Genomic DNA, 72,089 nt, shown 5'->3' with positions numbered 1-72,089 from the left:
TAATTAGACTCCATGCTTAATTACTAATTATGAGGCCCCATCGAGGCCCTTTGTGGTCGCTCCAATTGCGCCATGCAGTAAGTATATGGCCTCATATGCTGTCACTTGGCAACGCTCTGGTTGGCAGTGTTGGACGACCAGATCATAGACCCAACACCCCTCCTCAAAAAACTTGTCGTAACTCCTCTCGACAAATTGTTTAATGTACCTATTAAGAGTCCTTTTTTATTCTTTAATCTAAAGTTTAGTTAGCTAAAGTTGAGGATCAAAATTTTAATTGACCATAGGATCTAAACAGGGACTAAGCTAAGATGGGGGATCACAAAGTGCTCGTGACTATTTTTTAGGTGGCTATGTTTAAGGTACCTAATTTTAAACATGTTGTCCTTAGTATTGATACCGAATTGCTGAACACCCGAAGGAAAGAAAACGAATAGAACCGCTACGAAATTGTGAGTAGACGAGGCTAGTCTCGTAAACAGACTACAACAAAGTATAGCATGAATTTGCCATTTGTCAAAAGTTAACGACTAGTAAGGTGTTTCTTTAGGATACGAATTGAAAAATAAGGTCCCGTTTGAATCCAAAGTGATAATAGTTAGTTGCTAATAATTAGCTCCTTAAATCCAAAAAAGTATAGCTAATAGTTTAGCTAATTGTTAGCTAAATACCAAACGAACAACTATTTCATTAGTTGAAAAAACCAAGCTAATAGCAGCTAATATTAGTTATGGTCTATTAGCTAACTACTCACTCTGTCCCTGAAAGAATGAATTCCTAGCAACTTTAAGACAAATTAGCAAAGAAGATAAAAGATCATGTTGCCCCTCGTTAAACTGTTGAACCTTAATAGCTCTTCAGTTACCGAGAAACCTAATCAAATAGTGTCATTTGGAGTATCCAATAGCAACGTAGGAGAGAGATGTTGTGTTAAATACAACCTAGACTATGAAAGAGATTAATGTGAATTAGTGGACCATTCATCTTCAGAAATTGATTCTTTCATAGACAGAGAGAGTAAACTATTAGTAGCCAATGAATCCAAATAGGACCTAAGCTAGATGGACAAAAGCTTAACAACCTTCCCCAAACGGCTAGGCTCGAATCACCAACAACTGGAACTAGCGGTCTTTTGCCTCGATAACAAAATTGTTTGAAAAAAGTCTACATAACTCCCAAACTATTTAGGGTGGACTACTTCATCCCCAAACTATAAAACAAGATTTTTTACCCCGTGAACTTTCCAAAATCGGTCAAATAACCCGCAAGCGGTTTTGTGGTGGTTTTTCTACAGTGACTGTGGTTTTGTCTTTTTCTTTTTTATTTATTTTCACTGAATCTTTGAAAAATCATATTAAATCATAGAAAAATCATAAAATAGAAAATCCAATTTCGTTGGACTCCACATAAGTAGATCTACACAGTGAACATATAATATGATATGCTTTAGTACAAATTTTTTGTTGTAGCTTTAGACCTATGTTTTGTTGTAATTAATTAGAATAATTCATAGCTACAGCTTCTATGGTCCAATTGTGGTGAAATTTTTAAGGTGAGCTAATTATTGTATGCTTAAACTGTAGTAGACATTTCATACTCATTGGATCATATACAACTTAATTATAGATTTATTTAGGTTTATGCTGGTTAAATCTATGCTTTATCTATAACTAAGTTATTCATGATCCAATGAGTATGAAATTTTTACTATAATTCAAGTATACAATAATTAGCACACCATAAAAATTTCACCGTCCTCGCCTTTTTCATCTTCCGTAGGGGCCTTTAGTCTTTTGATTAGAGTAGAGGTTGTCACAGAGCAGAGCGTACCGCCCTGCCATAGTCGCGAGGATCTTAATAGTCGGTCGTGACTGTTGTCATAGTCAACAATGGTTGAAACTTCTAGGAAAAAACTTTGAATTGGGAGGGCGATCCTCCTGGTGAACTGGCCATACCCCAAACCGACACAGGTGAACAAGTAGAGTATACTAGGGCACGTTGAAGGAACTCGGCAAAAAGACCCCGTAACTTCAGGAGAAGGGGTGCTCTCCTATTTTTTTATTAGGAAAGCAACACATACCAGGTGGTAGCGACTGTTTATTAAAAACATAGGACTCTGCTAAGTGGTAACACGATGTATAGAGTCTGACACCTGCCCGGTGCTGGAAGGTCAGAACGAGAAGTGTGATAAGCTATGAATGGAAGCGCCGGTAAACCGCGGTAGTAACTCCAACTGTCCTAAGTGAAGCGACCTGATTTCCACAAAGGGAAATCCACAGAGTCAAAGTGTAATAAGACCGTTGTAGATCATATTACCCAAATTTCTAGTCGAGTACCACATCCATACAACGATATTATCAGAGTACAAATAGTGCAGAATTACATAATTTATTACATCGCCGCATTGGCGGAATCAAAAGTAGAATTCATTCAGAACAGCTTAAAGATAAGATCACCAAACTTGAGCGTAGGAACGAATCCCCTCAACCGTTAAACTCCTCAGAGCTATACTCCTCAGCAGAACCTATGTGCCAAAATTTATCAGTACGTTGGTACTGGCCACTCCCACCCTATGAGCATTGCTTTGTGAGAATTGGATGCAAGTTGGATATAATTGAAAGGAATCTATAAGGCTAGGGTTTCCTATGTATTAGCATATCAAGTGTATAATAATAGTTGGTCAAGTTTTAACACCATTCCCACACATTCCACCCCATTCCCGTCCAGAGCCAGGTTTTGATCCTAGGATCGATATACCACCATCATCACCACCTCACTACCATACCATCGCTCAGTCGATAGGCCAACTCCCTCTCGGCACTACCTTAAGGCCCGTAGCCCCTAGCTACGACCGACACTCTCTCACGAGAGAAGAAGAGAAGGACTCATCTCACTATCTAGTTTAAGCGAAACCCAGGAAAAGTCCATAGCCGACAAGTCGGCACATGTATCGATCGATCAACCATACACTCTGTAGAGGTTTTACATAACCATAAGATCTGCCTTCTTCGCTGATCGTCGTCAACTAGGCTGATTCTGGCTGCTTGCTAGCCTAGGATAATGCCACTCTACCATTCAGCCCTAGTACACCCCAAGTCTAGTCTGGGGTGGTTGAAACTGTGAGTCATGAGCCGGGTCCACAAGGTCTTCATGAAGTCTCGGAAGGGTGTAGGGGAAATCCTCTATGCCCCGTACCTCCTTACACTACCGCTATCAACCTAGCAGTAGTGGCAATATCCTACCAAGTAGTCTAGCCGTCCCGCACCATATAGGGCGAGTGGTACGTAAGGCTTCCTAGTGAATCTGAGTACTAGTAAGTCCTTAGGGATGACTAAGCCAGAATGTCTTCATCAGGGTTTCCATTTACCGTGCCACCACAGCACCTCCACCCCAGGCTCCTCCCATCACAGGTTCACACCCAGGACCACCTCATATACCATTTACCCACCACAGGTATCCATTCCAGGGGTGCCCAGGTAGCACCCCATGGCAAGACTTGCCCTAGGCTCGTCGTATACTCCAACTTGGTCAACACAACCCTCACCCTCTACACACCCAAGTCACACATGCAGCACTCTCCCCATAGTCCAGATAACACCAGTTTCCACCATGCATTAATGTAGTATAAGCGTAGTAGAAGTGTAAGCAATGAAATATAGAAGTAAGCATGTGTCTAGCCTAATAGCAGGGTATGCAGGGGTAAGGTTGCATCAAGGTAAAGACCATCAAGTAAGCATACAACCATGCAAGTCCTATCATAGTATGATTATAACAGTAAAGTAAAGCAATAGCAGTTCTATATTAGCCATGCGTAATAGGTGCTACAAAATTAGGTGGGATGTGGCACCTTCAGTGTAGTCATCTCCGTACTCCTCATGGTACTCACAATCCTCATCCGTCTGGTTCTCCTCCAAGTCTGCATACGATCGAATTATAGTCACGTTAGCGACGTTAATATAATAGCATAAAGAAGCAATGAAAATTCAAAAGAGCCAAATGCACTCAAACAAGGGTTCATTGCATAAAGTTCGATTTTAGATGAATTTTGGTCTTGGTTTCATATTTTTCTGAGGTCGTATGAATTAGTTATGAATTTCCGAAGTTTAAATCATCTCTAAAAATGGGAAAAAGGTTGATTAATTCAGGTCTGACATGTGTCACACTATGACTGGTCCACGTGGCATGCTGACACCAGCGTGATGTCAGCATGACATCATCATCTCGATTCTGAGCTGACAGGTGGGGTCCTGCTGACATCATCTTGACATCAGCATGATGTCATCAACGCCATCAGTTCCGACAAGTGGGGCCAGGGCCTCTTGGGTCACTGACTTGTGGGTCCGGTCAAAGTCAACATCAAGTCAATAGCCAACGGGTCATAGTCACTGATGTGTGGGGCCAGAGTTGTTGACGTCACCAGCTGATGTCACCGTGACGTCATCATGACATCACCTCGGCTGTGTTGTTACTAATAGGTGGGGCCCGTGTGACGTTGTCATGACGTCAGCATGACGTCACTTACTGACAAGTGGGTCCAGAGTCTTTGTGTCGCTAACATATGGGCCTAGTCAATCGGTCAACGTTGACCGGTCAACGGTCAACACAGGCCGGGTTCAACTGGGCTAGTTGGGCCTAGATATGGGCTGGGCTTTGGCCCACCATGTGGCATGCTGTGGCGCTACCACATCGTAGCCAAGGGCCTCCACTGGGCTTTGTCCACAGTTCGGCCCACACCGCATGGCTCATGGTGGACTCATGTTCACGGTCCATGGACCGTAGGCTGGGTCTTCGGTGGACCGAGTCTACCCTTCTTCCCTTTGGCTTAGTCTACATGCACTATGTGCAGGCGTGTGCGGCCGGCGAGGAAGGATTCCTCCGCTTCCTTCCCCGGCGTGTTCCCGCCGGTGGTGTGCTCACCGGCGAGCTCCCACAACGGCGCTGGAGTTCAATTGAGGTGGGGAAAAGCTTCGCTAGGCCTTGGTGAGTATGGTGGTAGGGTCAAGGTGGTAGCCATGGCTTCCTAGGGCGTTGGCCATGGTGGTCGGTGGCTCGGTCGTGGCAGTGCTCGTCGGTAGGGCATCTCGGGGCTGTTCTAGGGGTCCTGGTGCCCCGTTTCCTTTTAGACGGCTAGCAGGAGATAGGTATAGCGTCGATGATGACCATAGGGCATGGCGGAGTTCACGCGTGGTGGTGGTGCACAGCAGAGCTTCGGCCGGTGGTCTGGTGCTCGTGGCCAAGGCGCTGCGGCCGGCTATCGGGGTCTCGATCTACGCGACTATCCTCCGGGCGTCACGGTGGTGCTACGGCTATTTTCTAGTCCAGCGAGGTGGCCAGGTGCGCAAGTGGTGGCCGCATCCTGATGGCGGCGTCGTGAGCATGGCGTGCGCGTGCTCTGCTATGGCGTCCAAGGGCTAGGAGGAGGTCTCAGCAAAAGGACTCACCGAGTGGTGCTGGCGGCATTTGGTGGTGGTGCGGTGGTGAGGCACGTCGTCAGGGTAGGCGCTTAGGGCGGCGCTAGGGCTCCAGTGATCATTGTCTCTGAGCTCTCTGCTCGCCTCCCGTCTTCCGAATCTCCTTCTTGGCCCTCTTCTCTTGGTGCGGTGCTGGTAGTTGGGCCACCGAGCAGCGGCGTCATGGGCTGAAGAATCCTTGGGGTGCTCTATCGTTGCTTTGTAGCCCTGAGGTCCAAGCTCCACCCATGGTGGATGGGGCAGACGGCTGACGTTGCGCTGGTGGCATCGGACGGTATCGCGGGCGCGGGTGGTTGGCGCAAGGGTTGCATGGGCGCGGCGCTAAGGGGATAGGGCCAGGTGATTCACGTGACCCTAGGCCTGTGCCTGTCATTTTGGTCGGGACTCGGTCGGAGGAGGTGCCGGCGTGGGGAGGAAGAAGACACTGTGCTAGGGAGTGGCTGACGCGTGGGGTCTGGTGGCAGCGGCAGCTGGTGGGGTAGACGGGCGCGCAGGCATGAGTGCGCACTGGGCTGGCTTGCTGGGTCGATCGCTCGGTCGCGCGAGTTGGGCCAGCCTATGTGCGAAGTAGGGCTGGCTTGCGGGCCAAGCAGGTCGAGGCGGCTGCGAGGCCTTCTCCCTTTCTTTCCTTTTTTTGTTTTATTTTTCTTCTCCTTTGTTTAAATTCAAATTTGATTTGGAATTTGAATTCAAAATTGGTGTACCTTATTCATTGGAGTTTTAGATATGAGGCCCACAACACTCTTTTATATATATTAGGAACTTTATTGAGCTATTTTGTATAACAAAAATAGGTGTAGTTTTGTTATACAAAAATAGAAATAGTTTTCTCTTTAAGCATTTATTCTTTGGTTTGATTAATAATTACTTTATGGTTTATTTTTTAAAGGAGTTGTTAGGCATTACATAAAGTAAATGGAAATCCAAATCACCATTTGAATTAACAATGTATGCTATATTTTATTTGTCAGTATTTAAATAAACATAATTAACAAATGACATGCCATGCTCATGAAATTGTTTAGTTGGGTTACAACTAATGCAACACCTAGGGTTGGCTCCTATAGATGTCACTCAACATTGCATAGGGTAACGACAAAAATTTTGTAGTTGTGATTTTTGGTGTATGGATTTTTGGGTTGTTACAGTCCTACCCCCTTAACAGAATTTCATCCCCGAGATTAGAGCGTAACGTACTCTTCGAAGAGATAAGGATATTGTAGCCGGAGGTTAGACTCTTTCTCCCATGTTGCTTCTCTCTCAGTGTGGTTGCTCCATTGGATCTTGCACATAGGAATAGTTTTGCTTCGGGTCTCTTTAGTATCTCTGCCTAGAATTCTGATAGGATGTTCTTTATACTCAAGTGTATATTGAATGTCAAGTGTATCAGTTGGAACTACTTCATTGAGCACTCTCAAACACTTGCGTAGCTGGGAGACATGGAATACAGGATGTACACCCGCCAATTCCTTAGGTAGCTCAAGTTTGTAAGTGAGCTTTCCAATCCTTTTGCGGATCTTGTATGGCCCAACAAATCTAGGGGCTAGCTTTCCTTTCACATGGAATCTAACAGTTCCACGTAGCAGGGATACCTTGAGATAGATGAAGTCTCCCACATTGAACTCAAGTTCTCTTCTTCTTTTGTCAGCATAGCTCTTGTATCGACTTTGAGCAATCCTCAAATTCTCCTTCACTTGAGCAACTCCTTCTTCTGCATCTTGAATCTTAGCGGAGTCAAAGAACGATCTTTTTCCCGGTTGGGACCACATCAAAGGTGTCTTACAAGGTCTGCCATATAGAGCTTCAAACGGCGACATCTTGATACTGGCTTGGTAGCTGTTGTTGTAAGAGAACTCTACATAGGGTAGGCATTTCTCCCAATCAGAGCCATAATTTAGTACACTAGCGCGAAGCATGTCTTCTAAGATCTGATTTACTCATTCTGCCTATCCATCTGTCTGTGGGTGATAAGCGGTACTGAAATCAAGTTTGGTTCCAATGGACTTGTGCAGGGCTTCCCAGAATCGGGACACAAACTGAGGACCACGATCAGATATAATACTAGAGGGAGCTCCATGCAGTCTGAGAATATGCTCAACATATAGATCTACTAATTTTTCAGCATCGGTCTTGGTCTTAACAGGTACAAAGTGAGCAATCTTGGTCAAACGATCAACAATCTCCTAGATGGAATCATTGCCTTTCTGTGATCGAGGCAATCCAACTATGAAATCCATGGATATGCTCTCCCATTTCCACTCGGTAACGTCAAGAGGCTTCAGCAATCCTGCAGGCCTTTGATGTTTAGCCTTGACTCTATTATAGGTGTCACATCGTGCCACATGTCCCGCAATGTTTGTCTTCATGCCTTTCCACCAAAAGTGTTCCTTCAAGTCTTGATACATCTTTGAACCTCCAGGGTGGATACAGTACTCGGAATTGTGAGCTTCTGATAGAATTTCTTCTCATAGTACTGGGTCAGATGGAACATAGATTCTGTTCTTGAACCAGATGGTTCCTTGTTCATCTTCCAGGTGGTTGGTCTTGTAGCCTAGTTTCATCAAACCACGAAGATATTTGATCTCTTTGCAACTTTTTTGAGCTTGACGGATGCGATTTGTGAGATCATACTGTATGCGGAGCTCATTCAACAAGTCATGCGGTAGTATCTCAAGTTGGAAATCTTCAATCTCTTCCTTGAGCTCAGGTGGTATGAACTCAATGATCAAAGTGTGACAGTAACTCTTGCGACTGAGAGTATCTACGACTACATTAGCTTTTCTCGGATGATAGTGAATTTCTAGGTCATAGTCCTTGATCAACTCTAGCCATCGATGTTGCCTCATATTTAGATCTTCCTAAGTGAAAAAGTACTTCAAGCTCTTATGATCCATATAGATATCACACTAGTTGCCTATCAAGTAGTGTCTCTAGATCTTCAAAGCATGCACAACTGCTGCTAACTCAAGATCATGAGTTGGGTAATGGTTCTTGTGTTCTTTCAACTATCGGGGAGCATATGCAATCACTCTTCCACCTTGCATCAATACACAACCAAGTCCTTGACGGGATGCATCACAATAGACCACAAAATCTTTGTTGATATCAGGCAATGCTAGCATAGGAGTTGCGATAAGCTTCTGTTTCAATTCCTAGAAGCTTTGTTCGCACTCGGGCATCCATTCAAACTCCTTAGTCTTCTTCAGGAGGTTGGTCATTGGACGGGCTATCTTGGAGAAGTTCTCGATGAATCGGTGATAATATCCAGCCAATCCTAAGAAACTTCTGACTTCTGTCACATTACGGGGTTGATCCCACTCTTTCATAGCTTCAATCTTGGCTGGGTCAACTACGACACCTTTAGCTGATAGTACATGGCCTAAGAAGGCAACTTCCTGTAGCCAAAATTCGCATTTGCTGAACTTTGCGTAGAGCTAATGTTGTGCTAATTTCTCAAGCACAGTTCTTAGATGATGTTCATGTTCTTCGGCGGTGGGTGAATAAACAAGAATGTCATCAATGAATACTACCACGAACTTATCCAGATCATCCATGAAAACCTTATTCATCATGTTCATGAAGTATGCAGGAGCATTCGTGAGTCCAATGGACACCACGGTGAACTCAAACTGCCCATACCTAGTCACGAAAGCTGTCTTCGGGATATCACTCTCTCGAATCTTCATCTGATGATAGCCAGATCTGAGATCAATCTTGGAGAAATACTTGGCACCTCAAAGCTGATCAAGAAGATCATCGATCCTTGGCAGGGGGTACTTGTTCTTGATGGTGAGTGCGTTCAAGTTCTAGTAATCAATGCACATTCTCATTGAGCCATCCTTCTTCTTAACAAATAGAATAGGGGATCCCCAGGGTGAAGCACTGGGTCTGATATACCCCTTTGATATGAGCTCATCAAGCTATTTCTTGAGCTTAGCTAGTTCGTCCATTGACATGCGATAGGGTCTCTTGGCAATGGGTCCTGTTCCCGGCAAAAGATCAATGATGAACTCTATATCACGGTCTGGTGGCATACCCAGTAATTCTTCAAGGAATACATTGGGATAGTCTCTTACCATAGGCACATCATAAACTATCTTCTCCTCTTTCTGTGATTCTGAACTGGCTTCAAGGGCACATAGGATAGAGGTGGACTTTCCGGACTGAGGTTCACACCTAATAGCTTGGCCTGATGGGTGGGTCACCTGGATGTATCTAGGTGAACATGATATGATACCTCGGTGAATGGTTAGCCAATCCATACCTAAGATGACATCTAGGTTTGTGGAAGGTAATAGGGTTAGGTCAGCTTTAAAGATAAGACCCTCAATGGTAAGACTCACTCCCTTATAGATGTGGGTGCACTTTAGGTCTCCTAAAGGTGAACTGGTGATGATAGGCTTTCCACGTGGGGTTACAGGCAGGTCATGCTCTCATGCAAATTTGGATGATATGTAAGAACAAGTTGCTCCAGAGTCAAATAGAACTGATGCAGTATTGCCATTAACTAAAAACATACCATACACCACGTCAGGGGCAGCCTGTGCTTCCTTGGCATCCAGATGGTTGAGACGTCCATGAGTAGCAGATCCCTTGAACTGAGACTTCTGAGTGGCTAAGTTCTGAGGGCACTCAGCGGCTTTGTGACCCGGTTGGCCACAAGCGAAGTAGGTGAAAGGAGCACCTCCTATAGGGGTTGGCATGGGTGCCTTCCAGTTTCTAGTGCTTAGTGCAGAGCGGTTCTGTGCAGGGCATTCATTCATAGAGCGGGAATGGTTGAAATGGTCCCGAGTGTTGCGGTCCTGAGCATAACGGTCCCGGGTGTAACGATCCTGAGCAGGGCGGGAGTATTTGGTGGTGTAGCCTCCACTACCCCTACTTGATCTAGGGTTGTCATCCCTGTTGTGGCAAGAGCGTTCCCTGGGTGGTGCATCTCTGTGGAACCTCTTGTGATCACGTCCATGGAAGGACTCCTTAGGCTTACGCTTCCTATCCCTGTACTCCTCTCCAGCTTCAGCATGATCCTTCTCAATCTAAATGCAGCGATCCACCAGTGCACGCAGTGTGCTACTCTCAATACCGCCAAACTTTAGCTTGATGTGCGGGTTAAGTCCCTTGCGGTAATAGTACAGCTTCTCCTTCTTTGAGTTCACAACATAGGAAGGTGCATAGCGTAGAAGGTTGGTGAAACGAGTAGTGTACTCAGTCACCCTGTCCTTTCCCATCTTGATGTTGCGGAACTCCTTAGCTTTGGCCTCCATGATACCCTTGGGAATGTGATACTCAGTGAATGCTTCGGTGAACTCATCCCACAAGATGTTGGCAGGGTCCTCATGGGAATCACTGAAACTGTCCCACCAGGCATGTGCTGCACCTATGAGCTGGTGTGCGGCAGCTCCAACACACTCATTGTCAGTGAAAGTAGTGAGGTCAAGCTTCTTCTCCATCTCCTTGAGCCAGTCATCGGCTACAAGCAGGTCGGGGTCGGTGCCATCATAGGTAGGTGGCCTTAGCTTTAGAAATCCTTCCAGCTTCCTTTGGAAGTCATTCTGCTGGCCTCCCTGGCGACGGTTTGCTCCATTAACAAGAGCTGTAAGAAGTTGGGTCTATTGTGCCATCACTTCTGCTAGGTTCGATGGTGGTGGTGGCGGAATGTTCTCCTTAGGTGGTGGGGTATTCTCTAGGTTGAAGGGTATCCCTCCACATCCACGGCCATGGCCTCGGCCACGGTTGTTGCCACCATGCCCCCCATTTGGTTTGACTAGTTTGGGGGTGGGCGCACGTCCACGGTTCATTAGACGATTAGATCGGTGGTTCAGCATCTGCAACACGAATCATAGGAGTCTTAGTCTTTGTGCCATAAGTGCTTATAATTTAGTATGGTTACATGATTTTGATGATTTAAAGAAAAAACATTTATTCTATCCAACACTCATTACAAAGAAGCAATACGGTCCATAAAATGCAATAAGATCCAAAACATTCATTACATGGGTTTTATTACATAGCATCATCTCCGGTAGCTACACTTGAAGACTTGCGAGAATCATACTATGCATAGTGTCTCATATTACATCTCATAAGGGGTACATCATGGGGTACAACTTATGGAAGCCACTGACATGACTCATGACCACGCAGGGTCATCTAGTCTAACTCATATACCACAGCTAGAATACAACTGTTCTCGATCTCGATCTCCTCGTTAGACTTGTGAAGTCAGGACACGTACTTCAAGGCCTCGGTGAGCTCCTCAGTAGGCTTGGCTCCAGGTAGGGTAGGGCAGGCATCTAGGTTGAGGCGAGTCAGGGCTAACTCAAACTCCTCTATCCTAGGCTTCATCTTGCTGTGAATCTCCTTGGGTAGCTGATCCCACATACCCTTCATCTCCCTGAGGCGCTTCTTATAAGACTTCTACCAAGCCTGCCATGTCCTCTCACACTTGTCCTATAGGTACTCGTTCTACCTAAGTGCCTCGATCAGGTGACCCTGGTTGCAAATGGCCTTCTTCCTGAACTCCTCTAGATCCTGAGTCATGGTCTTATTCCGAGATTGGATTTTTAGCATATCAATCCCCTTGGACCTTTCTCTATCTCCTCTGCGATTGAACTTGGCCTTCTTGTCATCCAACTCTCTCTGCAACTCCAAGACCTTACTGTCGAGGTAGCAGTTCCTGTTGCCTAGGTCGGCGGCTTTGTCCTATAAGTCTACGACCTTGGTTCTGTGGACTTCTTCACGACGGTTGAGCTCGTCCTATAGCTTGGCAACTGTCTCAAGCAGACTAGCTCACTCCTATGCTCCCTGCGAGTCTCGCTCCTGGTACTCCCATAGAAGATGTCTCCTCTGCTCCAGCTAGGTCACGTACCTGTCCTGCTCTAGTAGGTGGATAGCCGAGATGCGAAGGCATCTATCCTCCTCAACAAAGATAACTCTACTGGCTATGAAACTCTACTCACTAGGGGTAAGGCTGAGGTCGAGGGCCTAGGGAAGTAGATAGAACTATGTCGTCTTTAGGTGCTCGTAGTGGTCCCTCATCACTCTGTGAAGTGCCTTGTGTGAGATAGCTTGCAGTCCCTCCTCGACTGTGTCCTCTATAGTCAACTCGGTGAAAGCTGAGATAGAAGGTAAGGTAGTGCTAGCTGGGAACTCGACTGAGGTGATAATCGGTCCTTCGATTCCTCCTTCTTGAGCTGGCTTCCCGGTGCAGGTGACCTTGACAAGCTCATCAGAGACTCCTAATGTGATGAGAACTCGGCAGAGGGTCTATGCAAAAGCCCCAAGCTCATGTAGGTCAAAGGTAAGCTTGGCGTGGTCCAGAGGTAGCGGTCCTACAGGTGGCCAGTCGACGTTCGTTGCAATCTGCATGTTTTAAGGAACAGGTGTTAGCAGGTCAATAATAGATAAGCCTTGCATAAAAGTAAATGTAGGGTCGGTATATAACCGAAAGAAGGGCTGTTCACGTCCTATTCTATCGTCCATTTCTAAGGGTTTCGTCCTATGGTCAAGTATGGCTCTGATACCAACTAAAGCAACCTGATTTCCACGAAGGGAAATAATGTAGACGGGGATCCTGATCTTCCGTCAGGTGATGGTAACTATCATTGTGGCGGAGAATGACACACCGATCCGGCTTCAGATCGAAAGATCGAACCCTGCAATCTTAGCACCACAGCTCCTCTGGTTATCAACCGAGTCACGGACCAAGTTGACCTCACCAAGAAGGCTAATCCCTGCCTGCGCTCGAAGAACACAAGCAAGAATAAGAAAGATCGCAACCAAATTGCAGATGTATGATTAATCTCACGAGTTGGGGTCTCACAAACCAATGAACGGTGAAACTGTTCTTGATAGAATAATCTAAGCAAAACCCAAAACCTAAAGTAGGTGATGGCTACTGATTATATAGCCTAAGGGATGTCCACGAATCCCTCTTCACGTCCTAAAGGTGTCCCAACACGTTACAAGGCCCAACAGCCCAAAAGAAGGTGTTGCAGCACCCTGGCAGATTCTGGACGCTGACTTGTTTCGACGATTCCTATTGATTCCGAAGAGCTTTTGACATGAAACTACTTGGATTGGCTTCCTTATCAAATTATCTTTCGATCCATATATGGATCATCAAAAATAGAGTCCGGATGCGTCTTGGGTGTCCATTTTATTGCAGACTGGTCCTGACGGCCGAGGCAGACTCGAACTCGGATTGGACTGGGCCTCTGGCTTGGCTTGGACGTCCTTGCTGGCCTCCTAAGGTGGTGGCCGAGGAGGAGGACGTCCAAGGGCTTTCTTGGTAGGTTCTCCAAGTCCTTGGGGTGTGCTCCCACTTGGGCCAGGGTCCCAAGGATGAATAACAAGCCCATAACGATAGTGTAGCTCCCAGCAAAAATAGCGATAGAATATATTGGTGATTTGGAGGTCTTGCCGACATGATTTTGAGATGGAACCAGATATATTTGAAAGCTTATCAAACAAGCTTTCTATCAAGTACTCATTGACCTCGATCGCACTCCGGATGGATGAGTTATGGCCTTCCCAATGAGGCACTGTCGGGCTGCCGACGAACCAAAAGTTCAACTTTGATGAACTTCCATTATGAAACACATTTGAACCTACAATCAAATAGTGACATGTACATGTGGAACCAAGTGAATTATAACCAAAGCCACTATGCAAATGTAGGAACGAGCGCACCTTATAATCATTGTTTGTATCTGAAGATGCCATGTCCTCATCATCCTCCCCTTCTTGACAACAAACCGTCCTCGGTTTGAGCTTAGCTGGTGGACAAGTTGTCGGTAGTAGGCAACATTGCTCCCCTTCTTGAAATTTAACCTATTGCCTCATTACAAAACTTGGGGATTTCGACATGACAACATTATCGCTATTGGTGCCCTCTAGTTGATCATATTTTTGCACAATGAAAGGAGATTTCAGAGTTGAACAAATATAGACACGATGCACCATATACTCTCCTTTACAATTATATTTGCCAATAAAGTGATATGTACAAGTAGACAACCATGGCAATTCAACACATTTAAGTTTCTCTTCTAAACTCCTAAGAGCATATAAAGTATCAAACTCAATATAACCCAAAGTATTTGAAGAATACAATAATTTCTTTTCTTTTTTTTCGGTAGCAATGGGAAGCAAACGTTTATGTTCAGCATAAGTAATTGGTTCCAAAACATGGAAAACTGAAGCATCATCAACTAATTCATCTTTATCACAAGGAACATCAAGTAAATTATCATGGGACAAAGATAAATCAAGAGAGGGTTCTACTAACAATTGCTCTATGATAGCATGGTTTGTGGAAAAATTTAGTACATTAAGATAATTTTCACCTTCCGTTAGTGTAGCACTATGGGCATTACCTGTGTTCTCAGCAGGAGTAATAGGTGCATTGTGAAGTGATGGTTTTGAATTTGCATATGAGGTTGTGAGCTCCTCATTTTCTTCCATGTCATCCTCTCGCTTATGGATATTATCCTGCAGAAGGTTAGTCATAGCAAGAGGAATAACAACAGATTCTTCCTCCAAATGGTGCACCTCATCATATGAAATCAAAATAGGAGGTGGATTAACAAAGGTTTCTCGCATAAGAAGTTTCATATCATTCCAAGTTTGAGGCTTATCAGAAGGATCTAAAGACTCCCACCAAGATAAAGCAGAATGTAGCAAAACACTAGCTGCATTTTTTACCTTTCTCCTTGGACACATAAAGCGAGTAGCAAATATGTTATCGATGGCAATTTCCTACTCCATGTACTCATCAGCACCTATACCATCATAAGTCGGTGGATACGAACAACCTGTCATTGTAAACATAAAAACAAGGAACAAACAGTGAAAGTTATCCCTACCAAATGACTACGTGGTTGTAGTGGTGTCACTTTTCACAACAAGTGGAAGCGTCTTACCAAGCTCTTACAAAGTTCTTACCAATGCAAGCAGTGGGCGGTACAACCAGTGGCTGGTTCGTGATACCTATGAGGTAGTGGTACCGAGATTGCAAGGACCTTTTTTCTATACTGATCTGTAGTATATATGTGGAGCTTGGGAGGCACGAAAAAAAACAAATATATATATGTGGCACACAAGTCAATAACAGACAACAATATTGAATAAATGTCCAGAGCACTTGTCCTAGTTGCTGGCCTATACGTGTTCCTATCACCAGTTGTGATAAACAAGAGAGGAAACAAGGATGAAAGGAAACAAGTATTAAAGGTAGCAATGGATATGAACAAGGCAAAAGGTACCACAAACAATAGAGCTATTGAGTGTTCCTTATGTGCTCCTTTTCGATATCTTCTATTCTCTTTTACTATTTTTTTTTCTTTTATTTTTTTTGTCCAATCTTTTTTTTCTTGCTTTTGCTCTTTTGATATTTTTTCTCAGCAAGGAGCACACAAGAATAAACCACAAAAAATTTGAGCTCAATTGAATAAAAGATGTGGCCTATAGAAAATTAGGACTGTGCTCTAAAAAGCATACCAAAACTTGTGGGCCTAGAAACTTAATTTTTCTAATCGAATTTCACAAATCTAATTTTTGCGAACCCAGCCATACTAGGATGAAATAGATCTAAAATTTTCTGGCGTTCTCCATAGATATAAAATTTCCCCCATTTCGAGTTCGGATGCAAAAGTTATGACTGTTTTAAGGAAGCTGCTCGAATAAGGGTTTTAGTGGACACAAGATGCAAACTGATGGTGATACGGAATAGCGGCGGGTGGAGAGATCAACACAAACTAGAAAAGAACACAATCAAAACCAGCAACAAGACTTTGACCTAGGACACAAACTCAATAAAGCGAACTCTAAAACTGAATCATGCAAAGGCTATGACGCGGATGGTTATAGGATAGGAAACAAATATGGCATTGGACTATAGGATAAAAGCAAAAAACACTCGAACTAAGGGTAAGATGCGAACTTGATGGTATACCTGAAGCTCTGATTACCACTTAATGGAGACGGGGGTCCCGATCTTCCGTTAAGTTCAAGATAAACAACGATTTGTTCGGAGAGCGACACACCGATCCGGCTTCAGATCACAAAGACCCAAACCCTGCAACCTTAGCACCACGTCTCCTCTAGTTATCAACCATGTCACAATCCGGTTGACCTCACTAAGAAGGCTAATCCCTACTGCGAATCGAAGAACACAAGCAAGAACAAGATAAAAAGCAACTCAATTTAAGTGACAATTGCAGATGAATGATTAAGCACTCGAAGTTGGGGTCTTGCAAACCGATAACGGCGACTGTTCAATGACAGATTGATCTAAAACAAAACCCAAACCCTAAAGTAGGTGGTGGCTACTGATTATATAGCCTAAGGGACGTCCAAGGATCCCTCTTCACGTCCTAAAGGTGTCCTAACACGTTACAAGGCCCAACGGCCCAAAAGATGGTGTCGCAGCACCCTGATAGATTCTGGACGCTAACTTGTTTCGACTATTTCCATTTATTCCGAAGAGCTTTTGATGTGAAATCACTTGGATTGGCTTCCTTATCAAATTATATTTCCATCCATATGTGGATCATCGAAAATGGAGTTCGGATGCATCCTGGGCATCCGTTTTATTGCAGACTAGTCCTGATGGCCGAGGCAGACTCGAACTCGGATTAGACTGGGCCTCTGGCTTGGCTTGGACGTCCTTGCTGGCTTCCTAAGGTGGTGGCCAAGGAGGAGGACGTCCAAGGCCATCTCTTAGGCATTCTCCATCTTCTTAGGGCATGCTCCAACTTGGGCCTGGGTCCCAAGGATGTCTAACAAGCCCATGACGACAGTGTAGCTCTCGCCAGAAATAGCGACAGAATATATTAGTGATTTGGAGGCCTTGACGACATGATATTGAGATGGAACTAGATCTATTTGAAAGCCTATCAAACAAGCTTTCCATCAAGTGCTCATTGACCTCGATCACACTCCGGATGGATGAGTTATGGCCTTCCCAATGAGGCACTGTCGGGCTGCCAACGAACCGAAAGTTCAACTTTGATAAACTTCCATTATGAAACACATTTGAACCTACAATCAAATAGTGACATGTACATGTGGAACCAAGTGAATTATAACCAAAGCCACTATGCAAATGTAGGAATGAGCACACCTTATAATCATTGTTCGTATCCGAAGGTGCCATGTCCTCATCAGGAAATCCACAGAGTCAAGGTGTAATAAGACCGTTGTAGATCATATTATCCAAATTTCCAGTCGAGTACCACATCCATACAACGATATTATCAGAGTACAAATAGTGCGGAATTACATAATTTATTACATCACCGCTGTAACAGAACCGACCAAATCATAAGAACGTAAGTACAAAAACAATCATCGAAGCGATCAAATTCCTGTACTTAAGCTCCCATAATCCCGGTAGTCCGGAAATCACAAAGGACTTCAACCAACTCTCGACATACAAACCAAGATCATAGTGATTCAACACAACACATCATCTGTTACAACATTTCATAATAAGCATTCGGATACATCCATCAGAGTTTAAATAGAATATTACAAACCAAGTTTGAGTGTGTGGAAGCAACATAGTTTGGTACAAAACATCATAGTTTTCAATTACATTGCCAAGTCTAAGTCATGTCCCACAAAAGCATTATTAGGTATGAGAACTAGTAGAGACTGTGCCCAACGGTCTAGTCTTCATCCCCAGCTAGGAGAAGGTAGTACTTGCAGCAACCAAAGTAGAACTGGTCATCTACAACAGGTGGGAGATAAACCCTGAGTACAAGAAGGTACTCAGCTAGACTTACCCATCAAAACTAGAAATAAAAGACACCAAGGATCATGCAAGGCTTTTCAAGTTGGCTAGCTTGACACAGTTGCATAAAAGAGCTTCTGATTATAGTAACCAATTTAAACTTAGCATCAAGCTTATCATTATTTACCTATCCACTAGATTAGCACCTATACTAGAGCACTCACTTATTAGGAGCAAACAATATTAACCATAGCAGGTATAATAAGGCTGTCATCATCATATCATCAATTCTGAACCATTATGTTATTTAGTGTATCTACATTGGAGATAAGCCCATCAAGTTCTCACTAACCGGGAGAGACAGTGACTCGAATCGAATTACAACTCAGCTGAGGGGGTATTCCTAACTCTCACCCTAGCATACTTAGCAAGGGTAGCCGTGGGTCACCTTTGGGACAACTCAAGAACCAAATTCGCGGGTTCGATCAGCGCCAGCGCTCTTAGGGATTACCCTTCTGCCAGGACAATCAGGACTTTTAAATCACCTGCCCTTGGACTCACGCCTATGGCTCCCTTCCGAGGCGTACTTTATACTTATCGACTCCTGGCCTGAGGTGAGCTACTCGGCTTCACGGTCGGTCTTCAGACATGGCCAACTAAGAGAGAGGCATGCGTTCAACATGAATAGGAAAAGGCTCCAAGAATCAGTCCTTAAGCGACACAGACGGAGTCACTACAAACCAGCAAGCCTCTGTCCGGTCTTCATTTCAAATTAAGACTGGTTCTTTTCCACGATAGCAAATATAGCCAACCGTGCCACATGTATCTTCCTATATCTCGTAGGTGACAGAAAATCACCTGACTTCTACCGTGTTTAAGCAGGGCTAAGCACTACACGAGCCAGAGCTACATAGGATTCAGGGTAACAATATCTGGACAAGGATTGGATAACCAATGCAGCAAGTGTTTGCATCCAACACCTAAACTTAATGCAACAATATATATGTAACAATAATACTATAACTGCATTTCAGAAATTAGGAGGCTTAATATGCTCCGGGGCTTGCCTTTCACAAAGTTGCAAGGACGGTGATCTGAGCACTCAATGGTGACCTCGTCTGGCACTTCTCCTAAAGGCTGCACCTCCTGAACCTCCGGTGTCGGCTGCTGCTGCTCGCTCGGTTCCTCGAATTCCAGCAGGGTCACTCCTTCCGGTACACCTATTGCATGCCGATGCACAAGATAAATATCATGGATGCATAAGGAATGACATGATGCTCAATGATGAATGAATCACAGTAAGTGTTTACCGAAAACACCACTGGACACTCGTTTACCGAGTAAGACTAGCCCTATTCAAATCACTTTAAAATAGGTATCTACTTTAACTTGAAGAACAAGATCAACTTACCTAACTTGCATAACCTAAGATAAAGATGCTCATCTTCAGTTAAAGGCCTAACACCTAGGGACATTACCACAAACTTAGAAATAGTAAAGGCATACATAATTCAACATTTAAAGTTTCATATGCACACAAGTAGTCCCTTAATTCAATCACAACAAGAGTTATACAAATCCAAATGACTTGCATGAGGACATTCTGGAAAGCTTATGAAATTCTCTACAATTCATTTGTAAACATCAAAGCATGATTCTTACGTTAATTAAATCAAATTCCAGTAAACCTAGAATCTATCCAGGAATGACAGGGTTACTAAATTAATTATTTAATGATGATGCAAAAGCATAATTGGACCAACCCAAGTTTACCAACATGTTTTTCATACCCAAGAAACATCAGAAAGTATAGTGCCAACTTCTAAATAAATTATTGAATATCCTTTTCCAATTTATTTAGTTAATTAGGTGATTAAAGCAATATATAGTAAAACTATTCATAAAAATCTACAAAATTTATAGTAGCTATATCATGCTTCACATAGACTACCATAAAAATTACAAAGCCATTGAGCAAGCAGAACTTGCTATATCCAAAATAACAGGTGGCATGTCCATTTTTAGCATAATTAGGAAACCCTAATGAAAAGTGTCAAGCAACAGATTTCTCATTTTTCCTAGCATCATTCTAGCATAAGAACCTTACTCACCAAATTTTACCTATACTGGATCTATAGAAAAATTATGAAAATTCACACAAGATCCATCCATTGATAAAAAGAAATTCTATAACTCAAAAACTATACATGCACTAGCTCTGAAATTTTAACCAGAGCTTCTACTAAGCAATACTAGATTACCCACAAAATTTCATAATTTTTGGACCACAAAAACTCAAGATAAAATTCAAACAAGTTTGCATGCATCTAAAAACACATTTCAAAGTCCTATTTCATTCATCCAAAATTTCTAAAACATGTGCTCATATAATATTTTTATTAAATACTAGACATTACTAGGAACTCAACAAAATTGGAACCATAGCATTTGGAGCTACCAATTAGGAGATACACATTTTTGAATATCTATACAAATCTATGAATTAATTAAAACAAAACAAAACAAGAAATTATTTCACTGCTGTTGGGCCGGCCCGAGGAAACGGCGGCCCACGAACACGCGCTGGCGTGACCCAAAACACGGCGCAGCCTAGGCTGGTCCCACCTTCGGCTCGGCAACTGACGAGTGGACCCTACGCGATAGAGAGACAGACAGGGGAATAGAGGAAGACGACGGCGCAACTCGCCGCCGGTGGCTTCTCCGGCGAAGGCAACGGTGCCAATGTGTTCGCCTCACCCAAGCGGACCTAGGGGAACCATCTATTGCAGCTAATGACGTAGCTAGAGGGGGTGGCGATGGCCACGGTGGCGCTTGGCCACGGCATGGTCGGCTCCGGTGAGGCTACGACGTCTGTGGCAGAACCTCCTAAGGAATCAGGCCCACATGCACCTATCGTTGTCTTTAACAGACCTCGGATAGCGTACACGAGTTCCCAACAACTCAACAGGTCTGTCGGGTGTCCTCGAGAAACCCGAATCATCCACGATTCTCTTTTCAAATAGGATCCCAATCACAGACATTGTAGATTACAATAGTTTTATTCAAACATATATACTAGAGTAAAAGATAGCATAAGTCTTAAGATAACATAGTTACAAACCAGTTGTTTTCAATCTTACAATACCATAAGTGTCATACAACTATAGTAGCGGGATAATATTACATTAACTTTATTTATCATACAAACTAGTGCCTTGTCCAAAGGCCATTCATTACTCCTCATCGTCATTGACTTCAAACACCGACATGCAGCAGGGACCAAAACAAGCCTATGCATGCAACTCACCTGCAATAAGGGTTAACAAACCCTGAGTACAAAAGTACTCAACAAAGACTAACCCGACGTAATAGGTGTAAGACTTTAGGGATGCAGGGGTTTGGGACAAGGTAAGGATATAGCAAAATTCAAAGTCCTTTGCCAAAAGCTTACTATATTTATCCTATTCTCAAATTTTACCCCTAAGTCCTTTTAGTTCATTATCTCAACTAAATATACATTTCCCATATTCCATTCCTTCTCATTCCATTCTTATTCTCATATTTTAGTAATTCACCAGTCCTGCATTGCTTCTGTAATGAAACGAGTCTCCATATCTGTGGAGCACCGGCAATTTGAATTGATTCAAGTCCTAGCTGGGGATTCCTTATCACACGACATATGTAGAACTTAATCTTGCATACATCAACCTCGCTACCGGATCCTCCTATACTAAGCCATCTCCACGCCACCCGAGAGCACAGCACACCTCAAATCCGGCCACATTCCAGCCACGAGGGTACACGCTACACCCACCATCTCTCCACTCCTAGTGCGTGGGCATTCGTCTTAGTATCGGATTAGCCGAAGTAGGCTTACCGGAGTATGTGACTAGTACTACAAAGTGTCTCGTTCAGAAGATCCACAATGAGTGGCCTTTAAGCGACATAGTCGGCAACATTGCCCAAAATTCAAGATAAGTCACCCGACTAGTCTCTAGTTCATTCAACCTTCTTTCTTTCTTTGGCCAGTATGCCATCTTTGATTGCATCAAAACTTTTACTTTGAAAGCCTACCATAAAGCATACTAAGCAATCTATGCTTTTGTAAATGAAAACATCTTCAAGGATGGTAAACAAGTAACAAGGTAGGTAATGCATCAAGTAGGTAATATTTGAATTAATGAACTTAATGCAGTAAGTAACATAGGTGATAAACTTTTCAAAGTAACAAGGTAATGGCTTAATGCATAAACCGGGGCTTGCCTTCATTGACGATCTCAGGTTTTGGATCAGTACCATAATTATCAAATCTCGTGACAACCGAGGATTCTTCCAGAACTTGCTCAACTAGAATCGTTTCGTTCTTGGGTTCTACACAAAATGATAACATATGCTTTAACATGATGATAATGTAAACATGATGCTTTCACGGTATATGAAATGTAAAAACACCCGCAAATGATTTTATTTCACGGTACAGTTGCAAGCCAACAAAACCAACTTGCAATCCTACCATCAAGAACCACACATGTGAATTGACCAAATGGATCTTGAAACCCTACTAGTCACAAAACATGACCAAAACAAGATCCTACACTATTCAAGCACTTAGGGTTTGCTTTTATTTATTTTTGAATTAATTTGGAAATAAGCCCAAAAATGAAATTGTTCCAAATGACCTCACAATTTTATGTAAGCTTCCTCATGACAAATTAGTGTACCAAAACAAATTTCATAATTTTTGGAGTTATACAGTGGCCTACAAAAATCATGGAAATTGCATTTATTAATTAATGGACTGAATATTTGAACATTAAAAATTTATTCAAATTTCAAGTTTCAAATTTTTAAACCATACTATAGCATGTACAGAGGCTGCATACAAAATTTCAGAATTTTTGGAGCTATGATTATTTTCCTACAAATTTCCAAAGATTTAGCACTATTCAAAATTAGAAAATAACAAAACTCACTATTCTCTCTCTTGCTCTCACTGACAGCCGGCCCCCACCTGTCATCCTCAACCTCGGGCATTGACTGTGGCTGCGACGGCGCTGACCGGCGCTAATTCGCCGTCGGTGAGTCTAACAGCGACGGCCAAAGCACTAACATGCTCACAAGAGCTAGGCGCATCGATCAGTGGCACTTTAGAGGTCGATTACGACATGGAACGAAGCTAACGCCGACCATGGTAGACGCAGTGGCACGATAGTGTTACGCCGGCGAAACAATGCCAGTAATGGTGAAACAGAGAGTACAGGAAGCATCAGTGGCTCATCCCGATCGTGTTGAAGCAACAGGCGAGACCGGAGAAGCTATGGTGACGCGTTTCGACAGTGACCGGGATCACGACGGAGCAGACCTCGTCGACGACAGCATTCCGGCGACTATAGTGGGCAAAACAAGCAGACAAGAGTGGAATGAGCACTATAGCATCGAGACAAATCCATAGAGCCAACCAGCAAGGGCAATGGCTCACCGGATGAAGCTGGCCACAGTGAATCGAAGCTTCTGTCGATGTCGCCGGCCGTGAGGAAGATGAACATGTACCGCGAGCTCTCGGCGAAATTAGGTGGTAGCAATAGCTCAGTTGAATGCGCAAGGAGTAGGCAGAACTAGAACATGGCTTAGACGGGGCTTGCTTGCGCTAAGGAGACAAGAGAAGCTCGCCGGAGTTGAGATGACGGCGTCGGGAAAACAGAGAGAAGGAAGAAAAACGAACGGTGACTTTTGGGCTTTATAGCACGGCAAGGAGCACACGAAATCGACACGCAGCGTGCTCCCCATGCCAGCGTGAAGCTAAGGGCAGTCGCAGGCATGCCTGGAAGGCCGGAGAAGGACGTCGGCGGTGAGGCGGTGACGGCCTGTAGTTATCTGGAGTTTTGAAGTATTTACAGATTTGCCACTGCGTCTATTTTTCAAATTACTCCCAAATTTTCTAAAGAAGTTGAAAATCTCCAAAAATGAAAGTTGCTCAAATTTTCAAACTCTACAACTTTGCTTCTAGGAACATTTTCAAATTCTGCCTCCATTTTGAAATTTGAATTTGGGATGCATTTGAGTATTTGAATCATTTCAAAATTACTCCAAATTTTATATGTAAACTTGAAAAACTTTGAATACCAAAGTTGATCCTTATAAAATAATCTTCAACTTTGCTTTTTACCTCAACCCCAAATTCCACATGGATTTTGAATTAGACAAAAGGGGCAAAAATGACTTTTATGATTTGAATTTGAATTCAAATTTGATTTGTTTACCTTTTGCTTTAACTTTGATTTTTGACCAGTAACATGACCCATTAGGGTTATTTGAGTCAAATGACACATGGTCTCACATGATCACATGAAATTTGACCCTTGTGGTCATGATCTTTATTTAGGGTTTTGAATCACATCACATGAAATAACAACATTATGAAATAAAACTTATTTAGTGAATGCATTCAAAATTTTTTACTTTAGGAATGCTTTGCAATGCATATGATGACATGTCAAATTTTAGTGTTAGGTCAAAACACCAGAGGTGTTATAGCATCATGGCCCTAGTGGCTCACTCAGTGAGCTTCAGCGTCACACACAGAAGCTAGCGCAAGGGAGAGAAGGGGCGACAAGGGGCTCGAGCAGCACGGCCACATGCGAGCTCAGCTGACGGCGGTCATGGTGACCCGGTGGAGCCGTGCTCATGGGGAGATCTACCTAAGGTGAAAATGGAGTGGCGGTGGTGTCGCAGGAGTAGAGAGGTTCACGGCAAGGCTATGGCTTGGATGAATCGGTTAATGGCGCTCGATGATGGTGGATTTGGCTCGGCGGCGTCATGGTGTCCCAGTCGCCGTGCGCACAGAGGAAGGGGACGGCAGTGAGGGAAATGGCGAGATGCAGTGAGAGTGGCGAGGAGTTGGCCTTCTTCTGGAGCTCGGGCGCGCGACGTGGAGCCTTCGGCAGAGCCTACGCGCCACGCGGCGAGCGTCGCCTGAGCCGGTCGGCCACCGTGCTCACTGACCATTTTCTAAAAACGACGATTCAGTCATCGATTGATCCGACTGTCAGCGAGTATTCCTCGTGTCAACATGGCTAAACCAATGACCCATGGCAAAAACTATGTACATGAAATTTGTAGGTGTACCACCCCTCTACAATTTCTTTTCAAGGACCACGACGTAATTCGCCATGTATCAGAAGTTACATCAAGCCAAAGATTGCTCAATCACACTAAAATTGCAGTCATGACTTAGAATATTTTTCATTGTTGAAATCAGCATGTAATTCTGACTTGTGGGCCATGTTTGAGCATGTTCCACACATTTTCATGAGTTGATCATAAAATAACTTTTGTTCCTTAATAAATTAGCTACAACTTTTGTAAAGAGTGTACAGCCATGCAAAGTTTCCAAGTTGGTCTTTCGAATCAGTCAAATAGGGACACTCCAAGGGTCAATTCAAGTCAAACCTCCACTTGAGGGCATTTTGGTCATTTTGATCTACATGAACAATGTCCCAACAAGTAACCTAAGTGTAGTTAAGGTGTAATAGACCATGATCAACCATTTTACACAATTGTTATACCACTTCTAATGATCACATGTGATAAAGCAATTAAAACAAGCAATTCATTCATATGTTTCAATTCCATGTTTCACATGTTTCATGACCTTGTGGTTATTTTATACTTGTCATATTATTACCATGTTGCCATGTTTCTAGGTATGAGAAACTCAGGTTGCATTCACATGTTACACCATTACTATTCACAACACTCAAGTATGAAACATACACAATTGGAAAATGTTGCATATGCATGTTTCAGTAACAAAGGCATGATGAGATAGATGGTGCACATGTTTATGAAATGGAATGCAATTAGTGGAAGCCAAACACCTAGGGTGTTACAGCCTTCCCCCTTAGAAAAATCTCGTCCCGAGATTTGGAAAGCGTACCATTTAATATAGAAAGCTAGATAGTTTTCCTTTAAATAATCTTCCCGCTCCTAGGTTGCATCCCGTTCACTATGATTACTCCAAACTATCTTGTATAATTTAACTACTCATGTATGAGTCACTCTTTCTTGAATATCTAGAACTTGCACGGGCTTCTCCTCATAAGAAAGATCAGATTTCAAGTTGACTTTCCTTGTCGCTATTCTTTCCTCAGGAATACGAAGACACTTCTTCAGCTGGGACACATGGAATACCAGGAATATAGCTCCCATCTCACATGGTAGATCGAGCTTATATGCTACTCTTCCACTTTTCTCGATAATGCAGTAAGGTCCAACATATCGAGGCTCAAGCTTCCTTTTGATTCCAAAACGTTTTACTCCTTTCATAGGGGGATACCTTCAGATAAACATGATTACCTACTTCAAACTCAATAGGTTTTCTTCTCTTGTCAGCATAGCTCTTTTGTCTAGCCTATGCGGCAGTCATATTCTTCTGTATAGTTCAGACTTGCTCTTCGGCTTCTTTTACAAAGTCAATACCATAGAATCTTCTTTCCCTGGGTTCCACCCAGTTCAAAGGAGTTCTACACTTGCGGCCATAAAGAGCTTCAAAAGGAGCCATTTTGATACTCTCTTGATAACTGTTGTTATAAGAGAATTCAGTGAGAGGTAACCAGTCCTCCCAAGAGCCTTTGCAAGAGATAAGACAAGCCCTAAGCATGTCTTCAAGAATTTGATTAACATGCTCAGTCTGTCCTGATGTTTGCGGATGATAGGCAGAACTGTGGATTAGATGAGTGCCAAGGTTCTGATGTAAACACTCCCAAAAGCGAGCCGTGAATTGCGGTCCTCTATCAGAAACAATGGATTTGGGTACACCATGGAGACGTACCACTTGTTGAAAGTAAATCTCAGCATAATTGTGAGGGTGATAGGTAGACTTGACTGGAATAAAGTGAGCGGATTTAGTTAGCCGATGTACGATAACCCAGATGGAATCACAACCCTTTTTGGTAGTGGGTAATCCAACAATAAAATCCATGCTAATTTCTTCCCACTTCCAGCCAGGAATAGAGAGTGGCTGTAATAATCCAGGCCTCATGTGAATAGCCTTGACTCTGCAATAGTTATCACACCTTGCCACGTAAGCTACAATTTCTTTCTTCATCTTGGTCCACCAATAATATAGCTTGAGATCTTGATACATTTTACTGCTACTTGGATGGATGGACAATTTAGAAGAATGGGCTTCAGCCATAATTTGATTTCTAAGTTCTTTGTCTTTGGGTACCAGAAGCCTATCATTAAACCAGAGAATTCCTTTGTCATCAACCCTAAATTGCTTGGTCTCTTTCTCTTTCATCTTTTGCTTGATGTGAAACACACCCACATCAGTCTTCTGGAGTTCGATAATTCAACTTCTAAGAGAGCAATCCACAGTGATATTGTGGAGTACTACAGGATGAAGGAGGTGTGCCAGATGAAAGTCTTCACTAACTAAGGAATTGCAATGGGCCTTTCTGCTTAAGGCATCCACAACCACATTTGCCTTACCAGGATGGTAGTGCACTTGAAGGTTGTAGTCTTTGATTAATTCTAACCATCGTCGTTGACGCATGTTCAACTCGGGTTGAGTAAAGATGTACTTGAGGCTTTTATGGTCAGTATAGATGTTGCACATATTACCCAGCAAGTAATGTCTCCAAATTTTTAGGGCATGAACAACCGTAGCTAGCTCTAAGTCATGGGTAGGATAATTGACTTCATGCTTTCGAAGCTGGCGCGAAGCATAAGCAATGACCCAGCCTTCCTACATAAGAACACACCCCAAACAGGTGCCACATGCGTCATAGTAGACATCAAAAGGCTTCTCGATGTCAGGTTGTGCCAATACAGGAGCAGAGGTTAGTAAGGTCCGCAAAGTGTGGAAAGCCTCTTCACACTTCGGAGTCTACACAAACTTCTCATCTTTTTGAAGTAGTCGAGTCATGGGCTTGGTGATTTTTGAGAAATCCAGGATAAAGCGACAATAATAGCCAGCCAAACCTAGGAAACTTTGGACTTCCATGACTGTAGTAGGTGCCTTCCACTCTAGGACTTCTTGCACCTTAGTAGGGTCAACCGAAATTCCATCACCAGATAACACATGACCTAGAAAAGGTATCTTGTTCAACCAGAATTCGCACTTGCTGAACTTAGCATAAAGCTGGTTGTCACGTAACCGAGTTAAAACAATTCTTAGATGTTCAGCATGCTCTTCTTCATTCTGAGAATATACCAGGATATCATCAATGAACACGATGACAAATTTGTCCAATTCTAGCATGAATATAGAATTCATCAGGTACATAAATTGTGCCGGAGCATTTGTCAACCCAAAGGACATGACGAGGTATTCGAACAAGCCATAACGAGTAGAGAAAGTTGTCTTTGGTATATCTTCAGGATGAATTTTGATCTGATGGTAGCCAGACCTCAAATCGATCTTGGAGAATACCTTAGCTTTGGAGAGCTGATCAAACAGAATATCGATGCGAGGAAGAGGGTATTTGTTCTTGATAGTAACAACATTTAGGGGGCGATAATCCACGCACATGCGCAAAGATTCGTCCTTCTTCTTCACAAAGATGGCCGGACAACCTCAAGGAGAAGAACTAGACTGAATCAAACCTTTCTTCAATAGCTCATTCAACTGACTCTTCAGCTCAGCCAACTCATTGGGCGGCATTCTATAGGGCCTTCGAGAAATAGGAGCCATACCCGGAATGAGTTCTATCTTGAATTCTACATCACGGTCCAGAGGTAATCCAGGCAAGTCATCAGGAAAGACATCTAGAAACTCACAGACAACCGGTAGATCCTCAATGGCTTTGGCTAGGGTAGCATTGGCTGTATTGTGGATAGAGATATCATGAGGTAACTGCACTAGAAAACCCTTCTTATCCATAGGATCCCTCAACATTACCACATGGGTTGATGTATCGATCAACACTCCATTCCCGCTCATCCACTTCATTCCTAGGATTACATCGATTCCTACCTCCGGTAGAACTACAAGATCCGTAAGGAACTCTCGATCCCTAATCTCAATCTTTACATCTTTAACTACTTGGTTAGTCAGGATATTATTTCCAGCAGCACTAATACAATAACCACCCTTGACAATTGTAATCACATTCATATTATGCTCAGATGCAAAAGTAGAACTCATAAAGGAGTGTGAAGCACCTGAATCAAAGAGCACAACTATAGGGTGATCATTAACAAGGAACTTATCAGCGGTGACCACTTCACCAGCAGGAATTTCCTCCACAGTCGTGTAGTGAACACGCCCCTGACAGACGTTTCCTTGAGCATTCTTGGGAGGATAGGGACACTTATTTGCCCAGTGACCCGGCTGGTTATAGTTCCAGCACAGCCTGTTAGCTGGTGGGGCATTGGAGCTGCCCTACCCAGAAGTATTCTTTGGCAAGGAAATTGTGTACCCCTTGTGGAAACCAGTTTTAGCTTAATTCTTCTTCTGAGGTGGGCGGTACCGAACATTAGCATTGGGTGGATGGTACTGGGTCTTGGATACCATTGGAGCCTTAGACTGAGAAGCACCAGCCTCAAAGTTTCTTTTACGGTTCTTAGAAGCAGCATATATCTTGTCATTATTCTCCTGGGTTAGGGTGTCACTGATAAACTCATTGAAGGTGACACACTTGCAGTTGCCCATAGACTTCATCAGTTTAGGGGAAAGTCCCCTCTTGAAGCTAGCTATTCTCTTGGCGTCAGTATCGACAAACTCGGGAGCATACCTCGCCAGGTTGTTGAATGCCTAGAGGTATTCATTAAGACTCTTGTTGCCTTGGGTTAGCTTCATAAACTTGGTATGCTTAATGGCCATGAGACTAGGAGGGATAAAGTGTCCTCGGAAAGCTATCTAGAACTGGTCCCAAACTATCTCAACATTTGCAGGGAAAGTGGTCATGTGATGGGTCCACCAGATGCCTGCAGGGCCTTGAAGCTGGTGTCCTGCATACGAAGCCTTCATTCCTTCAATCAAATGGAGCAATCCAAACCTTTGCTCTATCATGCTCAACCATTCATCAGCTTGTAATGGTTCTTCTACCTCACGAAAGATAGGAGGCTTTGTGTCCATGAAGTCCTTAAAGCCGCTGTACTGGTTCGGCTCGGGTCCCTGGCGGACATGCCGATCCTCACGGTTAGCCATCTGGCGCATAGCCTCAGCTAGCATGCACTGACTTTCTACGACCATCTGCATTAGCTTACCTGGTGTGGGTGGTGGAGGAGGTGGTTGTTCCTCATCTCCCATGCTATGACCACGACGAAGGTTATAAGCCATCTGCAAAAGGTATAGCCAATGAGCACTAACGATGTGGAAACTTTTGTAGATGAATTGTATAATTATGCCAAACTGATTCCATCGGAGAGAATGCATTTATATAATCAACAGAGGCACAATCATTCATCACAATCACACAATTCATCAAGCGCATCAATTGACACATAAATGCGATGAACTTAACCAACAACAAGATCCATAGACTGCAAAGACGAAATTCATCAAAAGCTCACATACGTGGAGCATAATATGTTCGATAGGTTACATCCCAGCCATAGTGGTTCCAAACTTACATCAAGGGTAACATAGGGTTTGATATTATATCCCAACGATTAACTTGATACAAAGCTACTCGTTCATGCATGAGGATCAACAAAAGACTAGCGCTAGCGCATTAGCTAAGTAGTAAGCTAAACTACGCATCATCCTCAGAGTTAGTATCGAAGATCTCTCCTCCATCTTCATCACTAGCAGGCTCTAACTCCTCATCTTCCTCCACATTAGGTGGAATGTCCTCAGGTCCATTGACCTCCATGTCATCATCACCTTCAGCCATGATGACACCAGAACCCATCTCATCCTCATCATCAGGTGGCAGGAGAGGGTGAAGTTGATTGTGTAATAGGTGAACCTCCTCATGGAGATGGTCATTGTACTCTTCAGCAACTGCCACTTGCTGCTCTAACTCCACCTGTTGCGCTCTCAACACATTCTCTTCGTGCTAGGCTCCATTCCATTGGTTCATCACGTGAATCAACATACATTCATAGTTGCGGTGAGCAACTGTCAACCTCTGAACCTCAAGGGTCTCTTGGTCCTGTTCCTGTGTTACTTATTCCAAACGGTGCTGAGCTGCATTCCTCTTAGCAGTCACCCGAGCTAGCTCTGTCCTCAGCCTTTCCGCCTTAGTAGGCTCAGGACGGGGCTCATGAGGAGCTAACCGGTGACGAGGCGCCCTACCTCCAGTGGACTTGTGAGCAGTGAGTTTTGTGCGCGCCATCTATAGCAAAAAGTTGCAACATAAGGGGAGAATCATTTAAGGAATACGAAATTTAATTAGTCGGGACAATCAAATTTTAAGGGAGGGAATAATGCAAGAAATGCCATGTATGCTTGAACATGATGCATGCATGATCCGTACGTCCTCACAAACCTAGAAAAATTTAAAGGCTAGCGAAATATACGGTGGCATACATACGTTCTCTCGTATACGGTAGCTAGTCAATCTACAATGATACGTTGTTAGTGTACCTGCAGAAAATTTCATTTTAGCCCAATAATTTCCCAAAAAGCATAAAAAGCAAGCAGTAAACTAAATACTTTCATACATGCATCCCCTGATGCATATACTCTAGTATCACAGCTACCTGTCAGAGATACCCACATTTAAGTACTCTCATAGATACATGATCGAACATGTAAGTATGCGAGCAACCACAACTACTCTCCCCTAGACCGACAGTTGGATGGTCATGCTCTCACAACTCTCCACTTACCATAGCGTAGAGGTATTTGGATCCATACATTACCACCCAAGCGAATGGCATCCATACAATAGCACACCATATGGACGACGAAAATAGAACAAGCAAGAACCCCTAAGTTAGTACTTTAATAAGCCACCTAAGAGTCCTTATTTGGGCATAAGGGATATGACCACTGGCAATACTTAGTGTTTAATTTAGGATTTTCACAAATACTTTTGTTTTAAATACACAAATGACATGTTTAGTGTCGAATCTTGCTCTGATGCCAGCTGTAACAGAACCGGCCAAATCATAAGAACGTAAGTACAAAAACAATTACCAAAGCGATCAAATTCCTGTACTTAAGCTCCCATAATCCCGGTAGTCCAGAAATCACAAAGGATTTCAACCAACTCTCGACATACAAACCAAGATCATAGTGATTCAACACAATGCATCATCCGTTACAATATTTCATAATAACCATTTGGATACATCCATCAGAGTTTAAATAGAATATTACAAACCAAGTTTGAGTGTGCGGAAGCAACATAGTTTGGTACAAAACATCATAGTTTTCAATTACATTGCCAAGTCCGAGTCATGTCCCACAAAAGCATTATCAGGTACGAGAACTAGTAGAGACCGTGCCCAACAGTCTAGTCTTCATCCCCAGCTAGGAGAAGGCAGTACTTACAGCAACCAAAGTAGAACTAGTCATCTGCAATAGGTGGGAGATAAACCCTAAGTACGAGAAGGTACTCAACTAGACTTACCCATCAAAACCAGAAATAAAAGACACCAAGAATCATGCAAGGCTTTTCAGGTGGGCTAGCTTGACACAGTTGCATAAAAGAGCTTCTGATTATAGTAACCAATTTAAACTTAGCATCAAGCTTATCATTATTTACCTGTGCACTAGATTAGCACCTGTACTAGAGCACTCACTTATTAGGAGCAAACAATATTAACCATAGCAGGTATAATAAGGCTGTCATCATCATATCATCAATTCTAAACCATTATGTTATTTAGTGTATCTACATTGGAGATAAGCCCGTCAAGTTCTCACTAACTGGGAGAGACGGTGACTCGAATCGAATTATAACTCAGCTAACGGGGTATTCCTAACTCTCACCCTAGCATACTTAGCAAGGGTAGCCGTGGGTCACCTTTGGGACAACTCAGGAACCAAATTCGCGGGTTCGATCAGCGCCAGCGCTCTCAGGGATTACCCTTCTGCCAGGACGATCAGGACTTTTAAATCACCTGCCCTTGGACTCACGCCTATGGCTCCCTTCCAAGGCATACTTTATACTTATCGACTCCTGGCCTGAGGTGAGCTACTCGGCTTCGTGGTCGGTCTTCAGACACGGCCAACTAAGAGAGAGGCATGTGTTCAACATGAATAGGAAAGGCTCCAAGAATTAGTCCTTAAGCGACACAGACGGAGTCACTACAAACCAGCAAGCCTCCATCCGGTCTTCATTTCAAATTAAGACTGGTTCTTTTCCACGATAGCAAATATAGCCAACCGTGCCACATGTATCTTCCTATATCTCGCAGGTGACAGGAAATCACCTGACTTCTACCGTGTTTAAGCAGGGCTAAGCACTACACGAGCCTGAGCTACATAGGATTCAGGGTAACAATATCTAGACAAGGATTGGATAACCAATGCAGCAAGTGTTTGCATCCAATACCTAAACTTAATGCAACAATATATATGTAACAATAATACTGTAACTGCATTTTGGAAATTAGGAGGCTTAATATGCTCCGGGGCTTGCCTTTCACAAAGTTGCAAGGACGGTGATCTGGGCACTCAACGGCGACCTTGTTTGGCACTTCTCCTGAAGGCTGCACCTCCTGAACCTTTGGTGTCGGCTGCTGCTGCTCGCTCGGTTCCTCGAATTCCAGCAGGGTCACTCCTTCCGGTACACCTATTGCATGCCGATGCACAAGATAAATATCATGGATGCATAAGGAATGACATGATGCTCAATGATGAATGAATCACAGTAAGTGTTTACCGAAAACACCACTGGACACTCGTTTACCGAGTAAGACTAGCCCTATTCAAATCACTTTAAAACAGGTATCTACTTTAACTTGAAGAACAAGATCAACTTACCTAACTTGCATAACCTAAGATAAAGATGCTCATCTTTAGTTAAAGGCCTAACACCTAGGGACATTACCACAAACTTAGAAATAGTAAAGGCATACATAATTCAACATTTAAAGTTTCATATGCACACAAGTAGTCCCTTAATTCAATCACAACATGAGTTATACAAATCCAAATGACTTGCATGAGGACATTCTGGAAAGCTTATGAAATTCTCTACAATTCATTTGTAAACATCAAAGCATGATTCTTACGTTAATTAAATCAAATTCCAGTAAACCTAGAATCTATCCAGGAATGACAGGGTTACTAAATTAATTATTTAATGATGATGCAAAAGCATAATTGGACCAACCCAAGTTTACCAACATGTTTTTCATACCCAAGAAACATCAAAAAGTATAGTGCCAACTTCTAAATAAATTATTGAATATCCTTTTCCAATTTATTTAGTTAATTAGGTGATTAAAGCAATATATAGTAAAACTATTCATAAAAATCTACAAAATTTACAGTAGCTATCTCATGCTTCACATAGACTACCATAAAAATTTCAAAGCCGTTGAGCTAGCAGAACTTGCTATATCCAAAATAATAGGTGGCATGTCCATTTTTAGCATAATTAGGAAACCCTAAAGAAAGTGTCAAGCAACAGATTTCTCATTTTTCCTAGCATCATTCTAGCATAAGAACCTTACTCACCAAATTTTACCTATACTGGATCTATAGAAAAATTATGAAAATTCACACAAGATCCATCCATTGATAAAAAGAAATTCTATAACTCAAAAACTATACATGCACTAGCTCTGAAATTTTAACCAGAGGTTCTACTGAGCAATAATAGATTACCCACAAAATTTCATAATTTTTGGACCAAACAAACTCAAGATAAAATTCAAACAAGTTTACATGCATCTAAAAACACATTTCAAAGTCCTATTTCATTCATCCAAAATTTCTAAAACATGTGCTCATATAATATTTTTATTAAATACTAGACATTACTAGGAACTCAACAAAATTGGAACCATAGCATCTGGAGCTACCAATTAGGAGATACACATTTTTGAATATCTATACAAATCTGTGAATTAATTAAAACAAAACAAAACAAGAAATTATTTCACTGCTGTTGGGCCGGCCCGAGGAAACGGCGACTGACGAGTGGACCCTACGCGACAGAGAGACAGACAGGGGAACGGAGGAAGACGACGGCGCAACTCGCCGCCGGTGGCTTCTCCGGTGAAGGCAACGGTGCCAACGTGTTCGCCTCACCCAAGCAGACCTAGGGGAACCATTTATTGTAGGTAATGACGCAGCTAGAGGGGGTGGTGATGGCCATGGCGGCGCTTAGCCATGGTATGGCCATGGCATGGCCTGCTCTGGCGAGGCTACGGCGTCATGGCCCTAGTGGCTCACTCAGCGAGTTTTAGCATCACACACAGAAGCTAGTGCAAGGGAGAGAAGGGGCGATAAGGGGCTCGAGCAGCATGGCCACGTGTGAGCTCGGTCGACGGCGGTCATGGTGACCCGATGGAGCCACGCTCATGGGGAGATCTACCTAAGGCGAAAATGGAGTGGCAGTGGTGTCGCAGGCATAGAGAGGTTCACGGTGGGGCTATGGCTTGGATGAATCAGTTAATGGCACTCGGTGATGGTGGATTTGGCTCAGCGGCATCACGGTGTCCCGGTCGCCATGCGCGCGGAGGAAGGGGATGGCAGTGAGGGAAATGGTGAGACACAGTGAGAGTGGCAAGGAGTTGGCCTTCTTCTGGAGCTCGGGCGCGCGATGTGGAGCCTTCGGCAGAGCCTGCGTGCCACGCGGCGAGCGTCGCCTGAGCCGGTCAGCCACCGTGCTCACTGACCATTTTCTGAAAACGGTGATTCAGTCATCGATTGATCCGACTATCAGCGAGTATTCCTCGTGTCAACATGGCTAAACCAATGACCCGTGGCAAAAACTATGTACATGAAATTTGTAGGTGTACCACCCCTCTACAATTTCTTTTCAAGGACCACGACCTAATTCGCCATGTATCAGAAGTTACATCAAGCCAAAGATTGCTCAATCACACTGAAATTGCAGTCATGACTTAGAATATTTTTCATTGTTGAAATCAGCATGTAATTCTGACTTGTGGGCCATGTTTGAGCATGTTCCGCACATTTTCATGAGTTGATCATAAAACAACTTTTGTTCCTTAATAAATTAGCTACAACTTTTGTAAAGAGTGTACAGCCATGCAAAGTTTCCAAGTAGGGCTTTTGAATCAGTCAAACAGGGACACTCCAAGGGTCAATTCAAGTCAAACCTCCACTTGAGGGCATTTTGGTCATTTTGATCTACATGAACAATGTCCCAACAAGTAACCTAAGTGTAATTAAGGTGTAATAGACCATGATCAACCATTTTACACAATTGTTATACCACTTCTAATGATCACATGTGATAAAGCAATTAAAACAAGCAATTCATTCATATGTTTCAATTCCATGTTTCACATGTTTCATGACCTTGTGGTTATTTTATACTTGTCATATTATTACCATGTTGCCATGTTTCTAGGTATGAGAAACTTAGGTTGCATTCACATGTTACACCATTACTATTCACAACACTTAAGTATGAAACATACACAATTGGAAAATGTTGCATATGCATGTTTCAGTAACAAAGGCATGATGAGATTGATGCTGCACATGTTTATGAAATGGAATGCAATTAGTGGAAGCCAAACACCTAGGGTGTTACAGCCGCATTGGCGGAATCAAAAGTAGCATTCATTCAGAACAGCTTGAAGATAAGATCACCAAACTCGAGCGTAGGAATGAATCCCCTCAACCGTCAAACTCCTCGGAGCTATACTCCTCAGTAGAACCTATGTGCCAAAATTTATCAGTACGATTTGTACTGGCCACTCCCACTCTATGAGCATTGCTTTGTGGGAATTGGATGCAAGTTGGATATAATCGAAAGGAACCTATAAGGCTGGGGTTTCCTATGTATTAGCATATCAAGTGTATAATAATAGTTGGTCAAGTTTTAACACCATTCCCACACATTCCACCCCATTCCTGTCTAGAGCCAGGTTTCGATCCTGGGATCAATATACCACCATCACCACATCATCACCACCTCACTACCATACCATCGCTCAGTCGACAGGCCAACTCCCTCTCGGCACTGCCTCAAGGCCCATAGCCCCTGGCTACGACCGACACTCTCTCACGGGGGAAGAAGAGAAGGACTCATCTCACTATCTAGTTTAAGCGAAACCTAGGAAAGGTCCATAGCCGACAAGTCGGCACATGTATCGATCGATCAAGCATACACTCTACAGAGGTTTTACATAGCCACAAGATCTGCCTTCTTCGCTGACCGTCGTCAACTGGGCTGATTCCGACCGCTTGCTAGCCTAGGATAATGCCACTCTACCATTCAGCCCTGGTACACCCCAAGTCTAGTCTGGGGTGGCTAAAACTGTGAGTCATGAGCTGGGTCCACAAGGTCTCCATAAAGTCTTAGAAGGGTGTGGGGGAAATCCTCCGCGCCCTGTACCTCCTTACACTGCCGCTATCAACCTAGCAGTAGTGGCAATATCCTACCAAGTAGTTCAGTCGTCCCGCACCATATAGGGTGAGTGGTACGTAAGGCTTCCTGGTGAATCTGAGTACTAGTAAGTCCTTAGGGATAACCAAGCTAGAATGTCTTCACTAGGGTTTCCATTTACCATGCCACCACAGCAGCTCCACCTTGGGCTCCTCCCATCATAGGTTCACACCCAGGACCACCTCATATACCATTTACCCACCATAGGTATCCATGGCAAGACTTGCCCCAGGCTCATCGTATACTCCAACTTGGTCGACACAACCCTCACCCTCCACACACCCAAGTCACACACGCAGCACTCTCCCCATAGTCCAGATAACACTAGTTTCCACCACGCATCAATGTAGTATAAGCATAGTAGAAGTGTAAGCAATGAAATATAGAAGTAAGCGTGTGTCTAGCCTAATAGCAGGGTATGTAGGGGTAAGGTTGCGTCAAGGTAAAGGCCATCAAGTAAGCATACTATCATGCAAGTCCTATCATAGTATGATTGTAACAGTAAAGTAAAGCAATAGCAATTCTATATTAGCCATGCGTAATAGGTGCTACGAGATTGGGTGGGATGTGGCACCTTCAGTATAGTCATCTTCATACTCCTCACGGTACTCATGATCCTTGTCCGTCTAGTTCTCCTCCGAGTCTACATACGATTGAATTATAGTCGCGTTAGCGACGTCTATAGAATAGCACAAAGAAGCAATGAAAATTCAAAAGAGCCAAATGCACTCAAACAAGGGTTCATTGCGTAAAGTTCGATTTTAGATGAATTTTGGTCCTGGTTTCATATTTTTCTGAGGTCATATGAATTAGTTTTGAATTTCTGAAGTTTAAATCATCTCTAAAAATGGAGAAAAGGCTGATTAATTCAGGGCTGACACGTGTCACAATGTGACTGGTCCATGTGGCATGCTGATGCTAGCGTGACGTCAGCATGACATCATCATCTCGATTCCATGCTAACAGGTAGGGTCCTACTGACGTCATCTTGACATCAGCATGACGTCATCAACATCATCAGTTCTGATAAGTGGGTCCAGGGCCTCTTGGGTCATTGACTTGTGGGTTTGGTCAAAGTCAATGGCCAATAGGTCATAGTCACTGACGTGTGGGGCCAGAGCTGCTGACTTCAGCAGCTGATGTCACCGTGACATCATCAAGATGTCACCTCAGCTGTATTGTTACTGACAGGTGGGACCCGCATGATGTTGTCATGACATCAGCATGATGTCACTTACTAATAAGTGGGTCCAGAGTCTCTATGTCACTGACATGTGGGCCTAGTCAATTGGTCAACATTGACTGGTCAATGGTCAACATAGGCCAGGTCCAACTGGGCCGGTTGGGCCTAGATATGGGTTTGGCTTTGGCCCACCACGTGGCATGCTGTGGCGCTGCCACATCATAGCCAAGGGCCTCCACTGGGCTTCGTCCATAATTCGGCCCACACTGTGTGGCTCATAGTGGACTCATGTTCACAGTCCATGGACCGTAGGCTGGGTCTTCGGTGGACTGAGTCTACCCTTCTTCCCTTTGGCTTAGTCTACGTGCACCGGGTGCAGCCGTGTGCGGCCGGTGAGGAAGGATTCCTCTACTTCCTTCCCTGGCGTGTTCCCATCGGTGGTGTGCTCATCGGTGAGCTCCCACAACGGTGCTGGCGTTCAATTGAGGTGGGGAAAAGCTTTGCTAGGCCTCGGCGAGTATGGTGGTAGGGTCAAGGTGGCGGCTAGGGTTTCCCGGGGTGTTGGCCACGGTGGTCGGCAGCTCGATCATGGCGGTGCTTGTTGGTAGGGCATCTCGAGGCTGTTCCAGGGGTCCTGGTGCCCCGTTTCCTTTTAGACGGCTAGCGGGAGATAGGGTATAGCGTTGACGATGACCATAGGGCGTGGCAGAGTCCGCGCACGGTGGTGGTGCACGGCAGAGCTCTGGCCGGTGGTCTGGTGCTCGTGGCCAAGGCGCTGTGGCCGACTATCGGGGTCTCAGTCTACGCGACTATCCTTCGGGCGTCACGGTGGTGCTACGGCTATTTCCTAGTCCGGCGAGGCAGCTGGGTGCGCAAGTGGTGGCCGCGCCTTGACGGCGGCGTTGTGAGTGCGGCGTGCGTGTGCTCTGCTATAGCATCCAAGGGTTAGGAGGAGGTCTTAGCAAAAGGACTCACCGAGTGGTGTTGGTGGTGTTCGGTGGTGGTGCAGTGGCGAGGCACGTCGTCGGGGTAGGCGCTCCGGGCGGCACTAGGGCTCCGGTGATCATCATCTCTGAGCTCTCTACTCGCCTCGCCTCTTCCAAATCTCCTTCTTGGCCCTCTTCGTGTCGTAGAACCGATCAATTTATAAGAGTACAAGTACAATGGCATCCCGCAAGCGGTCGCACTGTCATACTTGAACCCATATAAACCCGGTAGTCCTTCGAGTACCATGATGGGTCTCGATAAACGATTACAACAACCAAGATCATACAGGATTCAACATACATGCCACATATTACATAAAGTTCATAGATACATTTCATCATCAGAGTACGAATAAAAGTTATTACAAACCGAGTTTGATAGATAAAGCAGAAGCAATGAAGTTTGAAAATAAAGTTTCCAACATAGTTTGATATAGTGCCAAGTAGGATCATAGTCCACAAAAGCAAAGATAGGGATTAATAAAGAAGCCTGCCCAAGGCTTACTCCTCATCCACGGTGGGATAGAAGCAACTCCAGCAATAACCATGATACACAGTGCCATCTGCAACAATGGGAAATAAAACCCTGAGTACGAGAAGGTACTCAGCTAGACTTACCCATCATAAACCAGAAATAAAATGACTCCAAGGATTATGTAAGGCTGTATAAGTGGAGATAGATTGACAATATTTTGCATAAAGGCAATTGACTTAGTTGTACAATTAGGATTCCTTTATCAATTATTTATAACTATCCATCTCTGGATTAGCAACTATCATGTGCGAAACATGTGGTATATCAATTTAAAAGCATACAATAGTAACCATAGCAGGTATTGTAATTCCATATTCATCCAAACCATCATGTTCCATAACATAGTTACTATGATGTTGGGACTAGCCAAGTTTCTCACTATCCGGGAGAGACAACGATTCGAATCGATTTTAACCAGCTGGGAATTTATTCCTAACACAAACCCAGGCACACCGCGCGAAGGCAGCCTTAGGTCACCTTTGGTACAACTCAAGTCCACATTTCGCGGGTCGGTACCATGCTGCACAATCTAGGACACCAGATGCTAGGACGTTCAGGCCTAGCCTGCCCTTGGGCTCAGTCTGATCGTCCCTCAGAAGGAGCACACAACAAAACAGGTCCCGACCTGAGTTGAATTACTCGGCTTCGTAGTCGGAACGAGTTATCCGGCCAGCTAAGTGAGAGGCATCCATTCAATCTTGTCAGAAGTGCCAACAATGGTATAGTCCTTAATCGACATAGACGGGGATAGATCCACACCCAAGACCTCCATGTCTTGTTACTTCTCTATCGACATCCCGCCCGATCTCGATTTTCTTTTACCCCATGGTTCTGTTCCACGATAGCAAATATAGCCAACTGTACTCTGGTATCCATCTATATCTCATAGGTGACAGGACATCACCCGACTTCTACCGGTCTAAGTATGGCTAAGCATATATTTGATCCTGGACCTGTACCGGTTAAAGGTGTAATATCTGGACAAGGAATTTATATGCATCAAGTGGTTCCATTCAACTCTTATAACCTAATGCATCAATCATAAATACTTAAGTAATCATTTGTAAAATACTGAGAGACTTAGAATGCTCTGGGGCTTGCCTTGCAGAAAGAAAGTGGGGCGGTGGTCAGGACACTCCGGAAGCTCTTCAAGATTCTGCTCCACGCCTTTGGGAGCTACGACTTGAGGATTCTCCTGCTGGTCCCCTTCCTCTATCTCATCGAATTCTAGCAACATTATTTCTTCCTTCGATCCTAGATGCATGAATATGGCATAATATATTGCGAATGCATATATGTTAACAAGTGCATCATGTTCTACTGAGTAGGTGCATATCTCTTCTTGATTATGTAACTAATTACTTCTACAATGCATCTACTGCTTCACAAACAACAACTACTTATTTTACTCATAACTGGAGTTCTAGTTATCCAAATACAGTGATCCTAGACTTTCTGGAAAGCTTATAAAATTACCTACAACTTTGTTATTAACCATTTTTACAGTAAACATCAGTTTTATCATGCAACTTATCAAACTCCAGAATCTGTCCGGAAACTATTCAATTTCGCATTACAATGTAACAATTACTTCTACTTCATGTAATCATTCAAAGTTGACAATACAAAGTCTACCAACAGTTTAAGTATACAAAATACATCTAAGAAAATATAATGGTGAAGCCCAAACTATTTCTTTATATGCCTTTATTATTTTATTGAGATACATAGGTTAAATAATAAATATATATCAAATGTGCATCATAAATTCTTAAGAATTTACAGTGCCTTACTAATGCTATCAAAAGACTACTGTAAAAGTTTCATGCTGTTTTATTCAGTAAAACACCCTATACAAAAAAGGCAAAGCATAAATGCTTAAAATAGCATAAATAGAAAACCCTAGTGAAAAGTGTCAAGCAACAGATTTCCTATTTTTCTTAGCATCCTTATGGTACTATGATTACCCCCAACAAATTTCATGAATTTTGGATTCATAAATAATTTATAAAAATTCATATAAGGTTTAACTATTTATAAAATCAAAATCTATAACTATAAATCTACACATGCACTGATCCTCAAATTTTTACCAGAGCTCATGCATGACAAGAATAGCTTACCACAAAAATTTCATAATTTTTGGAGCATAGGAACTCTAGATATTAAATAAACAAGTTTGCATGCATTCAAAAACACATTTCAAAACTCCATTTAAATCTTCCAAAATTTCTACTATAAGTGCCAAGATTATATTTTTCCTCAATACTACACTTCCTATGGCACACTACCAAATTTATTTTACCATTTTTCAAGCTACCAAACTGGAGATCTAAAAATCACAAAACACACATAAATCTAGAATATTTGAACTATCCTATACTCTCACTGTCGCTGACTGGTGGGACCCACCGATCAGAGGAACCACGCGTCAGTGAGACAAGAACAGAGCAGCTACACTGCGCGACGGTGGCGTGGCCAAAGCTCACCGACGGCGAACTCGCTGGCGGTGACATCTTCACTACGTGATCTACTCAACCTCGCACACACGTTGCACTACTTGGTGGGACCTCTCGTCGGAGCTAGCGACTATGGCGGCGTCAATGGCGGGGCGATGGCGCGGGACGACGGCGTTACGCCGGTGGAAGCCACGGCGACTCGACCTAGATCTCGGACGAGCATAACTGAGCTACGGTGAACCTATCTAGCGCTCTAGCGTGGCCTGCAGTGGTCGGGTTGGGTCTGACCATGGCGATGAGGGTGGCGGCAGAGCTCCGGCAAGGCTGTGTGTGGGGCTGGAGCTTATCGAGCTTGAACAGCGGGCACTGGGGGACGCAGTGGGTTGCTGTGGTGGCGGTGGTGCTGTTGCGGTGATGGAGAAGCGGCTAGGCCAGCCGGTGACTAGCAACGGTGAGGGTGGGCTCTCGGCGCCGAGGCTGCCGCTGCTGCGGGCGAGTGGACGGCGAAGGAGAAGGCGAAATGCCAAAATGGAGGCGCGGCTGAGTGCGGGCGGGTGCGGGAGAGGTTAAGGCGCGCGCTGCCTGCCTTGGCCACACATGGCGAGGCGCCGGTGACGCGCGGCCGGCCGCTGGCTCCACGTGGCGCGCGAAGCCTGCCGGTGGTCGGCCACTGAATCGCCCGTGCAGCTCATTCGGTGATGTGATGCAGTGCCTGACGACATGTTTTGACGGTGAAATATCTGCTAAACCGAAGCTCCAAAGTGCAAACGATCTACACGACTTGTGTAGTCCTGTGTACTAGCTACAACTTTTGTTAAGGAATCATGCTCTAATTCGCAAACAAAATCGAGTAATATCATCACAAAGATTGGTTTGTCAGGCTGTCAGTCGATAGGACTTAGAAAAATTTTTGTAAGTGTTGAAATGTTGATTTTACTAATTTTTGTGATCAAATTTTCAACATGTTAGGAGCTGAATCATTCCATGACCCAAAAATAAAAGTTGTTCCCCATGCCAAACACTACAACTTTGCTTTAGTGATCTCCTCCATGTAAGGTCTCTAACACCTAGTTCAAACTTGGTCTAACATGTCACAATTAAATAATGATATGCTTCAAACTATGGCTTAATGACCTAATTACCCCTAACCGTGAATATCAAAGTTGTTCATAATGATACTCTAAACATGTTTAGGCTAATTGCAAGGTCATACAATCATTTCATGTATTAGTCACTCATAGAGCTATTTAGTGTAATCACATGAAACATGACTTTAGGCTTGATCATGGGAAATGACATTAATGAACCATGTTCCATTTGCTAACCTAAGTATTGCCAATATATTTTTGTGAATCAAATCAACCATCTACATGTATACACTCATGATCATATGCATAGACACATGGAGACATGAAATAATGAGAAAAGTTGCATATGTTCAAGGAAACACGCGATAACAAGCAAATGTGGCAGATGTTTCAATCCAATGTTTCAATTGTAATTGCTTGTTTATGAATGCTTGATGCTCATGCTCACGTTATGCAAGTCAAGTTATGCAAGGCTAACACCCGAGGTGTTACACTTCTCTTGGTGCGGTGCTGGCAGTTGGGCCACCGAGCGGTGGCATCATGTGCTGAAGAATCCCTAGGGTGCTCTGGCGTCGCTTTATAGCCCCGAGGTCCGAGCTCCACCCATGGAAGATAGGGCGGATGGCTAATGATGCGCTAGTGGCATTGGACGGTATCACGAGCGTGGGTGGTTGGCACAAGGGTTGCCTGGGTGCGGCGCCAAGGGGATAGGGCCAGGTGATTCGCGTGACCCCAGGCCCGCACATGTCGTTTTGGTCGGGACTCGGTCGGAGGAGGTGCCGGTGTGGGGAGGAAGAAGACACTGTGCTGGGGAGTGGCTGACGCATGGGGTCCGGTGGCAGCGGCAGCTGGTGGGGCAGACGGGCGCGCGGGCGTGAGCGCGCGCTGGGCTGGCTTGCTAGGCCGGTCGCTCAGTCGCGCGAGTTGGGCCGGCCTACGTGTGAAGTAGGGCTAGCTTGCGGGCCGAGCAGGCTGAGCCAGCTGTGAGGCCTTCCCCTTTCTTTCATTTTTCTGTTTTATTTTTCTTCTCCTTTGTTTAAATTCAAATTTGATTTGGAATTTGAATTCAAAATTGGTGTACCTTATTCATTGGAGTTTTAGATATGAGTCCCACAACACTCTTTTATATATATTAGGAACTTTATTTAGCTATTTTGTATAACAAAAATAGGTGTAGTTTTGTTATACAAAAATAGAAATAGTTTTCTCTTTAAGCATTTATTCTTTGGTTTGATTAATAATTACTTTATGGTTTATTTTTTAAAGGAGTTGTTAGGCATTACATAAAGCAAATGGAAATCCAAATCACCATTTGAATTAACAATGTATGCTATATTTTATTTGTCAGTATTTAAATAAACATAATTAACAAATGACATGCCATGCTTATGAAATTGTTTAGTTGGGTTACAACTAATGCAACACCTAGGGTTGGCTCCTATAGATGTCACTCAACATTGCATAGGGTAACAACAAAAATTTTGTAGTTGTGATTTTTGGTGTGTGGATTTTTGGGTTGTTACACTAAGGTAGTGAAATTCCTTGTCGCATAAGTAGCGACCTGCACGAATGGTGTAACGACTACCCCGCTGTCTCCGACATGGGCCCGGTGAAATTGAATTCTCCATGAAGATGCGAAGTACCAATGGCTAGACGGTAAGACCCTATGCACCTTGACTATAGCTTCATAGTGACAACCTTGATCGAATGTGTAGGATAGGTGGGAGGTGGTGACATACAACAACCAATCCTAAAAGACCACTCTTTCATCTAAGGATGCCTAACCGCCGCACCGATCATTCAGGGGGGGCAGGACACTACGAGGTGGGTAGTTTATCCAGGGTGGATGCCTCCTAAAGAGTAATGGATGTGTGCGAAGGTAGGCTCAAGCGTTGATTCTGCTCATGAGTGCAATGGTATAAGCCTGCCTGACTATGAGACCGACTGGTCAAATAGAGACGAAAGTCGGCCATAGTGATCTAGGAGTCTCGTGTGGAAGGGCTCTCGCTCAACAAATCAAAGGTATGATAGGGATAACATGCTAATGACTCCCAAGAGCTCCTATTGACGGAGTCATTTGGCACCTCAATGTCGACTCATCACATCCTAGGGTTGAAGAAGGTCCCAAGGGTTCGGTTGTTCACTAAGGAAAGTGGTACATGAGTTGGGTTTAGAACGTCATGAGATAGTTTGGTTCCTATTTGTAACACCCTCAGTGTTACACTATAAATCATTTACTCAAACAAGTCATGAGCATCATGTTTATGTGTTAATGCATGTAATAAAGTGTGTAGATCAATTTCTGTAACTCAAAACAATCAACTAGAATGTGAAACGAAAGTTAATTCAATAATCATGTTATGCCACTTAAGGTTGAAAACCAATTTTTATTAAGCAAAAATGCTATGAAACATGTATGTGACACTTAAAGAAAGTTGAAAGTACAAACTTTGTAGATGGCAATGAAATACTTGTTGTTGAAAAATATTATTGTTAGATAGTATTTCTAATAGCTTAGAAATGGAACTTGGACTAAAATTCAGCCCAAGACTTAGCAAATTTTCAAAGTTGAAAGCGGTGTGACAATGCTATATTAGTGAATTAATCCTAAAAAATTTAGCTAAAGGCTTGTGCTATATTTTTTCTTGGTGGGTTGCATCCAAGTAAGTACTTGTCAATGGTATAGGGGTTGGTTCAGTTAGTATGTGCTTTGATCATCAATTAATTGCTACAAAAGCTAGAAAATGTTGTTTGGGCGCCGGTTGACAGCATCCACTTGGCATGCACATATTTTCTTTTCTAGTCTACCTTGGTCCAAGTATGTTGCTCCATTCAGTAGCCCTAGGTACCATCTTCAGCTTGGCTAAGTTGGTTGGGTCATAACAGAGCTAGATGGGCCGCGGTTGATGCTTTAAAAAGCGTGCACAACGCGTTTTGGGCCGGTTAGCCAAGTGTGTGTGGTCATCGCACGCCTGGGGCGCTGTTGGCCATCATGACCATGCACTTGGTGCATTGCACGCTACCGCTGGCACCGCTGCCATTGCCACTGTGGCTGCACACGTCGCCCTACTGCACTTGTACTGGCCACTAGTGCTGCTACAGTCACGTCACCGCTGTAGCGCGCACCACCCTTCACTGGCCCTGCTATCCCATCGTCACTTCATCATCATGTCTCTGCATGGCTACATGGTTTTTTATTGTTGCTACCGATGCCAGGCCGCGTTGCTGCTGTCGCTTGCCACCGCGTGCACATAGGGTGCTACAGTCGTGCTCACGCCGTTGCCTCACCTTAATGGCGCTATGGCCACGTAAGCTACTCGCACCTGCCCTCCCTGCCCATGCACATGGTCCGGCCATGTGTCGCATAGTTCGATCGTAGGCATAGACGCATGTTTGGTCGACCGCTTGCCGCCAAGGCCAACCGAGCAGTGCCTTGTCGCATCTATCTCTCCCTCTTCCTCTGTTCTCGCCGCTGGGTCGCACCCACGAGTGTGCCAGTGGGGCGGTCACCTCATCAATCACTAGAGCCTGTAGCTTTGCCCATCCGTCTTCTCGCTGCCCGACCCCGCACAGCCTTAACGGTGGCCTGGCCAAGCACCAATTTTGGCGTCTCCCACCGACGAGCCATTAAGGCCACGCCTCGGCCATGACCAAGGGTAGACTTCAATTCCCCGCCCTAAGCCCAATTGCTTAGGCCATTGCACTTGCACGACCCTTGTTCTCACCATGCACATCTAAGCCTCACCTTTACTCCCACCCTCACGGCGCTGACGCGGCCGCACCACCATAGTCTGTCACCGGGCTTGCCGTGCACACATGGCCAGACGCGCCTGGTCCATTCCTGGCCAAGCCACCACCATGGGTAGCTATGGGGTGAGTTGCTAATGCTCACCCATTGTTTCTATCACCTCTATTGTGCTGAGGCTCACTGGAATGTGGCTATAGCCGCCACAGGGGGTCCACCACCACGAAGGGAGCACCTGAACACGTCCCTACCCATTCTATCTCTGCCCAGTGACTCACATCAACCCCTAGGTGAGCGTTGGCCTCTTATTTGGGCAAGAAAGGTCCCGGGTGGCCGGCAGGCATGCCAATTCCACTGCTGCCATGCCGGTGCTCGTGGAGGTGACCAGGGGACCTGGCCGATGCAAAGAGGGAAGAGTGAAAGGGCCTTGTTGCAAAGTTTCTCTCTCAAGAATAGTCATGTGGAGTGCTGATTGATTTGCCGGTAGCTCAATGGTGTTTTTGCAAGAGTACCAGGGCATGGGCTTCCCCGCCGTGGGCCGCCTCATGCGTGGGCCGCGCGAGAAGTGGTTTTCCTTTTTCTAGCAAATTAGCAAATGTTTTTCTAATTTAGTTTTGAGCTAATCTTTGGAAAATTATAGCAAATTCGGTAGATGTCCAAAAATTGTGAAACCAATTTTTGTAAGGTTCCTAAAATTGTGCTCTATCTATTAGTGTATTTAGTTCATATATATATATATATATTTGTGGATACCAACGGCTATTAAATCATTTGCGAGTGTTTAGTATTATTTAGATTAGTATTTGTAGGAATTTTTGTGGCAAATTGGTAATAGCTTTGACCATGAAATATTTACAGTAGATTCATTCTATTATTATGTGCTCACTGTAATTTTTGTAGCCTTAGAATAGGTTGACAAATATGGTAGCTAAGTACTCCTTGTTATAGTATATAGGAAATCATTAATAAGAGTAAGAATATATTTTAGTTGCTAAGTAGCACTTGTAGGTGAAACCCTATTGGTTTGATGGTAATCATGATTAGCTCGGTATCTTAGTCATTAGAGCTAGCTTAGTAGCTTAGTAGATGTATTCTTATTTTAAGAACTGCTATTGTCTTAATATTGGGTGTTGCATCGTCATTGCATGCATGTAGAGAATGAGTTGATGGAGTTTGTGACCGTGGGCGAGTAGGAGTATGAGGATGTGATTGAAGAGTACGAGGAGGAGATCCTCGTGTAGGAGGAGGTCCAGGAGCCACCACTGACTGACTGAGCTGACACCGTGCCTACCCAAGGCAAGCCCCGGTGCATAACCCTTATTTTGAATGATCACTATATATATATATATATGTGTGTGTGTGTGTGTGTGTGTGTGTGTGTGTGTGTGTGTGTGTGTGTGTGATGTGCATTTACGTTACAGACATTTTATGAAAACTACATGCATAGATAACCTACCTATGAGTCCTACTAGCATAGGTCGAGTAGTTGTTATGCTTAGGCTATCGGTAGCGGGAGTAACCTACCGTTACTCACAATAGGTGATTATTATTATCACTCTCATGATAAAATGGTGAAAGGAAATGGAGACCGGGTAGGGATATGGTACGGGTATTGGTGGGTGTAAGAGGTTGTGTCCCATAGCCAACGGGGCATAGCTTGGTTACACTATTTTCACTATCAGTGTTGGTTAAGGACCGGCCGTTGCATTGGGTTCTAGTCAAGTCACAGACTTATTATCCTGAGCACATACTTGTTTATGGGAGCAGGGAAGGCTCATTGCTCTCTTGTCATGGGTTCTGGCTCTTTCCGGACTGACTGATTGGAGGTGGGGATGGTGGAGGTCTAAGCACCACACTGAGTCTAGGACTCAGGTGTGGGGGCTTAAAGTCCAAGTTTGAATAGGGACCTAGACCCCTTGATAGGAGAGTGATGGTTGGTCCTGCTTGTGCCTGGGGTACAAGCGGGGAGTGTGTTTCGGGGTACCTAGCTGGGCACATTGATTCACAAATCGTTGGGTAATCTAATACGACTTATCTACAGTCTAGCACTGTAGTAAGAACTAGAAGATGACAGATGGTGAAATGGATCTGTTTGCTCAACTCTTGCTTGAAAGTAGAACATGTGCTTACATAGAATGGTTAACTAATTAACTAATCATGACTGCTAATAAAACACATACATAAGGATTCACTACTAGTATTGCTTTTTGCAAAAAGGAAACCCAGCAAACCATAAAGCTTATCATATCCTTTAGAGTTGGGAAGTTATTCCCACTAGTCAGGTAAGTCTTGCGAGTATATTGTGTACTCAGGGTTTATTTACCCTATTATAGGTGAGCTTGAAGAGTAGCTATTGTGTGGAGAATTCTTCTGGTGGGCATAGATGGTTCCTTGTAATCTACCGTTAGATGTTTATTGTAATTCCACTGTTTAAATTCCGCACTCTGAAGTTGGTACTATAATAATGTATTTCTAACAACTCTAGTTATATGAAATGGACTAAGTATTGTAAACTCGCTCTCATTATTGGATCCTAGAGGAAAAACGTGGATTATTCGAGTTCTCCCTTGGGGTGTGCTCGACGGACCCGTCCAATGTAGCTTGTTTTTGGGGCGCTTAGTGTCTATGGAAGATGAGTGCCTCTGGAAGCGTGTTATTTCGAGCGAATTTGTCATAGGTGGTACCAGAGCCAATAATGACTTACAAGTTTCATAACTCTTTTCAAAACCTAAAATTTGACAAACAAAAGTTTTGCAAAAAAGTAGGATGCGATAAAATTATGTAAATAAGTATAAACCCTAGCAATATGGTCTATCTAGGATAGCAGCACTGGTTTTACCTAATCAATTTTCTATAGGTACACTAAGTTACGCTGCGTAAGAATCGTTTAGCAAGCGAAAAGTGAGTGTGCGATGTGCCAAAATTTTTTGCGAATGCCGCTATATTCCGGCTTGAGTGAACGTATAGGTCGATGCATGCATCATGAAAAGAGAATCTTGCTTAAACTAAACTTCTCCCACACGTATAATTTGGATTAGTGAATGGATAGGATAACCTAAAAGAATGCTTTAATAAACGTCTTATCATTTCTCTAGTCTCTTGCTCCTAATCTAGAGGGTTGTCCTTAATGCTTGGTTCCTATCTATTTATAGATGAACCTAAGGTCTAGTCATGGGAGTACCAGTGCTAGGGTGGGCCATGGTCTTGGTGAAGGCTAAGGTGAAAGTGGTCGTGGCCATGAGAACGACAATGGGGAGAGCCACGAGGCCCCACTTCTAGCTCCTCCTCTGCCACCACCACCTCTAATGACCCATGTGGAGATGATGGCAGAGATGATGGCTGCTCAGCGTGACTTAGCCCGTGCCTTGGAGATGCTTGCCTAGGCCATTGGTGGCTTTGCCCAAGGGGGCCATGGAGGCAATGGCGGGAACAAGGGTGGTGCCTATAGTCCTAAGGGGCCCTGTTCTTACCAGGATTTCTTGAAGACATGGCCACCCATGTTCACACCAACTGCTGAGCCTCTAGATGCAGAGCATTGGCTTCATATTCTAGAGCCAAAGTTTCTGCTACTCACTATAACTGAGGAGCAGAAGGTGTGCTTTGTAGCGTAGCAGCTGTTGGGTTCTACCAATGCATGGTGGGACATGTTCAATGCCATGTAGCCAGTGGATCACCGTGTGACTTGGTAGGAGTTTACCACTGCTTTCAAAGAGTACTACATTCCTACTGGTGTACTAAATAGGAAGTTGATGGAGTTCCTAGACCTAAAGCAAGGGGGCATGTCTATGATGGATTATGTGAACAAGTTCAACCATCTATCATAGTATGCTGGGAACCACATCGATACTGATGAGAAGAAGATGGACTGTTTCTATCGTGGCCCCTCTTGTAGTCTGTAGAAGGAGCTATACCCAGGGAACTACTAGACTTTTGGTGCTATGATGAATGCTGCTATTGCTATGGAGGAACTTCAGCATGACTCTCAGGCTAAGTGGAAGTGCAAGCGGGTGATCACTAGATCTTCTAATCACCCCCAGGCTTAGAAGGAATAGGCTGTTAGGCGGGTGCCCTATTAGTCTTCGGTTGGGCAGTCATTCCGTCAGCGTCAGCAGACCTACCAGGCACCTCCCACTCAATACCATGCACCTACTTAGTAGGTGCAATAGTAGCCCTAGGGACAGCAGGTTCCACCTTGTCAGGGGTAGGGGAACAAGCCTGATGCTTGTCTCAAGTGTGGCAAGGAAGGACACTATGCTTGGGAGTGTCCATAGAACTAGCCTATGCAATCTTCCCAGCCTTTAGCCAACTCCCATCTGGTCAAGCGGATGATTATCAAGAAGAAGGTGCCTATAAGCCACTCTGGACAAGTCAACTTCATTAAGGCTAAGGAGACTGTCGGATTAGTGCTAGCCACTCACACTTACCACCTCTAGTTCATGGTGCTACCTGAGCAAGACATAGATGCAATTCTGGGCATGAACTGGTTGCGAGTTTATGGGGTAGTCTTGGATCTTAAGTAGAGAGTTGTTGAGTTATAGCTTCCTTCTTCCGAGGATAGAATGTCTCTTCTTATGCCCTTAGATCTAGCCTTACCAGTTGCTGCTCACATTGAAGCTTCTCATGATCTTGCCTCTATACATGTGGTCTGTGAGTTCTCGGATGTCTTTCCTGAAGATCTACCTAGGTTGCCACCAGATAGAGATATGGAATTTTCCATTGAGTTAGAACCTAGCACTGCTCCTATTTCTCAGCGTCTCTACCACATGGCTCCTAAAGAACTAGCTAAAATAAAGAAGTAGTTAGAGGAATTATTGGAGAAGGGATTTATTCATCCTAGTTCTTCACCTTGGGGTTGTCTAGCTATTTTTGTGAAGAAGAAGGATGATACTTTGTGGATGTGTGTGGATTACCGCCCTCTCAATGCGATAACCATTAAGAACAAGCATCCTTTACCTTGTATTGATACTTTGTTCGATCAGTTGGTTGGTGCAAATGTGTTTTCAAAGATTGATCTTTGTTCTGGGTATCATCAAATTAAGATCCGGCCACAAGATATACCAAAGACTGCTTTCTCTACTAGGTATGGGTTGTATGAATACCTAGTCATGTCTTTTGGTCTTACCAATGCTCCTATATTTTGCATGTATCTCATGAATTCAGTCTTTATGTCGGAGTTGGATAAGTTTGTAGTGGTGTTCATTGATGATATCTTGATATACTCCAACAACAATGAAGAGCATGCACAACATCTTCGGATTGTACTAACTCAATTAAGAGAACACAAGCTATATGCAAAATTCAGCAAGTGTGAGTTTTGGTTAGATCGAGTGCAGTTTTTGGGACATGTTCTGATATCTGAAGGTATCTCTGTAGACCCAAGCAAGGTGCAGGATGTGTTAAATTGGAAATCTCCCAAGTCAGTGCATCAGATTTATTAGTTCCTTAGTCTTGCTAGTTATTATCGGTGCTTCATTCTTGACTTCTCCAAAATAGCCCAACCCATGACCAAGTTGCTCTAGAAGGATGTCAAGTTTGTATGGAGTCCAGCTTGTGAAGAAGCTTTCCAAGCCCTAAAGAAATTTCTTACCACTGCTCCTGTTCTTGCCCAACCAGATATTGACAAGCCTTTTGATGTGTATTGTGATGCCTCAGGGATTGGACTAGGATGCATGCTTATGCAGGATGGACATGTGATAGCCTATGCTTCACGCTAGTTGAAAAAGCATGAGGTGAATTATCTCACACATGATTTAGAGTTGGCTGCTATGGTACACTCTCTAAAAATTTGGAGGCATTATTTGTTGGGAAATAAAGTACACATTTTTATGGATCACAAGATCCTCAAATATATTTTCACTCAGTTCGAGCTAAACATGAGACAATAGAGATGGTTGGAGCTAATCAAGGATTATAATTTGGAGGTTCATTACCATCCTAGAAAAGCTAATGTGGCAGCTGATGCTTTGAGCCAAAAGTCGTATCAAGTTAAAGAAGCACCCTTGTCTCTCAACCATGCTGAGGTGCTAGCCCATATTTTTGTAGTCTCAGATTTACTCGAGCAAATTATTATAGAGCAAAGGCATGATGTTTTAGAAATCCCTCATATCAAGAAGTTAATTGCCGAAGGGCGTGGTCCACATTTTAGTATTGATGAGCAAGGTGTAGTGAGGTTCAAGAATAGATTGGTTGTTCCATCAAGTGAGGAGCTCAGAAGAAAGATTTTGGATGACGCTCATCATTCCAAGTTGTCCATCCATTCGGGAAGTAACAAGATGTACCATGATTTGCGCCACTTGTATTGGTGGTCCAATATGAAGCAGGATATCACCAAGTACGTCGCAGAGTGCGACACTTGTGGAAGAGTTAAGGCAGACCATATGCGTACAATAGGATTTTTGCAGCCCTTGCCTATCCCTGTTTGGAAATGGAAGGAGTTCTCCATGGATTTCACTGTGGGTTTACCCGCACATCCAAGGGCTATAACTCTATTTGGGTCATTGTGGATCGCCTTACCAAGTCCGCTCATTTTCTCCCGGTGGATACCAGATATTCAACCAAGAAGTATACCAAGTTGTATTTTGACTGGATTGTGACCCTCCATGGAGTTCCTCTTACTATCATCTCTGATAGAGGGTTAGTCTTTGTCTCTCGTTTCTAGGAGCAACTTCAGCAATGTCTTGGTACTAGTCTCCTTAGAAGTTCAGCTTATCATCCATAAACTGACGGTTAGACAGAAAGGGTAAATTAGGTACTTGAGGATATGTTGAGAGCTTGTGCCATTTCTTTTCCTAAGAAGTGGGATGAATGCTTGAACTTAGTTGAGTTTTCTTACAACAATAGCTATCTAGAAAGCATTCGTATGGCACCCTTTGAAGCTCTGTATGGAAAGAAATGTAGGACACCACTTAACTGGGTTGAAGTGGGAGACCATGGATATTTTGGGCCTGATTTTATCAAAGAAGCTCAAGAGCAAGTTAGCATCGTTCAGAGTCATTTGAAGGCAGCTCAAAGTCATCGAAAACCTTATGCGGACAAGCGAAGAAGGCCTTTGCAATTTGAAGTTGGTGATCATGTGTATCTCAAGGTATCTCCCATGAGAGGTGTGCATCGATTTGGTGTCCATGGGAAGTTAGTTCCTTGTTATGTTGGGCCTTATATGGTTTTGGAGCGATGTGGTCCTATTGCTTATCGTCTCTAGCTCCCGGATATTTTTATCAACAGTGCATAATGTCTTCCATGTTTCCTAGTTAAAAAATGTTTGCGGGTCTCCGATGAAGCTGTGGAAATTGAAGGACTTCCCCTCTAGCCCGACTTGTCATATATTGAGCATCCTGTCAAGATTTTGGATGAAAAAGAAAGAGTGACTAGAAACAGTATGGTGAAATTTTACAAAGTTCAGTGGCAAAATCACTCGAAGGACGAAGCAATGTGGGAACAAGAAAGCTATATCTTGAATCATTATCCCCACCTTCTTTCTAGTTCACTAAGGTAATTATTTAAATCAGAATTTATTTCTTATCTCTTTTCCCACACTAGGCACTTGAAATCTCGGGACAAGATTTTGTTTAAGGGGGGTAGATTTGTAACACCCTCGGTGTTACACTATAAATCATTTACTAAAACATGTCATGAGCATCATGTTTATGTGTTAATGCATGTAATAAAGTGTGTAGATCAATTTCTATAACTCGAAATGATCAACTAGAATGCGAAACAAAAGTTAATTCAATAGTCATGTTATGCCACTTAAGGTTGAAAACCAATTTTTATTAAGCAAAAATGCTATGAAACATGTATGTGACACTTAAAGAAAGTTGAAAGTACAAACTTTGTAGATGGCAATGAAATACTTGTTGTTGAAAAATATTATTGTTAGATAGTATTTCTAATAGCTTAGAAATGGAACTTGGACTAAAATTTAGCCCAAGACTTAGCAAATTTTCAAAGTTGAAAGCGGTGTGACAATGCTATATTAGTGAATTAATCCTAAAAAATTTAGCTAAAGGCTTGTGCTATATTTTTTCTTGGTGGGTTGCATCCAAGTAAGTACTTGTCAATGGTATTAGGGTTGGTTTAGTTAGTATGTGCTTTGATCATCAATTAATAGCTACAAAAGCTAGAAAATGTTGTTTTGGCGCTGGTTGACAACATCCACTTGGCATGCTCATATTTTCTTTTCTAGTCTATCTTGGTCCTAGTATGTTGCTCCATTTAGTAGCCCTAGGTACCATCTTCAGCTCGGTTGAGTTGGTTGGGTCATAACCAAGCTAGATGTGTCGTGGTTGACGCTTTAAAAAGCGTGCACAACGCGTTTTGGGGTGGTTAGCCGAGTGTGTGTGGTCACTGCGTGCCTGGGGCGTTGCTGGCCACCGTGACCGTGTGCCTAGCACGCTGCACGCTACCGATGGCGTCGCTGCCGATGGCACTGTGGCTGCACACGCCGCCCTGTTGCGCTGCCCTGCTCCGCTGGGCACTAGTGCCACTGCCGTCACGTCACTGCTACAGCGCACACCGCCCTTCACTGGCCCTGCTGTCCTATCATCACTTCATCATCGCGTCTTTGCATGGCCACATGGTTTTCTATTGTTGCTACCGGTGCCAGGCCACATTGCTGCTGCCGCTTGCCACCGCATGCACGTGGGGTGCCACAGCCGCGCTTGCATCATCACCTTGCCTTAATGGCGCTATGGCCGCATAGGCTACTCCCACCTACCCTCCCCGCCCATGCATGTGATCTAGCCATGTGTCATGTAGTTCAATCATAGGCGTAGATGCATGTTCGGTCGGCTGCTTGCCGCCAAGGCCAACCGAGCAGTGCCCTGTCACATCTATCTCTCCCTCTTCCTCTATTCTCGCGAATGGGTCACACCCATGAGTGTGCCAGTGGGGCGGTCACCGCATCAATCACTAGCACCTGCAGCTTTGCCCTTCCATCTTCTCTTTGCCCGACCCTGCACATCCTTAACTACGGCCCAGCCAAGCACCAATTTTGGTGTCTCCCATCAGTGAGCCGTTAAGGTCGTGCCTCGGCCATGACCGAGGGTAGACTTCAATTCCCCACCGTAAGGCCAATTGCTTGAGCCATTACACTTGCATGACCCTCTTTCTCAACATGTGCATCTAAGCCTCACCTTTACTGCCACCCTCACGACGCTGACGTGGCTATGCCACCATAGTCCATTGTTGGGATTGTCGTGAGCATGTAGCTAGGCATACCTAGCCCATCCCCGGCCAAGCCATCACAATGGGTAGCTACGGGGTGAGTTGCTGATGCTCACCCATTGTTTCTATCACCTCTGCTATGCCAAGGCTCATAGGAACATAGCTACCGTCGCCACAGGGTGTCCATTATAACACCTCTAGTGTTACGAGCTCACTTAGCACCTAGATTTAGACCTAAGAGGATTTACCGAAATGAGTTTCTCAGATTTTTTATTTAAAACATACTTGAAGCGATAAGTGAACCTTGTATGACTCACTTTTGTGGACTTAAATAAACACCAAGTTAAATTACTCAGTGCGTAAAAATATCTAGGAATGTCTGACAACAATACTAGCAAATAGATTAAGCATGAAAAGCATTTTTTATATATAAACCAAAATAAAGTATTACTTGTATTTAGTACTTGAATAAATCTGGAGCGCAAGTTTAATAGATGAAAATGCAACTTGGATTTTGGAGAACGAATATTGTTAACTAGGGTTTTTGCTAGCCTCGTCTCTACGGCCGTGCTGCCGACGCCGCTTCTCGGTGGGCTGTTCCATTGCTGTTACCGCGTCCGTCTCCTTGTCGTGCCCGCTGAGCCAAGTGCCATCAATATGTGTGGCCGCTGTGACATAGCCGATGGTGATCGTGGCGCGTTCCTCGCCTCTTGATCCATCGACCCATCGTGCATCCATGCCGCTTAGTAGTCATCACATAGTGGCCATCTGTTTTGGCTCTTGGGGTGACAAGGCACCTCTCTGTTGTCCTGACCGATAGAAGACATGGTGCGTCCCCCGCTCGGAGTCAGTCATCCAATTTAGTTGCATCGCGCCATGTTGTCGGGTCCCGTCATCGTGTCACTGCTCCCTCTCCCTTGCGTCCTTTCTCAGAGAGTGTCTTAATGAAAGTTCGCCAGGCTACTATGCCTCAGCTTGTCTTTGCCTTCCTTTGCTGTCTGCCTCTGTCATGTCTTTACCTGCTTCCATAGAGCCAAGCACCCGACGTGTCTGTGCTAGCATGTGTGCCACCTCTGTCGCTCAGTCATGTCGTGCCATGACCGGGTCAAGCCGTGCCAGACCTGTCTCTGCCTCCCTCCCTTTTCTGCTACTGCTTTTCACACTGCTCGTGCACGCCCTACACACCAGCACGGCAGTAGGGCGCTGCCCCCTCCTGAGCCCCACACCAAGTCCTTTTTTGATTCACCGACTAGACCACGTGCTCGTGGTCACTGTCAATCGGACTACGCCGCCTTTACCTAGCAAGCTCGCTTAGGTCTCCTTGCCCTTTTTCTCTACACCGCTCTTCTCTACCCTCTCTGCCTCTATTTCTATTTACTCTTTTGAGCCGAGCCTCGTGCTGCTTTTCCCCCTCTATTTTCCTACTACCGAGGAGGAGGTGCCCTAGCTCCCGTCCACCCATCGCCTGGGCCCCTTGCGAGCATGCGTGAGTGCGCCTAAGCCACAGCGTTGCCCTCCCTACTCCTTGCTACCTCGTTCTCCTTCCCTGGACCCATTGTGCCCTACAGCGCCGCCGTGGCCACGCCGTACGCCACCCAAGCCTCACGGGCATGCATGAACCACCTGTCGACATGGAATTTTGTCCCGTGCTGAGGACACATGAGTAAGCCAGAAGGGTCCGCTCGATGGAGCTGGAGATCCGCCTAGCTTCAGCGTAGGGGTGGTCAATCATGCGCACTCCTCTAGAGACGTTCTAGTCAATTTGACCCTGCAATTGACAAGGAGAGAAAGTTTATCAATAATTTTGGGTGGAACATGATGGTGTTGCCAGACAGTCTTGAATGTGCGGCTTTGAGAGCCAATATGAAAGGAGATTGATTAAATAGTCGATTCTAGCATATTCATAAGAATAAATCAGTTAAAGCTCAAGGGGTTGTGTAAGAAGAATCAGTTATCGTTCAGGATGAATATCATTCTTTAGACAAATATTGGTCAATGGCAAAAAGATATGAACAATATCAGTTTATATTGAGCTAATGATTGCAAACAACCGAACCCCTTTATAAAAGAAATAGTTCATCACCATTCAACCATTTAATAGAGATAAATCTAATAAACATGTTAGATCTCATCTATCGCTAAGACTAGTGGAGCATGAGGTAGAATCATGCAGGCCGTAGAAACAACAATAGACTCGATGACCCTAACTTATTACTAATATCAGTGGGGCATGAGGTAGAATCATGCAGGCCATAATACAATAATAAGATCATGGGGCTAACACATCTTTCAACCTATTGCTACTTCAACGATCTCATGATGTGAACTGTTCGTGAAAGCACTCGATATCGGCTAAAACAGCCGATTCAGGCAGAGCGCATAGTTAATGTCATGCCCTCTCGGGAATAGATCTACCAAATAATGATCCCCACTCCATGGTGCTAACAGTGGGGTGTGAGGCAGAATCATACAAGCCATGATAACGGGCCATGAAACGGTTTTCGCTAGCCAATTGATCTACTCAAGATCAGACATGCCTTAACCACACGCTATGCACGATTAAGATTGATATAAAACAATCGATAAAACATAACTCATCATTTGAAGTGCAGATTAGATCAAATTTAGATTAACAAATGATGGGTTAAACAAGATATAAGGCCGATCTAGATCAATCCCAATCGGGCAAAGTGATATTGATGTAATTAAATAAATAATGGAAGCAATAAGCAATATCGGTAACTTAATGAATCTATCTGAAGGAACGCCACCCTTAGATAGAGCCGATAACTTGACCTTAATCTAGTTCAAGCAGTGGAGGTCGACCGGATCGATACAACCTTACTTGAACTAGACAAGAGTTGAAACTAACTTATACCAGAGTCGTAGTGGAGGTCGACTGGATCGATGCAGCCGTACGAACAGAGGTATAAGCCATGACAGTACTTACAAACAAGCAGTGGAGGTCGACTGAATCGATGCAGCCATACTTGCTGAAGAACTCATCGAGATCTACTCTACTCCTACTCCTAAGGGGTGGCCGGAGCCAAAAAAAAGTAAATAACTTGTATTTGATTGTTTGTGTGTTTTTTACAATAGCCGAGGTTTCATATTTATACCCGAGACCTACGCATGACTCCTATCTAAGCACGACTCATCACAATCTTTAGCCCTAAGAGAAAACATTCCTAATTTAAGATAACTTAGACTCTAATCTTTCCCTTTTTGTATAGTCCATCATATCTTGTCCCGGCGCCGATCGTAGACTTTGTTGTTATCTACTGGCGCTGCCTGAAGAAAGCCAATTCTAGTGCTACATTCAAATCAGCTGGTTCCGATCTGCACGCAATTGATTCCCTGCTGACATGATCTTGGGAGATTTTGAGTCCCTTGCGACCCTTCTTCCAAATTTTAGTGTAAACACATGCCCCCTAATTTTGGGATAAAAGTAATTTTATTCCAAAATTATCGTATCTATATCCCCGATAGGTCTACAGTCATGGGTAGAGAATCTTGATCTAGGGTCTACCATTTGTTGTCACCTATGTTAGCTCATGAGCCCATGCTTCAAAACTTTTTACGAGAGCATCATTGCTCCACAGGCACTTGGATTCATCTTTCTAGGCCGGCTATAAATGTCTATCCAACCCTAGTAAGAGCAACTCAACAATTTAGCCATGTTTCTCTTCTATCTACCCCCTCGAGTGCTTCCGACTCCACCGGACCCTCCATGGTCTATCCTTTTGCTATGAAGATCTTGAGTGGTTAGAAGAATTCTTGTGCATAGGGTGATTGTGTCGCTCATTCTAGCGCCTCGTTGACCAAGAAGACTAGCTATTGCGGTTAGAAGAATTCTTGTGATATCACCTAAGTCTTCTCTCCATGCTCACAAAGCTATTCGCAAGGGCTAAAATGTGTGAACACCTTCTCCTTGTTTGTTCCTTCAAACGCCCACTAGGAAAGATACAAGCTTCTTTCACATAGTTTCTCAATTTATCAAGAAGTCAGCTAGTCATCTGTTTGGCAGGTGGCCTTTCCCCTTCTCTGGCACAATTTTATCAACGGGCTGATGTGATTCGGTTCATGATGACCTTCGGCCTTGTGGGGACCCAGACTCCCTTCAATCTAAAGAAGCCTTGGTGGGTTGATCTCTGGTTAATGTAAATTCTTCATATCCGTCCCATGATATTTTTTAATTTGGGGAAGCAATAAGTTTGAATCTATTATCTCTTCATTATCCGTCCCCTGAATTTTTGGAGTGTTGATCCACTTCCATTTCTGATTTCAATTCCACACCCCCAGTGAAATCTATCTTCTTGCCTTCCCAGGCTATATATATGGGCCACGGCTGTGGATCGAACAATAACCCGCTTCGTCTCAAACCTTCTACATCCTTAGTATAGTTCTTGCTTTTTCCATAGGTTTGAGATTATGGAGAATAGCAAGAGGTCTACTGAGGAGGCCCTTAACAGACTTGCATCATCACATCAGCGCCTTCATCGTCAGGAGGGTACAACTTGTGATGCCCCTACTGAAACATCCTCAATTTTCCTTGAAGGGAAAATCCACAGAATGAATTTTAATATGATAAAACCAAGAACTGATTCCATCATAATATCATATTTCAGTCGATGTCACAGTCATACATTGTAAGATTACAAGAATACAAGATATTACATCACTGGGGAACACACCTATTACAAAGTTAATCTAGCGGAAGACTATCGAGTGAAGGCTCCTCCTTCACGGGCATCATCAGAGTTGGCGTAGTGCAGCGTAGATTCCATCTCCGAACCAAACTTGAGCGTAGGCACGAGACCTTCTAATCCTTCTAATGTCAGCATTTCTGAGAAGTAGGAAATCTGCACATCGCCAGATGTGTGCAGGCCATGGTCAGCACCGATAAGCTTTAGTGGAAAAGATAAACAAGGGATCTGGCGATCCTAATATTTGGCTGTGGTTTGCATCCATAGCGCATGAGAAGTAAATAACATTAGTAATATAATAATAATAATATCCAATTTTTAACACATTCACCACCACACCATCCATATCCATCCGCCAACCATCCATCCCAAACCATCTCCACACCACCACACCACATCTCATCTCACACACTCAGGTCGATAGGCCAACTCCCTCTTGGCCTTGTCTCAATGGCCCGCAACCCCTAAGGCTCACGACTGGAAAATACCCCAACCCTAGAGGGAGGAAAGGACTCACCTCCTATCTAGTTTAAGCAAAACCCAGGTAAATGTCCATAGCCAACAAGTCGGCATATGTATCGATCGATCAACCATACACTCTACAAAGCTTTTACATGCCCACAAGATTAGCCATCCTTGGAGTCTAGAATCTCCTAGGCAGAATTCCGGTCACTTGCTAGCCTAGAATGATGCCACCCTACCTCTCAGCCCTGGAACATCCCAAGTCTAGTCTAGGATGGCTGATACTATGAGTCGTAGATAGAGCCAGGGCTCTCTGGATGTCAAGAGCTGGGTCCACAAGGCCTCCTAAAGTCTTGGAAGGGTGTGGGGGAGACCACGCACCCCGTACCTCCTTGCACATGTTCGCCTAGCAGTAGTGGCATTGTTCTACCAAGTAGTCCGACCATCCCGCACCATATAGGGCGAATGGGATGTAAAGGATTCCTGGTGAGTCCGAGTACTAGTAAGTCCTTAGGGATTGACCAAGCCAGAATGTCTTCATCGGGGTTTCCATTTTACGTGCCACCACAGCACCTCTACCCCGGGCTCCACCTCTCCGAGGTTCACACCCAACGACACCTCCAATTACCCTTTACCCGCCATAGGTATTCCATATCCAAGTGCCCAGGTAGCACCACATGGCAAGCCTCGCCCCAAGCTCGTCGTTATTCCAGCTCCATCGACACAACCCTCACTCTCCATGCACCCAAGGCACACGCAGCACACTCACACACCACCAAGTCTGGCACCCATAGCCAAACCATGCCCAGGGGGTTCACCACCAGCATCACATCCCCGATATAATGCGAAGTGGAGTTAATAATAAGTATTGTGGTGTATTATGCAAGCGAGTAGGCAAGTAAGCATATATAAGTGAGCAAATGCGCAAAGTAGGGTGACATGGTAGAGTGGGTTGCATCAGGGTAATAATGGCTCAGGTAGTAGCATGCATCAAAGTACTATCAAAGGAATAATTATCAAGCGCTAGCAGTTCAAGAGATTATGCAATGTCTAATAGGATTCTCTAAAAGAGGGTGATGCCATGACACCTGCGATGTAGAGGTAGTAGTGGTACAATTCCCCATTCATTGGTGTTCCATTAGCGGGGTCACCTCCTCCTACGTTGACTCCATTCCGTAGTCCTTGTCGTCATCCACGTTTTCTTGGTCCGACCATCAGCTACTCCATGAAGCGACATGCAAGGCAAGAGAGCACTCAACACTCAAAAAGACAACAAGATGTAGGAAATCCAATAACGCCATCGAGACAATAAGAGATACATGGCTTAGCCCTCTCGGCGGTTGTCCGATTTCCTCGGGCCAAAGAATCACAAGTGGTGGTTTGCTAAGCACAAGCTTCAGTCATGGCCAAGCCAGTATGGCTTTAGGATAGATGGTTTAAGCCAAAGCTTATCCATAGCAAACACCACGGCTCATGATCTTTCGATCCGGTGTCATTGAATTGACGGGGATTGGAAATCAGGCCCAATGAAGGAAGAACGACAGGGTTCAGCTCTTATAGTCTTATCCCTCAAGTCACCATTGGATACAAGAGGCAGACAAGAACGAATAACACTATTGTGACTTGGCTTCAATGTACTTTGGCTTGTCCGCTATGGTAGAATGTGGTAGCACAAAGAGATTGGACAGCAATGGGTCCTCTCGATCCACACGACATAATAACGTCGGGAGCCAAGAAGAGAGTTGCTCAGCAAAACACAAGAAGCGGGGGTTAGCTAGGCACATCCATGTCATGTTCTTAGACACATCTTTGGGAAAGATGGTTTTAGATGGCCGATCGGGTCGACACGCATGGGTCCGAGGTACGACATAAACCATTGCTTTGATAACTAAAAAGATATAGTCTGGTCTTTGATCCAATCACCATGGACAAAGCGGGATCGAACAGAGTGGGCTAATAGGGCAATAATAGCAGAGAACGGAGGTCTACTCCTTCTAGCACACACACCACGATAGAAGATAGGGCATCGGAAGGAGTGACTCACTAAAGAATACAAGTGCGCAAACCACCCATAGGGTACCCGACCTGGGTGCACTGGCACAAAGTCATCTCTCAGATTCACAGCGGTGCGGTTGTCACCACGAGAATCAAAGAAACGCAATGGTCGAATAGGGTACAAGCATACAAGGGCTTGTGCACGAAGAAGCAAACAAAAGCAAAAGAGAGGCGTAGCTCCATGGTCATGGCGAGGCGAACTCATAGCCACAAGCTACACCAATGAGTTGGCACCCATCGTTCTACGATTGTTATCTCTAGGTCATCTCCCATAGGACTTGGTCATGGAGGGCTCAAAACATGCGGGTGATATCCGCATCGATGTTAGTATCAACATCGAATCCATCACGACCATGTCCTAGGGCCGAAGATAGGAGCTAACACTCGTGGTACTATGAAGTCAATTAAAAAGCAAGGGGTCGAGTTACACTCGGCATCACAGTCATGGCGAGATGGATTCCGTGATCGTAACGTCTGAACGAGGTATGATCCCTCAGCCGACTCGAAGGCTCGGCACACAGGCAATAACACCAACAACCAGCAATAAGAACCAACCACGACCGAAAGACGCAACAACTCGACACGACTGCGGAGTAGCACATTCCATAGCTAGGGGATGGGTAGACCTGTACAAGGGCATGGCATAGACAGATATAAATAGATCAAGATCACGTATTGTAAGTGTACGAACGAGTATAAGAATGAGTAGGAAGGGGCTTTCGTCGGTGTCGGGAATGGCGTTCGACTAGGATTTGACTTCGCGGCAAAGATGAAGATGGCCAGAGGTAGTTGTGACTTGTCTCGGAGGGTTGTGGCTTCTTCTGGCCAGCTGAGGCCAGCTATGGCCTACTGTGGCTAGCTGTGGCTGGCTGTGGCTGGCTACAAGTGGCTATGGTTGGCCAAAGCCTGGCTATGGCTGGCCGGGCATGGCAGCGACTGACTAAGATGTGCCTACTACTGTCAAACACAGCTAGGATTGGCGACAATGGTGTTTCGCAAGATGGTAGGGCCAGACCGTAGGTCTAAAAGAGAGGCAGGTCTCGGTCACGCATTGTGTGGCATAAAACGGACAGGAAAGAACATGTCCATCGCGTAGCGCTTGATTTTAGAAAAATGTGAGAACTAATTTCACATTTTTCTGAGGTCGTATGAATTTTCTATGATTTTCCGAAGTTAAATCCATTTTCTGAAAAAGAAAAAGGATGGGGTGAACCAGGGCTTGACACATGGCAGCGCGGGATTGGTCCAGCTGTAACAATGGCTGACAGGTGGGCCTGATCAATGGTCAATGGGGCTAGGCCCAGAATGGGTTTGGATGGGCCAGATCAGCGTTGGATTTAGGCTGGACCGGCCCGGACACGTGTCACGTGGGGAGGCCATCCACGTGGCGGCGCTGGGCTCCTACTGGGCTCGGGTCCACGAGTGTGGCTCATGGTGCACCGTTAGGTAGGGTCCAGTGGACCAAAGGCTCGGCTCATGGTGGTCTAGGTAGCCTAGGACATCATCCAACTATGCGGCTAGGCTCAAGGGGTGACGGCGAGCTCCATCAGTCTCTTCCTGGGCCATACGGTGGCCGGGGTTGTCGGAAACAGTCTCACCATGGTTGCGGCAAGGGGGAACATGATGGGCCAGCGAGGTAGTTGTGAACGGTGTCGGGCTAGGGCACTAGGGGTTGTCCAACTAGTTGGTGGTGTTCGAGGGCTCACGGTGATGCTCGACAGCGCAATCCCGGTGGGAAGGTCCATGGCATGGCAGCGCTCCGAAGCGCGTTCATGCCAGCGAGATCAAGTGGCTAGGGTGGTCAGGGTCCATCTTCGGTTACGGCTAAGGTAGGGCGTGTTCCAGGGTGAGGCGAGTCTCATGGTGGGCTTTCCCCTAACCCTACCCTCTGGGTGTGGGTGGAACGGCCTCACCATGGCCGTGTCCTGGCCATGGTGAGAGTGCACGGCGCTGTGGTGGTGACTGTTGTTCCCTAGCTGCTAGGGGCTCATCAAGGGTACAACTTGGCTCGTGTTCATGGGTGCGAATGTGGCGTGCGTCCAGGGGGGTCATGGCTCGGTCCTGTGTACGTGCGTGTGGTGGAAACAGTAGGCTACCTCAGGCGTGGACGTTGCGTGGCATTCGGTGAGGACGTAGATGAGGCGCAGAGAGCGACGAAGCATGGACGCTGAGGCAAGGCGTCATGGTTGCCACTCGAATCAGCGAGGATGACGTTGGGTGTGGACGCGGCTTCGGCAGTTCATCATGGATGTGGTGCTTGGGGATGGGGCGAAGCTCGACGCGGTTGCGGCTCCATCGGTGGTCCTCGCGGACGCGTCGTGGCGAGGACGGCACGACGTTCGTGGCTGCTGGGGCGCGTCCCTTGGCGAGGTATAGCTCTAGCTCGACGTTGCTGTCCTCGGCGCATGTGACACGCACGTGGGCTCCAAACATCGTGGCTGGCTACGGTGCGGTGCGGCGAGGCACCAATGGTGTGGCCGTGGTGGCTGGCTGAGGCCATGACTGTAGAGTTCGACGAGGAGGGCTGCACGGTGGCGCTATCGCTGTCGGGCTAAAGGCACTCCTAGTGGCGAGGCTCGGAGCAGCGCTCGTGGGTGATGGAGGTAGAGGTAGGCAGGGCGGTGGCTGCTACAGGGAGTGGTCGAGGGTGCTGACTGCTGTGGTATTTATAGGGCAAGCGGCTAGGGTTCCTGAGGTGCTGTCCATCCTCGACGTCCGTGCACGGGTAGGGACACACGGCGCGCATCAAGCGGCGCGGAAGCCAGGGCACATGTGTCAGAGCGAGCGGCGGCGGTGTCTGGAGGCCAGGGCGCGTGCGCCCTAGGGTTGGAGTGGGGGCTTCGGCTGCTAGCCAGGCTGGGCCGTGCAGTGGTAGTGGCCTGGTTGGGCCAAGGGAAGGGGGGTGAGAGGGGCGGCCGCAAGGGGGCAGCTAGGCCGACTTGGCTAGGCCGCTTGGCCGTGCGCGCGTGAGCAGGCCAAAGGGGAGGAGCTGGGCTGGCCTGGTCTTGTTTTTGCTGCTGCTTCACGTGGGCTAGAAGAGGATGGGGTGATGGGTCGGGCCAACTCTGTTGCTTGGGCTGGTTGGTCATGTGCTTGGGCCAGATTGGCTTTCCTATTTTCTAAATAAACCAAGGCTCCTATATTGTATACATGTGTCGCCAACTTGTACACTTCCTAGTGGGGTCCACTAGAGGTCAACTAGGGGTAGTGGGGTCCATGCCAAGGGTTGGCAATTCATGGGCACTGAGTTGATAAAGATAGTTGGTTGATTATAGCAATTAGGTCAAGGGGTTCAAAACTAAAGAGATGAATTGGGAGAGAGAGAGAGAGAGGTAGAAGGATTCATGAGAGATTCCAGAAGGAGTCAAAAGGATTTGCTATGGACTTGTGCTCTCCAACACAAAACCCTAAACCAAATAAGGAACTCTGGTAAGCTCCTACAAGCATCACTATATGTATGCAACAATTTATTTATAAATTGTTCTTTGTTTGACCTAGCATCTACATGTTTCACATATTGTAGGAAAAATTTTAAAAAGTTCATATTTTTGGCTTCTCCAAAAACCCGGGTTGTTACAGTCCACCCTCCTTACAGGAATCTCGTCCTTGAGATTTAGGGGTTAGTGTCACTAGAGAAGAGGGGTCCTCGTTGTCAAGTCATATGCACCAATGCATTTGTTTTGTAGTTGGAGTTTTGAATAGGAGCTTTTAGAAAGAGTTGTTTGCATGCGGCTTTTAAATGGAGAAACTTTATTTTATAAATGAGGAAGAGATCTTTTGAAGGATCAAATTGGCGCTTATCAAAGTTTTAAATTTAGGAAGGGGTCCTTTATGAAAATTTGAGAAAGGCTTCTTTTTAAGAGGGTTTTAAATTAGCGGTGAAGACTTTTGATACATTGTTCCAAATCATTTGTTTCATAAATTTCGTAAGCAAGAAGGGTACAACCTTAAGAATTTTGAAATCATTATAAAAATGCCTTTTAAAGTAGGTTGTGCCCTATTTTGGTTTTAAGACTCAAGGGTTTCGAAAATAGTTGGAAATGGTGTTCTCATTTTGAAAAGTAACGCTTTTATAGATATCTTATTTAGTAATTCATCTGTAGTTTGATTTAATGGTAGGGTTTATTTGTACGAACTTCTTATATTAAGAATAGAGTAGATCTTTGATTTGGAATCAAATAAATACAAGCTTTTTAAAGGTATGGTGTAAAACAAAACTTTTGTCTTTCAAAAATGAGTTCACAACACTTTTGAAACAAGGTTGGTTTTCAATTTGCTTTCCTTAAAGCTTTTGAAATTTAAGGTAGGTTTGGAAAAGAGTCGAAATCACTTTCTTTAGGTAGCTTTAGAGGGTTTTAAAACAGTTTTCATTTAAGACGGAGTTGCTTTTGCAAACGGGAGAAGTTTTCAACAAATGAGAGAGAGAATTTTGAATATGCCTGGTTGAAAATTGAAGTCAATTTTGAAATGGACGGGTAAAGATATGACATTTTGGCTTGATATGTCCAAACGGTGGTCAAAATCACTTGTCTAGTCATATTACGGCCTTGATTTTTGCCTGGAGTCATACATAGATAAAATACTTTTATAGTCTTCACTCAAGCAATATAAACACAAGAAGCATAAGAAGCAAAAAAGATCTAGGCACCCAAGCAGCATTACAACTCCTGTATGCATAGTGTTGACTTAAGGCGACTCCTAAGCCTTTGAGTCTCACACATCTATCGATCTTGCGGGGGCAATGACGAGGGAATCATTTCCTAGTGGTCAACTTTGTCAAGGCGGGGACAGTCAGTTAGTGGTAGAATTCAAGGTAAAGACGGGGAACCAAGTGTTAGTAACTACAACTCCACTACAGATAGAGTGTTTGGCTTCTACACTAGTGTTTGGTACTAAAGGTCTTGTCCTAGGGTCAAGTATGGCTTTGATACCAACTGAAACATCCTCAATTTTCCTTGAAGGGAAAATCCACAGAATGAATTTTAATATGATAAAACCAAGAACTAATTCCATCATAATATCATATTTCAGTCGATGTCACAGTCATACATCGTAAGATTACAAGAATACAAGATATTACATCACTAGGGAACACACCTATTACAGAGTTAATCTAGCGAAAGACTATCGAGTGAAGGCTCCTCCTTCACGGGCATCATCAGAGTTGGCGTAGTGCAGCATAGATTCCATATCCGAACCAAACTTGAGCGTAGGCACGAGACCTTCTAATCCTTCTAATGCCAGCATTTCTAAGAAGCAGGAAATCTGCACATCGCTAGATGCGTGCAGGCCATCGTCAGCACCGATAAGCTTTAGTGGAAAAGATAAACAAGGGATCTGGCGATCCTAATATTTGGTTGTGGTTTGCATCCTTAGCGCATGAGAAGTAAATAACATTAGTAATATAATAATAATAATATCCAATTCTTAACACATTCACCACCACACCATCCATATCCATCCGCCAACCATCCATCCCAAACCATCTCCACACCACCACACCACATCTCATCTCACACACTCAGGTCGACAGGCCAACTCCCTCTTGGCCTTGTCTCAATGGCCCGCAGCCCCCAAGGCTCATGACTAGAAAATACCCCAACCCTGGAGGGAGGAAAGAAGGACTCATCTCCTATCTAGTTTAAGCGAAACCCAGGGAAAGGTCCATAGTCGACAAGTCAGCATATGTATCGATCGATCAACCATACACTCTACAGAGGTTTTATATGCCCACAAGATTAGCCATCCTTAGAGTCTAGAATCTCCTAGGCAGAATTCTGGTCGCTTGCTAGCCTAGAACGATGCCACCCTACCTCTCAGCCCTGGAACATCCCAAGTCTAGTCTAGGATGGCTGATACTGTGAGTCATAGACAGAGCCGGGGCTCTCCGGATGTCAAGAGCTGGGTCCATAAGGCCTCCTAAAGTCTCAGAAGGGTGTGGGGGAAACCGCGTGCCCCGTACCTCCTTGCACACGTTCTCCTAGCAGTAGTGGCATTGTTCTACCAAGTAGTCCGATCGTCCCGCACCATATAGGGCGAATGGGATGTAAAGGATTCCCGGTGAGTCTGAGTACTAGTAAGTCCTTAGGGATTGACCAAGCCAGAATGTCTTCATCAGGGTTTTCATTTTACGTGCCACCATAGCACCTCTACCCCAGGCTCCACCTCTCTGAGGTTCACACCCAAGGACACCTCCAATTACCATTTACCCACCATAGGTATTCCATATCCAAGTGCCCAGGTAGCACCACATGGCAAGACTCACCCCAGGCTCATCGTTATTCTAGCTTGATCGACACAACCCTCACTCTCCACGCACCCAAGACACACACAGCACACTCACAAACCACCAAGTCTGGCACCCATAGCCAAACCATTCCCAGGGGGTTCAGCACTAGCATCACATCCCCGATATAATGCGAAGTGGAGTTAATAATAAGTATAGTGGTGTATTATGCAAGCAAGCAGGCAAGTAAGCATATATAAGCGAGCGAATGCACAAAGCAGGGTGACGTGGTAGAGTGGGTTGCATCAAGGTAATAATGGCTCAGGTAGTAGCATGCATCAAAGTACTATCAAAGGAATAATTATAAAGCGCTAGCAGTTCTAGAGATTATGCAATGTCTAATAGGATTCTCTAAAAGAGGGTGCTACCATGACACTTGCGATGTAGAGGTAGTAGTGGTACAATTCCCCATTCGTTGGTGTTCCATTAGCGGGGTCACTTCCTCCTGCGTTGACTCCATTCCACAGTCCTTGTTGTTGTCAACGTTTTCTTGGTCCGACCATCAGCTACTCCGCAAAGCGACACGTAAGGCAAGAGAGCACTCAACACTCAAAAAGACAACGAGACGCAGGAAATCCAATAACACCATCGAGACAATAAGAGATACACGGCTTAGCCCTCTCGGCGGTTGTCCGATTTCCTTGAGCCAAAGAATCACAAGTGGTGGTTTGCTATGCACAAGCTTAAGTCAAGGTCAAGGCAGTATGGCTTTAGGATAGATGGTTTAAGCCAAAGCTTATCCATAGCAAACACCACGGCTCATGATCTTTCGATCCGGTGTCATTGAATTGACGGGGATTGGAAGTCAGACCCAATGAAGGAAGAACGACGGGGTTTGGCTCTTATAGTCTTATCCCACAAGTCACCATTGGATACAAGAGGCAGACAAGAACAATAACACTATTGTGACTTGGCTCTAATGTACTTTGGCTCGTCCGCTATGGTAGAATGTGGTAGCGCAAAGAGATTGGACAGCAATGGGTCCTCTCAATCCACACGACATAATAACATCAGGAGCCGAGAAGAGAGTTGCTCAGCCAAACACAAGAAGCGGGGGTTAGCTAGGCACATCCATGTCATGTTCTCAGACACATCTTCAGGAAAGATGGTTTTAGACAGCCGATCGGGTCGACACGCACGGGTCCGAGGTTCGACATAAACCATTGCTTTGCTAACTAAAAAGAGATAGTCCGGTCTTTGATCCAATCGCCATGGACAAGGTGGGATCGAACAGAGTGGGCTAATAGGGCAATAACAATAGAGAACAGAGGTCTACTCCTTCCAGCACACACGCCATGACAGAAGATAGGGCATCGGAAGGAGCGACTCACTAAAGAATACAAGTGCACAAACCACCCATAGGGTACCTGACCTGGGTGCACTGGCACAAAGTCATCTCTCAGATTCGCAGCAGTGCAGTTGTCACCGCAAGAATCAAAGAAACACGATGGTCGAATGGGGTACAAGCATACAAGGGCTTGTGCACAAAGAAGCAAACAAAAGCGAAAGAGAGGCGTAGCTCCATGGTCATGGCAAGGCGAACTCGCGGCCACAAGCTACACCAACGAGTTGGCACCCATCATTCTACGATTGTTATCTCTAGGTCATCTCCCATAGGACTTGGTCATGGAGGGCTTAAAGCGTGTGGGTGATATCCGCATCGATGTTAGTATCGACATCGAATCCATCACGACCATGTCCTAGGGCCAAAGACAGGAGCTA

The sequence above is a fragment of the Miscanthus floridulus genome, chromosome 7 (assembly GCF_019320115.1).
Source record: "Miscanthus floridulus cultivar M001 chromosome 7, ASM1932011v1, whole genome shotgun sequence".
Taxonomy (NCBI): domain Eukaryota; kingdom Viridiplantae; phylum Streptophyta; class Magnoliopsida; order Poales; family Poaceae; genus Miscanthus; species Miscanthus floridulus.
This window is presented reverse-complemented; position numbering follows the sequence as displayed.